The sequence below is a fragment of the Glycine max genome, chromosome 13 (genome assembly GCF_000004515.6).
Source record: "Glycine max cultivar Williams 82 chromosome 13, Glycine_max_v4.0, whole genome shotgun sequence".
NCBI classification, from domain to species: Eukaryota; Viridiplantae; Streptophyta; class Magnoliopsida; order Fabales; family Fabaceae; genus Glycine; species Glycine max.
Window position 1 is genome coordinate 23,269,668 of NC_038249.2, and position 54,670 is coordinate 23,324,337.

Consider the following 54,670-nt stretch of genomic DNA (forward strand, 5'->3'; position numbering starts at 1 on the left):
ATTTTTATTTATATATATATATATATATATATATATATATATATATATATATATATATATATATATATATATATATATATATATATAATATGTTAAAGGTCTCGCTTAAAGTCTAAATATTCCAATTTGTAATTTAAGAAGACGTTCCACGTGGTCTCATGTGTTTCTTCGGGTCCCCATTTTGGTGGTTATATATTTATCTCATATAAATATATACATGGTCAAACTGGTTTCATATGATGTAATTAATGATGATTCATATAAGCATCTAATCCTTCAATCATGTCCTTCGTTTGCTTTTGCCAAACGGCTGGTCATGTTCTAAACATATTTTATTCCCTTCTTCCTAGTTGGTTGAATTGTGTAAAATTAAATTATACAAAAAGATATTGTTTTTTTTTTTCTTCCTGGCTAGGTAGTTGTTTAGGAACTTTGCCGTTATGATAGTTATTTTGTTAGTTAGGAGTGCTATATATTTTAGCATATTAAATTGACTCCACAGGTTATTCCCTTTAATGCAGTTAATATAGTAGCAGCAGCAAATAAAATAATGGTATATATGGGCAGCTTCTAAGTTCTAATTGTTAACTATGAACTTGGTCAAATTATATAACATATTCAAATAGTTATATTTTCTTATTTAGTGGGTGTATCTTTGTTGCTATCAAAGATTCGACTTTGTCGTGGATGAGTTATGTCGTGTCCAATGCAAGTAAATACTTACTTGTAACATTGAATGGTTTAATTAGAAAATTATAAATGTTGTGATAGAACTAGCATGATAATCACTAATATTTGACGTCCGTTGGACTATAATACCGATCATTATTAGTGAACAAACTAAGATTCGAGCTTATCTCTCAAGGCACCAATGATGGAATTCGAGGATATTTTTAGTTGGAATGAAATTAGCTTCACCAAAAAAGATCATATAATTGTAAGGGGTTTTGATTCCTCTAAAGTGATTAAAGGTAAAAAGTTGATAAGAAAACTAATACCTAATATTCTTTCTCATTATAGGTCACAAGTATTTTTTACAAGAGAGAATTTAGCTCGAATTGATTAGAATTAATATAGGCGACATAATTTTTTCTCCAAATGTTTGACATAGTTTTATAATACAAAAACTTGAACTTGAAAGCTCCTGGTGCAGTTGAGATCCATTATTCTATCTTATTCAAGATTTGTTATATATACGAATTCTAACCTGATTGTTAATTTTTTTCATCAATAATCAAAATTAGTTAATTTACCGTCTAACATGAGTTGTAAAGAGGATCTCTTCATATTCTAATTTATTGGTTTAAACATAATTCTTTTAGTTTATTTCTTTCTGCTTATTTTTCTCATTTATTATATGTTGAAATTCAAATAGGGATGTTCATGAATTAGTTCAGATTTGGTTTGACCTATGATTTAATCTAATCAAAATTATATGAATTGGATCAATCCGAACATTAAAATTTATTTTAAATAATTTTTCTAAAATTAAAGTTGAAATAAGGACAAAAAAGTAGATCATGAAAATTAATTTGAAGCTAAATTACTTTGACCCTGATGTGATATTGTCATTATTTATAAAAGCACTTTTTAATGAAATTTATTCGGCTTCTTAAAAAAAATAATTTATAAAATCACGGTGGAAAACCAAAATGAATAACTAGAAATTTAGGATACTGAGATAAATTGAATTCCATATCTTAAGTATATACTAATAAATATAGTTTGAAACTTGGTTAATTGGTGCATCATCCAAGCATTCTAGTTAATTATTATTTAACAAGTACATAATTTCAATAAAGCAAAAGTAATTATCAATCCAAAAGCTTATCTTATATTTCAGGTAATAATCACAATTTGTTGAAACTAGAAAATGCAATTAAGGATAGAAAAAGTAACTAAAGAACGAGTTGGCACACTGCATCCACCATACTTAAATACAAATAAATACAATATTTTCAAATGTGTTATCGCTAATATTTTTTTTAATCAAGTTTGTGAATCACATGTATGTGAACACTCTTAGTTCAACGATTTTTTTTTTTTTTTTTGTTTAACGTTTGTGTTGTACTTAAATGTGAAACACACCTATAAGGACGAAGAGACTAGTAAATATAGGAACAATCTAGAGGTATGAACTTGACTTTGGGAGCATTAATGGTTGAGTTTTGAAGCATTTTAAGATGGAATAGTTCACATGTCTTAAGGCACACAAATCTAAATTAAGAGAAAATATTGATTGCACGTTAATTTTTCATTTCTTGGCAGTGCCGTGACTGAACCTCAGGCTCAGATGGTGCGTCCCATGTGCTCGCAAAAAATAGCGGTCACGTTAACTAAATTAAATTAAGTGCTTTCTAGTCGAGATTTTTATGAAAGAATTTAATTGAAATGAATCGTTGATGTATCATCGATAATAAATTATCAAGTAAGATAAATTTGTTAATTTTTATAATAATTATTTTAAAAATTATATTAAAAATAATTTTTAATTAATTGACATTATATTATTGTAATAATGGTCCAACATGATAATACTATTATTACAAATGATAAAACTCTTCTTTTACATATTTATCACAGTTGAATACTTTAAATTTGAACTGAAATGTAAACATCTCTTTTTCTCACTTACTTTTTGACATTATATATATGTGTGTGTGTTAGCCACTGAATAATTGAGACCAGATCTTGGCTGCTAATATATATTTATTACATAATCAATATTTAGATACTGTTAAAAAATGCAAAAAAGTTGCTAGAATTTTGTTTTAATATAAATTAGTAGCTATTTCCATCGAATTTTTAGTCATAAAATAATTTTAATTTTTTTAATGTTTATTACATAATCAATGTTTAATTTTTAGTCAGTCACTAATTTGTCCCTTAATTAAAGACATCAAAAGTATTAACAATGAGACACTCATGGTTTTGTGACAAAATATATCCGTTGCTAAATGCGACTAAGTTTTTATTCCACTACTAAAAGAGTTAGAGACTAAATACATTGTAACTATCCTTTTTTGGTCATCAGTTTGATGACCAGTTTATTGACCAACCAGTTTATTGATTAAAATTTATCGTTTAGAGATCACATTGTAGTCGCTAAATACTCTTCTTTTTTCCAAGGAAAACTTGATAATAGAAGCATAAGCTGTTGAGTTTTATTTCAAGAAATTAATGTAAGATTTGAAATTCTCATTCCATTTTAATTTGTAATTATCCATTATCATATTTATGTGTATCAAATTTTTTAATATGTAGTTAAGGTAACATAATTAAATACGTCTAATTTTACATACTTTAAAAATACATATAACTTTTATCTTAACTTATATTAATGGTTTACATTGATATACATTATAAAAGAACATCCATTAAAAAGTGTTATATATATATATATATATATATATATATATATATATATAAGAATATTTTTAAATCCATTTTTCAGTGACAGAGTAGTCCTTTTCATTTGAAAATATATCATTACAGAATAAATCCAACAAAATATAATAATACATATAGAGATGGGAATGTGGCGCGCTTGTTCTTAATGATCAATTTAGAGTATTGCATGAAAATTGAAAAGTGATACGTGCATGAATCTCTTGCACTTAAAACGCCCACGTAAACCTTTTGCATTTCGAAAACTTGGCCAACAAAGCCTGGGGATTCTACAGCACACAAAGCCACAAACACCTCATCTCTGTCTCGGTTTTCACACTTGAAAATATCTTGGAATAAACAGTATAAAATTCTTACAACGTAGCCAAGGAAAGTAGTAGTGTATGAACCAGTGAAAATGAGGCCTTGATTAAACAAGTTAATACCTAGTGCAGGTAATTTCTATATATATATAGAGAGAGAGAGAGAAATGCACATGTTCAGAATAGACTTCATTTGTATCAAGAAGATGTCACTCTATTTCATTTCAGATAACCACGTCTAACAATAAATTTAAACTATATATATTAAACTTAATGGATATCACTGCTCCCAATATATGGAAAACTTAATTAATACTACTATATATATGGTTTAAACTTGCTCATGCAACTATCCAACACTTCAGCTAAATACTCTTTATTTGTTCAATTTATTTAAAAATTTAAAAACAATACTTTATTTTTATTTTCTAAACAATAATTAATTAATTTTTCTTTAGAAAAATAAATTACATTGTCCAATATATATGTTATAAGAAGAATATATAGTTTATTATATATATATATATATATATATATAAATATATATATAAACTATAGATCACATGTGTTATGTGTATATGGTGAAGGATAAAATATATCTTTCTTCTGAAGTTATAATGCGATATTTATTAAAAAATGACTATTTAAAAAAAATAAATGATTTTTTCGTAATTAATTTTATATTACTATTTTTTGTGCCTGGATATTTTGAACTTAAATTAAACTATGGATATAATACACATTATTTGGTCACAAACTCTAATCCCATGCATATATATATATATATATATATATATATATATATATATATATATATATGTGTGTGTGTGTGTGTTTTTTGGGGATTAGACTTGTATCTTATGTGAAGCTATCACGTTTTATAGATAAATATGAAATTAGTTACTTTGAGGATCACTAGATACACCATGTTCAACTCAAAGTAATCTAAATTTTATAATGAAACCTCATCTTAAATCTATGCGAAGAACGTGGTGATGGTTTTGCATTGCCATAGCTAGAGGATCTCTGAGTCGGGGCATGCAGGATGAAGGGAAGAGGAGAAAATTATTCGTTTAAAAAAAATTAATTCTTGTCTATTTTACGAGAGGAATTTCGCTTGCATAAAATAAGGGCATGGCCTGCCACATGCAAAGCCATGGTTGTGCTAGGTGCAATGCCCCTAGCATGCAAAGTCATGGTTTTACCCATCTATCATCAATCTAACATTACTGTTGGGATTTGTGTTCATTCAATTTAAATTTTTTATCGCTTCAAAGGTAAGAATGAAACCACCATGTTGCCTGATCCATATATATATATATATATATATATATAAAAGCGTATGCTTAGTGTAATTTTGGTGTTTAATGAAATTATATAGTTTGTCAATCCATATTTTTTTATCACACCAAATAAAATTACTAGTAGAGGTTTTCTTTTCTTACCGAATATAATATTAATACTAAGTTACTCAGATTAATTTAAAATAATGAGTAATATAGGTAATGTGAGTATTCTTTTTTTAACACTGATCTATTTCACACTCAATGATCAATTAGGATTTGAGTCTTATACCATTTAATTAAAGAACATAAGTTACAATCATCACATCACATGTACAACTGTTAATTTGTTAGTAAATCACGAGTAGGGATTGGATTTAAGTATATAATAATTAGTTTACCACATCTATAACAAAAAATCTATTTTGTCCGAAGCTATATTTTATAATAAACTGTTAATCAATTCCCCTAATTAAAACAATCATGAAATTCCACTTAGTATTTTTTTAAAACATTAATGTTATTAGATATATTATTTAGAATAAATAAACAAATGCAAACTATATTAATCCGTGAGGCAGAGTATCGTGAAAAAAATTAAAATAATTTTCTTTTAAAAATCCTTTTATATATAAGTAATTTAATAATTATGCATTATTATTAGTATATATATTTTTTACATTACTAACTAATTATAAATTATCGGTTATATAACTTTTAAAATAATTATTATAAAATTTAATAAATTTACTGTACATAACAATTTGTGATTAAATATAATAATATAAAATTAGACTATCAGTATATAAATTATTTTCTCTTTATATATTATCAACACAATATTTTTTTTATCAGCTATCTGCACAGTATGAAGCATCGTACAATTATCAGGTTAATAATCGGCAATGTTGTGTAAGAAGTATTTTTAAAAAGGAATGCCGTTTATGAATTAAAGAAAATGAGATGATAAGCGATAACTCTATTTTTTTAGAAAATGGAAAAAATATATCCATAATATAAAAGGAAAAAAAATCAAATTAAAATAATAAAGAGTAGAATCTGTATGTTTGTCGTGACATAATGGCTAAGCAATACTACACTAATTTTGACTAAGATGATTCCGTCTCATAATGCTTGGCAAGACAAAAATCTAACCCAAGAATTTATCACCTATACTTTAATACAAATCATATTTACTAAGATTATGTTCTCTTATATACCGGAGAAAATCCAAACACATGCCAGAAAATATTCCAAAGCTAGAAAAAGTCGGTGTAGTTTTGTCTCCGCAGCTAGCTAGCATCATATTGTTTCAAAACTAAAAAATAATAACCTCCGTAGATTATCAACCATTTATTATTAGACATCGTTCCTTTGAAAGTAATCGAATTCACTAGCATATTTTTTTTGAATTTTTTTAGTAATAATATTTCTATACTAAATATGCATGATTTTTAAAAGCACTGGTCAACTGTCAACATGATGGTAAGAGTCACTAGTTCTTTTAAAAAAAAACATTATGTGATTTTAAGTGCAACAAATCTCGTGTTGCTTTGGCCTATTCAAATTCAAATAAGTATATCATACATTGCTTTTGTAATTTGATACTATTGACCAATTCACTTTTTGATGTAGGATAACGGGTAGAGCTTAGTTTGAGGGAAATTATATGGAACTAAATTAATGAAAACTATATAAGCTTGGTTTTTCTTAATTGTAAGTGTCAACTCGATCATATTCTAGTTAATATGTAAAGGAAATCAAAATTATATTTTAGACTAAAACTAAAAAATGATTTTAATTTTTAAAAACTTTAAAAGTAAAATTAACCACCAACAACATTATCTTGGTCTTGATCTAAACGGGAAATGGATTAAACTCTCTCAAGAAAGATTTCAATTTTAAATTTTATGGAAAGAAGAAAAGTGGTAAGAAGGGAAAATTCACTTGAAATTAAAGGTAGTTAATTATATTTTCCAATGAATATTAGTAATTGATAAAACTGATCCATATTTCACACTAAGAAAATAGTTTTTTAAAAAAAGCTTAAAATGTCAAATTGGAAGCAAAGGATTACAACTTAACTGTTTTGGCATTTTTCATTGGAATGTATATTTTTTTGGTTCAACGTGGGCTAAATAATTTTCCAAATACAGCCTACGATGTATATTAATGCATGGATTGGTAATTCAAGTGATGATAAGAAGAGAAAAGCATTCGACGTGTGAATGTTGTTTTAATGATTGGGTGTAGCTGAGTGCAATTTTATATATACACCCTAAATAATCATGAATGGGGGTATAAAAACATTTGATGTGTGGGTGTCATCGGTACGCGTCAATTGATTATACTATGCAATGCATGTAGAAGTTGGAGATAGAGATCGAGAGCTCCTTAGTTTCATAAAATGTTCTCGCAATCTGTTGGGACCCTTTGTTAATCATGAGCTGAACCTAACACTAAATTTTTTAACATATTCTGCGAACTCTTTATAGTTAAAGTATTATTATTATATATTAATTTCCTAATATACCAAAACAAATACCTAAAAAAGGAGATTTATATTCCTTAGTTGACCAAGAAGAAACTTGTGGCCTTAGATGACCCTACCTACGAATATGTGATGAAAGCAATTAGGGGAGCAACAAAGTAAAAGACAGACACTGAATTGAAACAGATTCGAATGATATCAATGTATCTAACTAAGGTTTGGGTTTTTAGTTTCTACATGTTTGATTCGATGATGTCAATTTCAGCTGGTTTTGAAGTCTCTTTCAAAAATTTACCACATTTTTAATAAAGGGTAAATTGTCTTTTCAGTTCACAAATATTTCTGAATTATTATTTTCATAATTTTAAAATTAATAGATATTGTCTTTGTATTTTTTATAATTAGATTTGCAATTGCTAGTGTATATTCATTATTTTTCTTAGTTTAAACACATTTAGCAAGTTGTAATAAGAGATTATGATAGAATATCATGACAACATAAGTTATTAACGTACTCTAATTAAAAAAATAAGTTCATGCATATTAGAAAATTATTTTAAAAATTTCTAAATTTAAAATTTTGAAATTAATATTTTCCTTTACATAAGAATCAAAATTCGAGTATTTCAAGAAATATAAGAACTAAAATTAATATTTTAAAAATTCAGAATAAAAACGAAAATATGAAGAAAAAAAATAGGGACTAAAAATTTCATTAATTCATAAATTTAATATAAATAACCTAGACAAATCAATATAAAAAAACAGTTCAAAAATAGACTAACTATGATATGTAGAAGTTTTTTCTAAGTCATATTAAAGAAGTGTCATTAGTTAAATTTAGGGGTCATCAAATCCAAATCCATCCAAAATAAAAATAAAAAATCAATAAAAAAAACTAGAAGTCAAATCAAATTAATTATTTTTTATTTGTTTGGATGATCTTTTTCTCAAACTGGACTAGTTTGGTTTTGTTTGCGGTTTGTGTTATTGAAATCAAATCAAACCAAATTAAATCAAACCGCAACACTTATATTATTTTAGTGTTATGCATTTTATGAGTATAACAATTGAATTTCACAGTACTTTATAGTATTATGTATACATAATTTACACAATGTATAACACTTTTTTTTCAAATGATTTTTTTAAGATATGTTTGGTTTAAAATAGATGAAATTTTGACAAATTTTTATTTAGAAGGTTTAGCATATTAATAAGTTTCACATATTGTTATCAACAATTTTTTAATGTAATTTTATTTAAAAAAGAAAAGAAAATATATAAATTTTAATTAAATAATATTTTAGTAAAAACCACAAAAATCGAACCAAACTAAACTGCAAACTACTAGTTTGATTTGGTTCAGATTTTGTTTTAAATCAAAATCAAACCAAATCATAAATGTTTTTAAGTTTGATTTGAGTGAGTTTTTGATTAAAAAAAAACAAATCAATTTGAAACGCAAACACCTCTAATTAAATCATGAAGTACTTGAAACACACTAGAAGAGGGGTTGAAAAACGTGATGGATGAAAACCTAGTCTTTCAAAAACTTTTGAAAGCTTTTCTCAAATAGATATCAATGAACAATGGGTTTCATCCAAGGGGTTCGAAATCACCTTGTGCTTAAAAAACCAGTTCATAAAACTTGGATATGGTATTGTAAAAGTAACTTATAGAAAAGAACTAGTTATATAAAAACAATAAAGAAAATACAAAGTTTTATACTGGTCCATCCCAACTCTTGCTACGTCCAGTTCTTCTTCAAACCTTAAAGGGTTCCACTAATCAATTCTTTGATTACAATCAAGTATTCTCTATATTATTTCTAGCTACAATGAGTACTCTCTGGGGCATTCCTGACACTACTCTTAATCTCCTCCTGAGGTTAATACCCAAATATTCTTTGTCATTAAGTCACCACTGGTTTTCACAAAAAATATATGTTTGATAGAAAAAGTATTATAATCTCTCAAAGAGTGTTTACACAATAAGCTTGAATACAATGAAACTTGTTAACTTACCAAAGCTAAGATTCACTTAATTCGCTTAAGTTTCCTTCGTCCAGTAAACTGACAGTGTTACAACACTTTGTTCGTTTTGTTTCATATTATTCTCTTGTGATTTGACAACATTAGTACGAACATCTTCAAGCTTTGTATAGACTTTAGAGCTTCTATCTGTTGAGAGATCTCAACTAGCCGTTGTTTAATAGTTTTGACGTTTTACACGAGGATGCTACTGTGCAAAGAGAGTAGGGACAACAAACACTTTTTGTAGCATATCTTCATAGAAATATAATTTGTCAATGTCACATAATGCTCAAAGTTGACTTTCAGCGTACAAATCGAAAGAAACATTAACATTATAGAACAAAAAGAATTGAAAATTTCAAGACAAGATAATTTAAATCTTCTCTTTTGTGTGCTAAGGCACAAGATGTTTACTAAACCTATGGACGCTACTCTTTAATGATTGTTTTTAGTACTTGAGGATCGAGTAATTATTCCATTGCTTTTGTGTTGCAAGTCAAGTGCTAAAACATTTGTCTTTTTAGGATTTGACGTTGAGGCAATATCGTCCGATGACTGATATTGTGGTTATTGTCTGGAGCCTCTTTTGTTCATGCTTTTTTACTGGTATCTCGTGGAAATAGATGAATCTGTAGTTTAAGCATAAAAGATTAATACATAAAATTTATATTTTATTAGCATCAAAACCTTAAAAATTTTATTGTTTGATATAGTTCATTATGATTTAGATGCAGAAAGGCTTAACAAATCACTTCCTTGCATCATCTTTTTTTTCCTATGTAAAGGGAAGATTCTCTCTCTTTAGAGTTTTCAAGTTAGAGGCGTATATTACTTTGAATTGTTTTATGCATTGAATCCATTAGGGGTAGACGCTCTAAGACAAGTTTATCTATTTTTGTTTTTGTTTTTCTTTATATTTCATTCGCATTCTAATGTTTTGTAGTTACTATTTTTATTATTCTAAAAATATAAAAAAAAGAGGTTATTATGACACCTTATTAGTCCTATATTTGTATTTGAGATATATGGATTGTGACAACTTAATGATCTTTAATAATAGTATAGTGTAAATTATACCAATTATTCTTGAATTTTAAAGAATTTACAGTTAATATACTTCGTTATTTAACTCTAAAAAACTTTTTTTATTTTTCACATATAACAGCATCTATTCTCCCCTCTAACGTCTTTGACACTATATATTAACAAAAAAAAAAGGAGGATACGAAAAAGAAAAGAAAAAAAAATGATCTCCCAATTTTTTTGTATTTTTTTATTTTGTTAGTTCCTTTCTCACTTTGATTTTCTTGCCCCTAACTTTTTTTTAAGCCACATTACGCTATACTCACAAGTACTTTCTTTCATTCTTTTTCTCTCTTTCTTTCTCACTTTTTAATTTTTACCGGATGTAAAAGACACACCCCACTTGTGGAAATGGATTCTCCATCGAAAATTAACATGAGAGAATAAAGTGCTTCCATCTCATCCATTTATAATTTTTAAACACAAGTTTATAATATTTTTATTAAATAAATTAAATAATTTTAATGGTTGAGATCTCAATGTCACTGTAGAGGACCCCACTTGCTACTTTATTAGGCTGCATCTTAATACTTTCTTTTATTTTTTTAACTTAGTTATCATAATTTAATAAAATATTGTAATATATTCTTATTTAAAGCTAATTTTAATTCTAAAATTTTCTTAATTAATTTTAAAAGTTTATTATAATATGAATGTGTTTTTTAAAATGAAATATGGATTTTTTTAATCTCTATGTGTGTCTGTGAATGTTTATAATTCTGTACATGTCAATTTCATGAAATAAACTAATCTCATTCTCTATAAATCATGTTTTATTAAAAATAGAGTATTAAGAAAAATGTGTTAGTAACACACGCCTTATATATAATTAATAGTAGTATTATATTTTGTAAAGAAGCTAATATAAGGGTCATGATTTAATGTTTTAGATGAATATTTTAATAATTAGATATATTTGTATGTATTAAACTCATTAGGTTTTTAAATTTATTTGCAAAATTTGTCTTTTTGACAAAATTCTTACCTCTCGTACCTTTTCAATTAGATGGCAGATACAACAAGCACATAGTTATATATTCCAATTTATTCCAAACTAGCTAGCTACTGATCCTATCTTTGCTTCAGGAAAAAAAAAACTACTGTTCTTATCTTAATCAAACTAATCCAAACTATAACATTATGACGCGCATTCAATCAAAACGAAAGATCTTTGTTATATTAAAGGTAAATGATCAACTCCATTCCTATATTTTATACTCACTGCTAATTTAGTCTTTCTATTATAAAAATGATTGATTTATTTCACAAATATATAAAAAAGTATCGATGATTTAGTTTGACGGTCAAGTGATTTTTATTTCCATTAATATTTTAATGACATAACACGTGAAAGACAAGGTGACAAATTTAAAGTGACAAAAGTGATTTTCACATGTTGTGCAAATAATACCATATGTCTTTCATACTAAATTCCTTTCTCAATTCCCTCTACAGCAACAACATCCTTTACATTATAAGCTCAATGGGAATTTATGAAATGATGATATCAAGGACTCATTTCATCAAGGCATTTCATAATTTTTATTATCCATTTTTTGCAAATAATGTTGCTGCTTATGCCTACAATCATGTCGTATATAAGCTCCATGGGGAGCATGTGTGTTTGAATTTCCCCAATCTCAAGGATCCATAGAGCTACATTTTGGGAGCAACGGGGTGGTGGTTTGTGATGGTTGGAGAAGGAGAAGGAAGGGTAAACCAAGAAATATGTTTGATTCTCCATGTTGACGTTTATCGTTGCGGTGTTAAAGATGATGTGGGTGGCGGTGATTCACAACAAGATAATAATATATCGGAGCATCGCTTGAAGTTTTGCTCATAACCTCTTATGGTGGAGAGAAGAAACAAATGGGAGAGAGAAGAATTTTTTCCAAAACATTATGTGTTGATGTAGAACCTACCTACACACGTGAATTTGACACCTTAGCAGGAAACGGACATTATTGGTGGTAAAACTAAATTGTTGATACATTTACATAATTGTGAATTAAATTTATTATTTTTATGATATAAGAACTAAATTGATCATTTATCCTTATATAAATGTCCAGTTTAATTTGTTTTTGGAAAGATATTCTGTAATAATTAAGATTAAACTTATCCTATCTGCATTTCGTAAGCGACAAAAGTAGATAATTAATTAACTCAAATTTTTTGGCTTCACGCTTAATTGGTTCTTAGTTCTTTCGTCTCTCTCGATCTTCCAATCGATCTACCAACTTAGAAATGTCTCTGCAGCCAAACAACAAATAGAGTATAGGAAAATTGGAGTGGAGGCTAATAAATTATAAACTTAAATCGTAGTGGCACGGCCATAATCTGATAATCACATATTCCATAGCAAATGTGTTATATGTTAAGGTGAAGTTGAGTGCAGACACTTAAGCTTCAAAGAAGCTAGCTATTCGTGATTACGTCTTTCTCGAACTTTTCTTTAGTTGTGCGTGACTGAAACTCAATATAGTACAACGTTAAATTAAATGCAACTATATATTATATAGTTTAATATTCCATATTGGCTTTGCCATGTTATTATATTATAGTTATAGTACTGAATAAAGTCTACTATCTTCTATTATCTATCTATTACACTGGAAATTATCTCCTTTATTCACTGATTTAAGATGGTAGAAACTTGCTAATTACACCTTTTTTTTATAAGTACACCCAAATCTTTCCTTTTAAATCTTAAATATCCATTATATCTTTTATTTAATCTCTCTCACACTTTCTCTCTTTAACGCATAGGCAACGGTATTATCCATGTATACGCACAAGTATCATACTAGTTAATATGTAATGAGAGGAGTTATTGCCTCTAAAAACTATAGTTCTTATAGTGTTATGCTTGATTTTTTTTTTAAAAAAAAAGGAAAGGAAGATTCCAGATTAATCAAAGCATTTTAAGTATGTTGACACCCTAAAAGAAACCCATCATTAACCCGATGACCTTAAATTTATTAATGATAAACAGAGAATCAAAAAGGACATAAGGGCACCAAATCAAAACTCATGTTAAAAAGAAGTAAACTTATACTAATTATGAGATGTTTAAAATCAAGTAATTAAGATCTCAAGTTTTTTTTTTTTTTGAGAGGAAGATCTCAAGCTAAAATGAGCTTTCTAAGGACATTGTATTTAATTATTTATGATATAAACTTTCATATGATTTGTGAAATATGGGTTGAGATATTTTCCAGCAACATATTCCTCTTCAACCTCTTTATCTTTTTCTCTCACTCTCACTCTCTCTCTTCAACCTCTCCATTTGTCAGCGTGGAAATAACGTAATCATCCTTTATGAGGCAGCGTCTTGGAGGAGAAAGAGAGAGAGAATGTGTGTTTTTAACCTTATAACCTTGTTGGCTTGTTCGGAAAAAAGCTTGACCTCCTATATTAAGGGCATGCGAGTATTTTTCTATGTTTACTATTTTATTTTTACGTACTTAATTTATTTCTTAATTTTTTCTCTTCAACTAAATAATCTAACATTCAATATTGTTTTATTATATTTTTCCTTTTTCAAATTATATTTCTTCTATTTCAATCTATTCCATTTCTCTTCTCTCTACTAAACAAAACATATATTTTGTTGCAAGAGAGGTAAAAGGACAGGATTAGATCCAAATTCTCTAAAATATTCGTCATGTACTATGTTATGCTCTGTGTAATATTTTTTGGTAGAAAATACAAGTATATAAAATAATATTTTTTTAAAAAGCAAAACAAATATATTAGATAACGAGTATAAGAGTTATCCCAACCCACATACACACACTATATAAAAAGAAAATTGTTAAGTTTTTTTATACTTGTAATGATGAAACAATTTATATCTCCCATTGATATAAATATGATATTACCGTAGGATCCTATTGTATTCTGGTACAACTAGTACCCTTTTATGTGCTAATATATATTTACATTTTGTCTATTGAAATAAAATGATAAAAAAATTTATATGTAATTTTTAAAAATTTGTCGCTGAAATTTTAGTGACACTAATATTAGTCACAAAAATTGTTATTAGTAATTACAAAGGTTTTGCCACTAATTCTTTGGTCAAGTAGAATTACTATATTAACAATAAATTTTGTTTTCTTTTGAGTATTTAAAATAATTAATTTTAGTTTTTTATTGTGTATCAGTTAATTCTTTTTTAAGTACAATAACAAGAAAGAAGTTTTAACATAAAATTTTATATAGACTACTCAAACTCATTATTAGGTCCACTTTACTGGATTATCTATCATCTATCAGTCAATCCTAACGCACATATATATGCTCCAAAAACGTGTTTGTTCAGTTGATGATGATATAGTTGTTTGTTAAAAATATCAAGCAAATCATCATCGCCGACATTAATAAATTGCTGTACACATGAGGAAAAAGTAGTATTTGAATTCTCATCCTAAAAGCAGAAAAGGTCCTAAGTGAAATATTGGGGTGATTCCCAACCTGGCTGTGGAGCAGCGCAAGGCTGGTGGGGGAAGCTTAAAAAGATAAGAAATCAATCACATATATCCTATCATATCAAGAATATGGGACATGACTAGCTAAAAGGAACATATATCTAAGTGTATTCCTCTCTCATATATCTTTGGTGTGTGGGCATTTGGAGGATTGTTTTTTGGAGCATTTGAAATGATATAGTACTACTAGGAGTAAGATTGGAATGGTAGTGGCTAGCTATGCAATACTATCATTCATCCATTCCAAATCAAATTTAATAATATACACACACAACCTTTAGAGAAACGCCAAGCTCGTAGATTACAATATTTTCATGAAAAGGAGAGACTCCTATGAAGTTCGAGGCCTCATGCACATGCTTCCCTCCTTCCATGAAATTTTAACCACTTCTAAAGTGGGGTACGTACACCGTGAATTTTCAAACCAAAGAATTCATATGTAGAGTCACAAAGTAGTAGTTGTAGTGCATATGTATATATATTTGTGTGGTCGACTTGGGAGTTAAATAACACCTAGAAAAAGTCATTGTCAACTAATCAAATAAGACTATTAAGACGTACCTAATTAATTTGGCATCCTTTATCATTATCATATGCACGTTAAAGTACATAATTAGGATTATGTGTACTACTCACCGAAAGTGATGTGCTTCAATAATTTCTTAGCCCTCCACGTACCAATGAAGTAAACCAAATCACACTAACTTTGTAGATTCACATGCCCTTCCAATCAAAGTACAAGAAGGTGAAACCATCATGCTACTTTGCTATAAGATAATTTGATCATGTTTTGATGATAATTTGATCATATTGAAGCAATATCTAATTTTATTGCAATGTCGATTTAACAAGGCTCTTACTAACACTCAACACTAATTGGTGGTAATAAAGAATTATAAGATTTTGTATCATATATTTGTATATTGTGGATTATTTAGGTAAAGGTTTCTAAAAGTGGGTTGGTTAGGGAGAGTTTTGTTTTTGTATTTGGTTGGAAGGTAGAAAGCAAGTATAGAAGTTAATGAACAAATATAGTTGGCCAACGTGGGACTGACACATGGCACCCCGCGTGGTGTGAAAATTGGGTTGGCGGAATGGGCTTTGTGGGCCGAAACAACCCTACAACTCGCGTATCCAATTATTTTGGGGGCTACCACACTTGCGTCACATGAGCCTCTTAGAGCAAGTTGATTCTTTGGTAGATTTATTATTGAGTAATAAAATGTGATTATTTGGAAAAATGTATATTTTATTATTATAATCAATCATGGGTAATTATGTTAAGGAAAAAAGTCATAGTTTTAAGCAAATATAATTAGTGGGTTTTATGATCAATCCTTGTTAATCTTATTTGATAAGAAATGAGGTTTTCTAACATGGCCATGTTCCTATTTCCATAAACTTTTTAATAAGTAATTATAGGAGAAAAATAAAAAAATTAAAATGAATTAAGTTATTTTCATAAATTAAAATTAACTCACGTACAAGTTAATTTATAGAATATCTCTCAATTAGCTTTTCTAAGAGCTGATTTTAACATAAACATAAGCTAATTCTTATGAGAAACTTAATTAATTTCATCTTTACATTTTCTTTTTCTGTAAGTGTTTACTGAAAATGTTTATCCAAATAAAGCCTACATTACATCACGTAACAAGAAGAGGGAATCAAAATTTCTCTTCTCTATTTCAGTTAACTTTCAATTATCCACATCAACTTAATTTCTCCCTGCCAACTAATCAACAAATTGTATATGATTTTTTTTCATGTTTTAAATTGATTTTACTTTACAAATATTATGTTAGCTTAAGTGAAATTGGACTCAAATATTTTGAGTAATGTTTTATGTTTGAGTCTAGTGAGTAAAAAAAAAAGTGATTGTAAGAGACAGTTCCATTAATTAAGGTGATCAACTAGAATTTTTTTAGTAAAAATTATTCATCAAAAAACTAAAAAATAATACTTCACATTTATAATATGATAAATAAAACTTATTTCACTTTTTTGTTAATCTCATACGACTAGATATTAATGATCATTATTGTTATTCCCTCTTCATTATTTATATGTTAGATCGACTAGGACGCTTCTTAATTGGGTCTTTTAAATTTTGTTGCATTGATGATATTTATCTTTATCTTTTGCGATTCATGTAATTATCAAGATAATAATTTTTAAATAATTTTCTATTAAGTTTATGTCATTTCAGAAATATGTTTTAGAATTTATTATTTAGCTTTGTTCAGTTTTATATGCACTCCTTATCAAAAGAATCTCGTAATAAATCTTACCTAAAGGGTAATGATAAGAATTTTGGAAAAACCTCGTTACTAAAGTTAGCCAATATAATTAGAGAATTCAAACCTTTATAAAACACACACCTGAATTCCTTATTTTCAATGTGGAAGTAGTAAACACTGCTTGAGAGACATGATAAAAAGAATTGGCATCTATTATTAAGAACTTTTAGAAAATAACATCACACAAAAAGGTATTCATTGTAGTTAAATAGTTAAAAGCCTTATAAATTTCACACCGATATTCCATACCTTCAATATGAAACTTAAGTTGCATACCTTATAATTGAATCCTAATACATAAGATTACAATTTGGAGGTTGTTATCCTTATCCTTGCAAATTGACCCTTCTGTTTTTTGTGCTTTAAACAACGACCCCTGTCCACTCCAGTTCTCCGTAAGAAGATATCGTTATTGACTATTACCGGTATGTAACAGATGTCATGCTGGCACATTGGGTGAATGAAAATCCCATGCCTCGGCTAAATGTGTCGCACTTATCACCTAACTAATCATCTTGTATATTGCAAAAATTTATATTTTTATGATATGCAAAATAATTAGTCAGATGATAATTGCGACACAGTTAATTAGAGACATGCCTTGTGATGATTGATGAAAGAAAACTTACTAAAAGGAAAAAATAAATCCTCACCAAATTATATGCTAATCTTAGCATACTTTTTTATGCATAATCAAGTATGATCTAATATAATAAAAAAATATTAATCAATGAGTGTCTTTCAAATATTGATTAAGAAATTAAAAAATATGTAAAATCATATTATTTATAAATTTTTTTAGGCTCTTAATTTTTATAATTAACATTTTTTCTTTTTAGGTTCTGAATCGGTATTCCACGGAAGATCCATGCAATAATGTCACTTCATGAAATATTCACTAAAAAAAAACAAATGACATGATAACAAGAGAAAAAAAGGGCATTAACTCTCCACTTCAATCACTCGTTTCCAAATCTTCTATTTAAGCCCCTCCAACCCCCTCTCTCCTTTCAATCCAAACTCAAACCTAAAAAAAACCAACTCTTACTTTTTTTTCTCTCTCTGAACTTCCAAAACTGCTTCTTTCAAACAATCTCTCTCAGCAAACCCCAAAGGCCAATTAAAACTCAGAAAACCAACACAAGAGAGAGTGAAAAATGGAGAACTTGTTTCGCCTAGTTGACTACGAGGACATGTTCTCAAAACGTTGCATTTGGGTCAACGGACCCGTGATAGTAGGAGCTGGTCCTTCAGGGCTAGCCACAGCAGCATGCCTCAAACAACAAGGGGTACCCTTCATGGTTCTCGAAAGAGCAGAATGCATAGCTTCCCTGTGGCAAAAACGCACCTACGACAGATTAAAGCTCCACCTTCCAAAACAGTTCTGCCAGCTCCCTAACCTTCCATTCCCCAAAGACTTCCCCGAATACCCCACCAAGAAACACTTCATAGACTACCTCGAATCCTATGCTCAGAAATTCGAGATCAACCCACGGTTCAACGAGTGTGTCCAGTGTGCTAGGTACGATGAAACCAGCGGGCTGTGGCGGGTGAAGACCGTTGCCACGTGTGGCTCCGCCAAGAGCGAGTTCGAGTACATTTGCCGGTGGCTCGTGGTGGCCACCGGCGAGAATGCGGAGTGTGTGATCCCTGATATTGAAGGGCTTGGTGAATTCAAAGGTGATGTTATTCATGCCTGCGAGTACAAGTCTGGAGAAAGCTTCAAAGGGAAGAAAGTGGTTGTTGTTGGTTGTGGCAACTCTGGCATGGAGCTCTCACTTGACTTGTGTAACCACAATGCTTCTCCTTCCATGGTTGTTCGTAGCTCGGTAAGTTTCTTCTCTTTTCTTGTAAGGATCTGACTCCTCTAGAGTGAGCAAATCGATACATAAGAAAGCAATCATCAGCGACGACTGAGACTACTTACTTTACACCAGCTTACTCCAGAGGAGTAGACTTTTGGACAAAACTTAGATACAGTACTTTTTTTAAGTGTTTCTGAGGATGTTGTCCAATTAGAATTGGAGTTTTACCTTGTTATGCGTATCGTCTAGGTGAAACTTCAATTATAATAAGAAAGCATAGCCAGAAACACTTAACTGCTTATAAGTTTTTTTTCCTACATTTTTTTTTAATGTTTTCAATATAAAGAGAGAGGGGAATTTTGAGGGTGGTGATTAAATGGGGTTGTTCTGTTTTTGATTTGGCAGGTTCATGTGTTGCCTAGGGAGGTGTTTGGGAAGTCAACGTTCGAATTGGCGGTTTTGATGCTGCAATGGTTGCCACTTTGGTTGGTTGACAAGATTCTATTGGTGTTGACATGGTTGGTGCTGGGTAACATGGAGAGATTCGGGCTCAAAAGGCCTTCAGAGGGTCCATTGTTGCTGAAGAACACAAAGGGGAAGACCCCTGTGTTGGACATTGGTACCTTGGAGAAAATTAGATCCGGTGACATTAAAGTTGTGCCAGAGATTAAGAGGTTCAGCAATGGCTACGTTGAGTTTGTTAATGGTGAAAAGCAAGGAGTTGATGCAGTTGTGCTTGCAACCGGGTACCGCAGCAACGTCCCTTCTTGGCTTCAGGTGAGAAATTGTTACTTTCTATTCTTACAAGAAAGAAAAGTGTCCAATGTCTATTGTCTAGTCACTAGTGTCAATAGAAAAGAGATTTTTTTTGTTTTGTTTTGTGATCATTATTATTATATATTTATATTCATGGCTATAGAAGATTGTCAGTCATGAAAACTTTTTTGGGGTAGATTTTTTTTGTCCTTTTTTCCAACCCCAATATATTTTTTTAGAAGCTTCTTTGTTTTGGACCCTTTTTGAATAGTAACTAGTATTTTATTTTATTGATTTTTTTGTTTAATGGGGCAGCAAAATAATGTGATTGTGGTTATGTTATGTGCAGGAAGGTGAATTTTTCTCCAAGAATGGTTTCCCAAAATCTCCATTTCCTAATGGTTGGAAGGGAAATGCTGGACTTTATGCAGTTGGGTTCACAAGGAGAGGGCTCTCAGGTGCCTCATCTGATGCTATGAATATTGCTCAAGATATTGACCAAGTTTGGAAACAAGAGACTAGGCAAAAGAAACAACGCACCACTGCTTGTCATAGACGTTGCATTTCCCAGTTCTGAATCACTCTAACTCAAAATCAAATACAACTACATACAAGCAGTGATGTTTCTTTTGTCATAGGAATTTGTTGGTGTATAAACAAAATAACAATATCTTTTGTAAGAATACAGAAAAGAAAAAGAAATATACACGAATAACAAAGAGCAGAGCAACATAGGCCATAGCCCTCTCCCATGGCCCAAGTTTTTGACTTTTTTTGGGCCTTATTTCTTTAGGAAACCAAGGATGATGAGGCTTTTCAGTTTTTACGATTTGTTTTCCTATATTCGTACGGCTTATACATGTAACCATATTTCATTGATCAAGTTAAATAACAATTTGAATTTCATTTCCATCTCTTCCCTGTATTTAATATATTTTCTTAAGATTTATAAGCAATTTTTGTCTGTTTTCTCCTTTCTTTTAGCAAAGAAACTTATGTTGGTGATTAGAAGTGATTTTTTTTTTCTCTCACTCAAACTTTGTCAACAAGGACGAATCTTAGGGTTGTTGAGCCAAAATTTGGTTGCAGCCAACATTTATTGGTCAAATATGGAAACCCCAAAATCTTGATGAAAAGAAAAGGAGAAAAAGGTTACCAAAAAAAGTTTCCATTTTTAGGCTTCATCTTAGATTTTTGAGTCCTTGCCTCTTTGCTTCCATCGATTAGACTTTCTCCGATAAGATTGGGACTAGGACTAATCTAACTGAAGAATTTTCATGATAGACTTTCTCAACTTGTTGGGGGTAGATTTAAAGCAGCTAGCCAACAAACTGGATGCAAATTTCCTTATCCCGGGTTGAGTATCTTGTGATGGATCTTCATGTGATGTAAAAGTTCATTATCATGTTGATATAAACACATTGGAGAATAAGATGTTCTAACTTACCTTGTCTTTTCTCTAAATAGTAGAGAGATTATATATCCTATAATTAGTGGTCCACAGCGTCAATGGTTTGATGTTTGTGACAACTTGTAGGGCCAACTCCATCGCCCCCATCACATCTCTCTCTCTCTCTTCCTTAGAAATTAAAGCCAAATTTAAGATGGCTACATAACAATATTCCTGTTATAAAACATATACATTGATATATTGGGTTTGACCCACATATAGAACTGTGAGGTTATTCAAACAATTGTTGCACTGCACATGGTCAAAGCTTAATTAGAAGAATCAAACCCTTAATATAAATTGCACCCAAATCATTTCTGTAAACCATAATTCCTGAATACCCTGAATATAATCCAGTTCACATAACTTAGGACCTAATTATTAAGTCATGTTTAGAGAGCGAGTTGTTTAATTTTTAATAAAATAAATATAATTAATCTTAAGGCTCATTGTCGAATTTAAAATTCAAGGGTGCAACTTTCAATTGGAGCAACTTGATGAGATTTCTGGAAACACTTGGGTTCAGATGTAAAAACACGTGATAAAAAATTAAAATTAAAACCATATAGATCAATTTTGGAAATTAAAATCAAGTGAAAAACTGGGTCTTGATTTTCTAAGGTCTAAGACTCTGACCAATGGCACTAGCTAGGTCATGAAGAACGCGTCTTTGCAGTAAACTAACTGCATTTTACCAGCTCTTCATAAAATGAATGTCTATCAAAGACTAAAGAAAAGTTTGACATGAACAGTAAACATTTCAAAGAGGGAAGGATATAAAAATGTACCAAATACACTGCATGGTTGATTACTCCCCTAAATAATTTATAGAAGACCTAAAAATTATAGGGTGTATGACTAAGATTCAAAGAGTTAGCAAGTTAAGATTATGTATATAATCTGTAAAAGCTTCAAATTTGAAAATACTTTGCTTTTACCTAACCAATTAGAGTCATATACCTACCCCTTAGAAATTCTTATTTGAATAGGATTTAATTTAAATATATTAACATTGTAAAATCTAATAATTTTTTTTATAAGCCAATGAAATTTTATTGAAGAAGACCAAACTTGGCACAAGATGTGTCAAAGTTTAGTGAAAAATTACGTACAACAGCGCATTCGGTATTTCAATACCCATTAATCTGACAACCTAGCCAAGAGAAACATATGCATAAAGACACTGTAAACCCATTACATGACTATGCAGAGCAACTTTTACTTCCCTGCATTGGTACAACTTTTGCTCCCAAAAAACATATAAACTAACTAAAAATAGAACCGGTGCATGTTTTTATCATTTCCATGCTGTCCCATTGAATTTGCTTCCAACTCCTCTCAAGAGACTGCAATCTGTGAAAAACTTACACCATTCTGCAGAAGCTCAAACCAATCTGATGTTACCAGTTACCAATCATTAATTGTCAAATATAATAAAATTATTGGATTTATTAATAATTATTTCAAAAGCTATAATAAATAAGTTGACGATATTGACAAGATTTAATACAATTAATAGATAACTGGGTTCTTTAAACATGCATGTTGTCAGGATTCAATTTTGAAACATAAGTTTTCCAACCAGTAACCAAGAATGGTAAAATTAAAGATTGAAAGTAGAACTAAATTATGTGAATTAAAAGATACAAGGAAAAAGAAGTGCAAACTACAATTGATAGTTGGTAGATTACTCCTTTGTCCTTATGACCTAAGTCCACTTCCCAAACATTGTATGATATTTTTCAATTAAAACTCAGCTTCAGTTAATGCTTGAAACCTCTACACAAGCCCTCTTACTTATTGCCACTCTTGGAGCTTGAATCTCTTTTATAAAGGATATAATAAAGAAAATAAAGTGTTTAATCTTTCACGATAACATATCACACAACTTGAAGCAGGAACATGATCCGGGATATGTCTCAACAAGGCCTGATAAGATTGATTGACAAGATTAATTAATGCCCGGATCAATAATTGCCAAGAAGTTGCTGAGTGCATTAAGTGTCCTAAGTCACATTTATAGTCCAGTGAAATTATAATGTCGGGAATAGTTAGTGGCACATTTAATACTGCAAAACCAAGTTATGATACACTTCTAGTTAGTGGCACAATTACACTGACCTGATACTCAATTAATAGTCTTAAGAACACTTTTTAGGTGTTGTATGAATTTTTTTTACCTTTTCATCTTATATAATTCATCTTTAAAGGTAATGTATAATTCTAAAAGAATTATTAAATACACAAATTATTATGATATAGTTTTTTTTTACCAAAATAACCCTGTATTAAAAGAGATAGTATGTGACAAGTTGATTACAACATTGAAAACAAATTTTTGAAGAGTCAGTCAAGCATTATTGCTAAAATATTACCAAATGTCCTAGTATATTACCAGCGATCAAAACTTGGGTTTTTTCACCAATCAAACAAGTTTTTCACATTCCAGGTTCTAGAGCAAAATTTTGTAAAATCAAAGTAGATCTTTTTTCCAATATCAAAACCCATCAACTTGAAGGATTTTGAAGTGAACTTAAAAACAAGCTAAATTTGAGCTTAATGAGATATCAAGGATTGCTTTAATTTGTCCAAGACCCTGTGTCCTATAAATTTATTAATTGTCTTTGAAGTTCCTTGAACTTGGTCATAGTCATTGCTATATTTTCATCAAAACCTTCCACAATCATGCATTTCACAAAAGGGTCTAATAATCTCCCAAGCTTTTGATGGCACAACTAAAACAAAATCCCTTACCTTCATGGCGTCATTGAAGGATCCTATCTTATTAGAGCAACTTTATAAGCACTTTATCCTTAAAGCATTGATTTTTTCTCTCTTACTAGCCACCTAGACCACAAATAAAAAGTAGATTAAGACCCTGGTCTCTCTCGAACAACTGCACCTGTAGCAAGGAAAGAAAGACACATGATTGAGACTCATCTGATAATGTCTTTTCCTATCTTTGCTGCATGGCCTTGTACTAAATTAAGCAACATTACTTCTATAAACGATTGTACTTGTACCTAGCATTACTTTTTGAAAAAGTTAATCATACATCCCAATTTTGGAGTGTATAGATAAAGGGGAGAGAGAGATTGAGAAAAAAATTAAAAGAGAAAGAAATTAAAGATGTGACAAATGATATAATAGAAAATAAAGAAAGAGATAAAAGAAAAATGAGATTGAAATGAAATGGAGAAGTTGAGCATACAAATTTAAAAACCTTACTTTCTATAAAACCAAAACTTAGCAACTATTGAGGAAGGAGCGTTAGAATTATTCTCAAGATTCTACTGGACCTAAGCCTTTAGAAACTTCTTTACTTTTGGAAAAAATGAGCCTTTAGAAACTAAGCTGGTGTTGCACCAATCAATCAAAGAAAAGGAATTTATATCCGCTTTTTAAGATCTTAAAACACCAAAAGTGGAACAGGTAAGAACCACTATACTAATCAAATTAATCATTATGCTTTTAAGTGATTAACACTCACATATCCGCCTAGTAAACAAGGACAGAGTTACACAATTTTGTCTAGAGGCCAAAGAGAAATAATACCATTAATTGGGAGCCAAGGGTCCCTCAAGCACAAGGACTCCCTGCGCTGCCCATGCTTGTTAAGAATTCACTTGACACCTCTATTACAAGAAGTGACAAAACACTCCAAGGATTTATTTCTTATTCTTCAAGCATCAAATAAAACCCTCTCTCTCACTTGGTTCAGAATCATCTAGAAAATGTTGACAACCTACCTAAAGAATCCAACTAAGAAATTGCGATTTTGTCAAATATTAAAATGTTGATAAATTAATTGAAACTTGAGTAAGTTTCCTTGGGCAATTTGGTCATGAATTCATTAGAGAATGAGTTAGTGACCAACATTGACACCACAACATAACAAATTACTAACATTGGCATGGATTATGGTCAAATACATAATGTGTAAGATTAGCCTCGACTAACTGTTACTGTGTTTACACACAAAATACTACAAATATTTGTCCCTTCAAATAGAATCTTCACTCTTGAGTGTAGAAGTTGGCAGTGCTGATATATGACCTAGTTCACCTTCTCAAACAGGACTCAACAAGTAGAAACAACCAATATGAGTGCCCATGCTAACTTATTCAAAAATAATTTATGTAAGATTTTGAACTGAATGGCCCATCTAAATTCTTCACCTCACCAACCCCAAATCAGTTAGACTTTCAGTTTTCTCCAAACCCGGCTGCATTTCACAGCTCCAATTTGTTTTGTTTCTATTGGCTTTATTACATGTCTCTGACTTCTTCTTATTGGAGACATTCACTGATAATAGCATTAAAAATACACACATGGGATGATTACTATTCTTCTTCACCACAAGGGCCCATCATTCACCTGCTTACTCAGATTATACAAGCTGCTAATGTGTGAAACAGAACTTGTTCTCTTCACATGCTAATGTCCACAATGGATTTGAGCAGGTGGACCTATGAAAATCCACAAAAAAACATATAGGTAGTAGAAAAATCAATTTCTTATACAAATTTGATGATCTATGTAGTATACTTCATGAAAGAACATTGCAGCACAATATCATCTACAATTTTTAAGTAATTGTACGTCTACATTCATGTCATGTACTCTTTAGTACTGTTGAATTACTACTTATACTTATTTGGTTTTGCTGGAAGATGGAATTAGAAGCACACTTTCAATTACTAATATAAAGAAACTATTTGATTCATTCTTCTCATGATTATTACTCTAATAGTATATTGAAGTGTTTTTCTCTGAAGTTGTTGGCAAAAACTTGAATGATAATGCTCACCTACCTATTGCGCCATTACACTAGTATATATGCCCTTGTTATCGGTTGTATCGTGCATTGCAACCTTTTCTACAACTAAATGGCAACAACCTTGCAACATCCGCATACCAAAATATGCATATTGTTAATTAGAAAGGTTTTCGAATGTATGATATATTGAGAATATGTACACTGAGAATGCTCTTTTTTTTGTACCAAATCAAGAATGTTTCCATGAGTTGATTTTCACCTCTCAAGCCATACTTTTGATTGCCTTTCTATGTCTTCGCCAATTACAACCGAAAGATAAATTGAGACGGCGACATGTTTTTGTCAGATGGGAGTGGTCAGTAGCTAGAGTATGAGTATGACTTGTTCTACTTACCTCATGTGGCAGATCAAACCAAACATCCTTAAATATCAGAGACAGTGTAAGCAACAAAAACATGGTCTCATGGCATGTTGGGTAGACAATAGCAGTACTCCTCATCCCAAGGCTGCCACCTCCAATCAAGCAGGCCTAGTTGTCAGTCCACCCTCATGTTCACTAGATGACAGTGATACCACATTGCCATCACTATGAAGTGTTATCTCCAATGAAGTTGTGCAAGAGTGGACCATACACAAGCTGAGAGTTCATGATTGAATGCAAAATTGAAATCTGATTCCAAAACCATCCAGCTATGAGATGTGCCTTGGTTGACAAGGACACAAGACTGACATTTAAACCCATTTCAAATTGTTGAAAATTGAAATAGTCAAGCCGTTGTAGAGAAAAGCTACAATGTAACAACTTTGAATGTGACTATGGATGTTAGTTAGGGAAAATATACAAGAGGGAGAAGAATGATGATTAATTCAACGGATGTAGCCATGGCAAACCAAGATTCGAATTCCTGCTAGGACAGGTGCTTACATTTAGTGTTCGATTATACCTCGAACATAATTGCCTTTACCGGAGGACATAAAAAAAATATAAAAATCTAACTGATGTATCAATGACTTGGTGAGCTAGCTACTTGCATTTTTGGTTGCCAAAAATAATCTCAGTTTGTTGTCCATTATGAAGACCAGCACCTTGATCACTTTTAATTTGTTCTGTGGACAATCAACCTCATCACTTAACCTTTTTCTCGGGCCAGCATTAACGCCATCACAAGGAAATTCCCAATAGAACAAACAAAGAATTAATAGCACCAAAACAGTGGCATGTGATTGTGAAATACCAGCTCGTTTGAAATGACTATACAGGTCTAGACCATAGTAGTGGCCCATTAGGATTCTTCATATTTGAGTGGGTGAATGCATGACAATTTGGACCGAAGAAGTCCAGATTGGACATAAAAAAATAATAGGATACGTTACTTGTGATGTATATATAAGAATGACTTCTTATCCACAAGTTTAATCTTTTGGGGTGGGTCATGTAGGTTCATTTGGACAACGTACCTCAAAAGTTCATTTGAACTTTACACTTTTCTTTTCTTTTCTTTTTTTGCGTACTGGACAAAAGCTAGTGTCAAGAGTGGATCTCATAAGAGCGATCCTTGGATGGTAACAAAGAGGAGAGAGAATTGGCGTCTCTTTGATGGATCAAAATAGCTTGTTGAATATGCAAGCTACTTACTATGCACCTCTCAGATTTAGCATGTGTGGACTTTTATGCTACATGCATGATATTATGGATGAAGAAGTCCAAAACGGTTTGCTATTGCCACCTCCAATTGTTAATTTTTTTATTAGCAAATGTTAATGGTTAATTTGTTAGTTCTTATTAGCTAGAAGATTCAAGTCTACCATCTATTCCTCCCTCCCTTCTCCCTTCACCCCCAATTGCTAATGACAACCCTTAGATGTGTAATTTATTATAAGATTGAAATGTCCATTGCAATGGTGAGAAGAGGGAGTTTGAACGGATGGAAAGAGCGAAGGGAAGGGGTGGGGGTGGAAAAAACTGCCTTAGGGATAATTTGGTCTTTTCCTACTAGTTTTCAAAAAGTGGCAGTAAGAATGGCAATTGTGGTACTGGGAATAATAGTCTCCAAGTTTGATGCTATACCACACAAGGCCTCCCACTGACTACCAAAGCCTTTTTTCCCCTTCAAAAATTACACTGAATTTCGATTAATTTGAGTCCATTTGAATACATATACTAAGGTAGTTTTGTTTTTACTTTTTTCATTCACTTACTTGGTGTCAAGTTTCCTCTTTTATCTGTAAAAAAAAAAGAATTTCCTCTTTTAAGACCTATTACAAACTTTTGCAATACTATTAAGTTAGTAAGTATTACACATCTTGTACAATTTTTTTTTAGAGGTGAAATACAAAAATATAAAAATATACTTATTGATTTTTTTTTATTGATGTCATTGTTGACTTTAAGGTTTCAACAAAATAGGTGATATTATAGTATAAATTTTCACTTTTAAAATTTAAACAGTTTTACAAAAATTCATTTCATTTGTCAAATGGGCACTTTTATAAACTTAATTGATTAATCTAAAGTTTATCTGAATAGTAAGTAAAGTCTCTGACAAAAAATTATTTTTGTCGAGAAACGAACTCGAGTATTATTTGAATAATTTAATCTTAATTCTATGTGTCACTTGGTTAACATGAAGGTATTAAAAGCAAATTAATTACATTATTAATTAATAAATAATTAGTATAGTTGACTATTAAATCTACTTATCCTATAAAAAGAAATTAAGCATGGTTCATTGTCTTATTTTTTTATAAGAAGTCTTGAATGTAATTCCGATTAGGATACTTTATTTTTCACACGAAGGACTAAAATTATTTATTTTAAAAAATATAAAAAATATCTTGATTTTAAAATTAAAAGACTAAAATTAAGAATTTAATATTATAATGAGAAAAAAAATATAGTTTAGCTTTGGTGAATTGTAGTCACTTAAAATAGTACAAAACAAAAGTTTCTCTCCATTTATTTAATTGGAACGAAAGTAAAAAAAATTAAAAAAAAAATACAATTTTTTTCTTAAAAAAACATGCCTCTAAAATTACGAGTTATATAAAGTGGTAGACATCAAATGAACTAGTACTGAATTTGATGGATAGCATATGTCACTAACACTACTGGTTGAGAAAGTCAATGGAATATAGAATTATAGATACTTTGTTTGCAGGATAAAAGATAAAGGTGAGAAAATGAGCAAGAATATGAATAGAAAAAAAATAAAAATAGCATGTTTTTGTATTATTTGATAGACTTAAAAACTTTTTGTAGACGTATGTAAATCATACCAAATTATTTGTTTCCATTTATTTAATTGAAAAGAAAGTAAAATAATAATAATAATTTTCTTATCATCGTCTAGGCCTTCCACCCCCAACGCCCATCTCTGGTTTATTATTATTGGTGTGTTGCGGAGCTTCTTCTACAACCACCGCATTCTACCCGCTAAGCCCAAACCTAATTAAATTCCAAAGCAATAAGATCGGTTATGGATTGTATTTTTCGTCATTTGTATGATTCATGCCTTTGTTTATGCAAATGTTTCACATAGACACACTGCATCCAATGCAATTCCTACTTCCAACTAGCTAAAGAAATGTTTCTCCCATAATAGAAAAAATTACAACATATTTTAACATGTATATTATATAGAAATAGAATAAATGTTTACTTTATATAATTATAATTTATAATATAAGATTATTTTTAATTGAAATAGACAAACTATTCCTGTCTAACGTTGATTCTCCCGTGTGTTAAGTATATTTATAAATACTAAATGCAGGAAAAAAAGAATGGAAGAAGTAATAGTATGGCATTGGCATTGGGTAACGCTATTCCTCTCTCAAACTTGAAACCTTGTCCAAAGTTATCTTGTTGTTGTATGAAGAAACTCTTTTTCACTCACTCAGTCCCCATTTCTCGCATCCCAACAACGCCAAAGCGTACTCCCACCACCGTAGTTCGAGCCACTTCCTCTTTCGGGTCTCGCCTCGAAGACACCATCAAGAAGACTGTAGCCGAGAACCCAGTGGTGCTTTATTCCAAAACATGGTGCTCCTATTCTTCTGAGGTCAAAATCTTGTTCAAAAAGCTCGGCGTCGACCCATTGGTCTTCGAATTAGACGAAATGGGTGGGTATTCCAATTCAACTCTCTTTCTCTCAACCCTAACTATTCATTAAGGGGCAAATCATTCTACACTTATCATTTCGTTTGTATCTTAAATAAATGTTAGGTCCTCAAGGCCCACAGTTGCACAAGGTATTGGAAAGGATCACAGGGCAACACACTGTGCCAAATGTATTTATTGGTAACTAGTATTATTCTTCTTACTTAATCATACTCTCAGTCACTCATTGTCAGATAATTTATTGCTCACCCCTCACACACATGTCTATACACAAGACAAGAGAGAGAGGTCTTGGTAAAAAATTTCTCAATTTGATTCAACACACCTAGAAGCTTTCCTTTATAGGCTGATTACATGATGTAATATCTTTATCAGAAAACTCTAATTGTAGTGAAGTAGGGCATTAAATGCTTGGCTGATGATAGCATGCAGTTCAATTGTAGGTTTTGGTGCCAAGACTTCTTGCCGTTTTCTTCAGCTTTCTACTTAGGCAGTTAGGCACCTTCATTACTGCACTATGGTACAATTTAAATTGCAATTAAAAAATGGTGCTATCTTGGGGAAGCTATTAGGTTCATGTATTATTGACTGCTGGATAGCTGCTTGTCTTGAGGTTGTAAATCCATCTTGAGTGTGGTGTTATGCTCATTCTCAGTTTTCAAATTTCTTGCCAATGATTCAGATCATTTTTATAAAATGAAAAGTGTGAAAACTTTAATTTAGGACGTGATAATATTTTGTTCCTTTCATTAAATATCAACTATAATTTTAACCCAACGGAAGATACTAGAGATATTAGAATATGAGCTTATCTGCTTATATATTTCACTCATGCCCCTTAAGTTATGAAATGACAAAATCTTGTACAGAGTATAGACATCTGTGTATGTTCAACTTGAGCTGCTATATAGTCTAAATTATAACTTGAAAATTATATGACATATAGGACATATAAGAAGCACTTATAGGTTGAGGACATGCTGAATATGCTTAAAATCTAATGATTTACGAAACTAAGTCTATGTACCTCAAGAGAGAGAGAATTTCAAGTTCGGCTGTGAAAGTTTTACTGTTTTTTCTAATAAAAAAATCATTTGAGTGAAAAGAAATCATTACAACTGGGCTAGGATAAGGTATCATCTAAAAAGCACACAGATGACAGAATAACAAAACAGGATTTCTCAGTTTTTGTGGGAAGTGGGAACTATGAGGAAAAACCTCTAAGGAGACATTTCCAACCCAATTATCCTCCCAAATTTGAAATTAGTGTTGTCACACAAGCTAATAGAAATAAAAAAAAAATCTGACTTAGAAAGATAAACTCCCACTGTCCCACAAATTAACATTAGTTACCTAAAGTTGAATCATTAGGTTGGGGTAGCATCCATTTTCATCTCAACCATACCTATTTAAAGTCTAAACAACTTGGTGCCATAAAGGAGTAGTCTATTCAGACACCAAATTTCCTTAGCCCAACCTCCCTTTGCAACAAATCTGCTACTACACAAAGTTATTATTTGCACACAATTTGAGAGACAGTCAGATATCCAGTTTTCCCATCTAAGTCCACAGCCCTTTCTTTGAAGAATGTTACATTTGAAACTCCAACACATTCAACCATAAGCTTAATCGAAACCCAACTTGAAAACTAGGCCACATTGACCGCTCAAAATCCCTGAAAGTTCTTACGTTCAATTCAGGTCTCTATAATATTTCATACTTGAACAATGTATTGCATCCTCATATTATCTACAATAAAACCTTGCTTTTGAGTTCATCTTTTGAATGCAACAGTTTATAACCAATCCTAAAGTTGTTCTTCTTTATTGCAGGCGGCAAGCACATTGGCGGCTGTACAGGTATATTTTCCCTGTTTTTTTGTTTTTTATGTTATTGATTGTCTGGGTAAGGATGTCTTAACAGTTCATAACATCATTTTTCCCTCGGTGATTGAAGTGGTACTATTTTTTTTTTGGGTAATCTTATTTATTAATTTCAAAATATCTATAACTGCAAATTCAAACTGTCTGCATATACGACCTTGGTATTCTAAAAGTTTTAGAAGTTTAAGGCTATAAAGTTTAATAAAAACCTAAAAGTGTGATTTCTTTGTTTTTCTCCTTTTGACCAACATTGTTTTCTACTCATGCAGATACACTGAAGCTGTATCGGAAAGGAGAACTTGAACCTTTGCTATCAAAAGCTAATGCTAAAAAAACAGGGAGCTAAGCTGTTGACTGGCATCCTAAAGGGAACCTGATCCCGTTACCAAGTTGTTACTTTTAAGGTCAATGCAGTTTTCTCAATGTTATTGTTTGTCACAAATGATGGTTGAAAGAAATCAGACCGCACTGATAACTTGAAAATTGACGTTTAGTTAGGAATTTATAGTTACAAATATGCAGTTGAAAAGTTGCAACTTGGGATTGTACCTGGAATATGGATATATTTATATTTTACTTCTTAGTTAGTTAATGATTCTACTCGACCATTTTGTTTTAGATGGCACGATTGTCATGCTCAATCCAAAATACAATAAATAAGGCACAATCTAAATCATTCTTCATAGGACATATATTGAGTTTCCAATCAATCAAGAAGGCACATATGTACGTAATTGCTAACTTGAGACTGAGCCCGCAAAAATTTATTGGGTGGAATCAGAATTTTCCAATTTTATCAGAATTGTGAACCATATATATCTCTTAATTTTCTTGGAAGAGGCAAGGAAAGCCACTATTGGCTTATTGACTCCGCCATCTATCTCTAGCTTGTAAATTTAAATTGAAAGTTAAGGTGATATTAATTCAACTGTCCAAAGAACTGAACACAATTAAAACGCAAATTATTGTGAACACATTCTGCAGATTGAATGATGGTTGACATGTGAAGTAGCATCATTGAAACAAGAACATTATCCAATCCAATTATCCTAGCACAAGGAATTTTACTAAATGTAAAGGAGTATATCGTACAGATAACATATCAGTTCTAGCCAGCATTCATGCTATCTGGGATGGAACCATGGTCTCCCTCTTCTGCTTGTAATAATCAAACAACTCTTGGTGACTTGGGAAGTTTGTCTTGATAGCGGGGTGCTCCCTGAAGTTCTGAATCCAAGTAAACAAGCGAGGGAAATCATCCACAACTAAAACTTTAATACCAACAACATCTTCAATGACTCCAAAAAACAAGGCTATCCATCCCAAGTTTATGTCTAACAGTCCAATTTCTTCACCACCAAAATACTTCTTGTCCCCAATGGTTTCTTCTAATACTTTGAGCACTTCTCTGACTTCCTTTCTTGCCTTCTGAAACTCTTCTCCAACACTCACAAAGAATGACATAAAAGAAACGCTCTGCAATTGGGATTACAAATACAGATGAGAGAACAAGAATAGAGAGAATTGAAAATTTTAACTGTTTAACCAACAACCTTGTTACCTTTTCCTCTGCAAAACTAACCCAGAACCTTGCCACGGCCCTCTCATACGGGTCCTGTGGAAGCAAGTGTGGCTGTGGCCATGTTTCCTCTATGTATTCAAGAATAACCATGGATTCAGCGATTGGCTTTCCTTCAAGAACAAGAACTGGAACCTTTTTGTAAACTGGGTTATACTTCAACAGCAAATCAGAGAAATCAGGCTTGTTGAATTCTCCTTGTATATACTCATATTTTACGCCCTTCAGCTCTAAAGCCCATATGATCCTGTAAACGAATCCACTAGGCCAAACTCCCAGTAGCTTCACTTCTCCCATTGTATGGTGCAGGTGCGGTTCTTCAACTGCACGTTGTTTAAGTGATTGTTAGAGAACTTAGTATTTCCAAGTTTCACAAAATGGTACTCTACTACTTGTAAAATGTAAATCTTATTAGGAATGGATCATCTCATTAAATTTGATGTAAATGACTTGAGTTTACAAATATTGACAGTGTAAAGTATTTTGACATTGACTTCCAATATGATCTAACCACTTTACCAATATAAATAAGCCTCATTTAACATCTACGAGAAAAGAGACATACACAAATTTTGAATGACTTGTGTACACGAGAGTACCAATTTCCAAATGTTAATATACAGCAAAATTTGTCAAGGTTTAGGTTGACAAAATGAGAACGACCAAAAACAATGAGAGTAACATTTCCATTGTCTATCCCACTTCTTCTGTCTTTAGCTTATTCTGACCTTGTAGTGCCAGCAGAGAAGCAACCACACGATGTTAAAACATTAAATACACTTTATGAAATGATTTAAATTACTTCAAAAGAAAAAAGCATTGCATGAGTTTTGTGTTTTTTTATTTAAATTTTTTTTGCTGTTTGTGAGGGGTTATTTTCTGTTCCTTTTTTTCTTTTCTCAAGAAGATCCGAAGAAAAATGGAGCTGAAGCAAATAAAAATAGAATGACACAGGTTTTGAGTTTTGACATGTAATTTTGTTCTCAGAAAAGAACTGAACTTGAACAAAATTGTATTGATTTCAAAATTTGTTAGAGGAACTTCATACTGTTAATTCTATGACATAATTTGATAGAAGACTCAACACAAATGCATAAAATGGTACCTTATGACCAAGTCAAAGATCTTTTCCCGACATAGCAAGAGAAGCTGTCAAACTTGATATCATCTTATAATATGGCATCGAATTTCAATATTGGATATTTTGTTTAGCAGGCTAATCAAGTCCAAACTTCAAAATATCATCGATAAAATCTTTTACAAAAATATTGACTTACAGTTTAATCGTTAATGCAGAGTATCAACCGAGTGAGGGTAGTCCGATCCAATTCTGATCTCAAAGTGGATGAATTGGTTGTGAGAAAGAGGAAGCCATGATTTGGTCGTGTGTAAGGCTGCCAAGATTGACCATTCATACATGGTCTTTAGTTTTATTTTTTATACTATCGCATCAGTGTGTTAAAAAGTAGATTACTCCTTAAAATTATTAGATTAAGAGAAAATAAAAGATGAAAAGAATTTTTTTTAAATTACTCTAAAAACTAATTTGATTTACTCTTTATATATATTAGGTTAAAATACACTTTTAGTCGTTTATGTTTTCAACTAGTTTAATTTTAAAGAAACTCAATTTAATCTTTTATATTTTTAAAGTGAGTTAAAATAATTATTTCAAAATAATAATAATTTTTTTAGTTTGGAACATGAACTTATTTTTTGACTAATTCAAGATGTGAAACTTATCTTATTAGATTCATTTACATGAAAATTATGAAATCTAACTAAGGTTTGAATCAAACAAGAGTATGATGAAAATTGTGTGAAAAATAAGTCTCATGAGCAAAAAAAAATCTAATATTAGATTTTTTCAATTATTTAATTAGTCATTATCTAATTTAATGAATTATTGTCTTGATATGTGAAGTTTCAAAGTTGCATCATTGATACAAGAACATTATCTAATCAAATTATCCTTGCACAAGGAAGTTTACTAAAAGTCTAAAAGAATATATCGTAAAGATACATATCAGTTCTAGCCATCATTCATGCTATTTAGGAGGATGGAATAATAGTCTCCCTCTTTTGCTTGTAATAAACAAACAAATCTTGGTGATTTGGAAGGTTTGTTTTGATGGCCTGGTGCTCCCTGAAGTTCTGAATCCAAGTAAACAAGCAAGGGAAATCATCCACAACCAACACTTTAACACCAACAATATCTTCAATGACTCCAAATGACAAGGCTATCCACCCCAGATTTATGTCTAACAGTCCAATTTCTTCACCACCAAAATACTTTTTATCTCCAATGGTTTCTTCCAACACTTTGAGCACTTCTCTAACTTCCTTTGTTGCCTTCTGAAATACTCTGCAATTGGGATTACAAATATAGATATATAGATGAGATAACAACATTAGTGAGAATTAAAATTTCAACTGTTTAACCAACAACCTTGTTACCTTTTCCTCAGCAAAACTAACCCAAAACCGTGCCATGGCCCTTTTATATGGGTCCTTAGGAAGCAAGGGTGGCTGTGGCCATATTTCCTCTATGTATTCAAGAATAACCATGGATTCGGCAATTGGTTTTCCATCAAGAACAAGGACTGGAACCTTTTTGTAAACTGGGTTATACTTCAATAGCAAATCAGTGAAATCAGACTTGTGGAATTCTCCTTGTATATATTCATACTTTACACCCTTGAGCCCTAAAGCCCATATGATCCTGTAAACGTATGGACTAGGCCAAACGCCCAGTAGCTTCACTTATCCCATGGTGCAGCTCTGCAACTGCACGTTGTTATAGTGATTCTTAAAGAAGTTAGAAAAAAAGAATGGTTGCAATATTTTCCAAGTTTCACCAAAATGGTACTATACTACTTTTAAACCTTATTAGAAATGGATCATCTCATTATGAAATGAGTTTAATTTCTATACTTTGTCAACCAATCCAAAATCACAATTAGTATCACGTGCAAGATTATCATAAAAATCAACAAACTAAACATATATATCAATTTGAAATTGAATGAAAGTATAAAAATCCTTTACATACACTATTTACTCTAAAGTTATATTCAAATTATGTATTTGTCTCTCTCTCGATAGATATTAAATAGGCCTCATTTGACGTCTGAGTAGAGCGATATACACACACAAAAAAAAAAACAGCAGAAATCGTCAAGGTCTAGGTTAGCATGATGAGAATGACCAAAAACACTAAGAGCGACATTTCCATTGTGTCACACTTCTTCTGCCTTCAGCTTATGCTCACCTTGTGGTGCCAGAAGAGTAGCAACCTCTCAATGTTAAAACATTGTATACACCTTATAAAAATGTTTTAAATAACTTTAATACAAAGCAATGCATGAGTTTTGTATTTTCTTTTAACATTTTTATTTTTTTGCTGTTTGTGAAGAGCTATTTTTCTTTTCTCAAGAAGATCCGAAGGAAAATGAAGCTCAAGCAAAGAAAATTGAATGGCAAAGGTTTTGACATGTGATTTTTAGTTCTCAGAAAAGAACTGAATCGCTTCTTCTTGAACTGAATAGTATTAATTTAAAAAATTGTTAGAGCAACTTCATACATATCATTAATTCAATAACATCATTGCCACTTCCAAAACCTTTTCTCAGAAAAGAACTGAATCGCTTCTTCTTGAACTGAATAGTATTAATTTAAAAAATTGTTAGAGCAACTTCATACATATCATTAATTCAATAACATCATTGCCACTTCCAAAACCTTGTCAGCCACACCACTATACCTCTGGATTATATATAGATCACTGTGCAATAAATAAGAAACAAATAAAGTGAATATAGCTGATTGCACATATGGAGGTTTTGATAGAAGACTCAAGACAAATGCATAAAATGGTAACTCGTGGCCAAGTTAAAGATCTTTTGTTTAGCAAGAGAAACTGAAAGACATGATATCATCAATCATATGGCATCAAAACTTAATATTGAATATTTTGTTTAGCTGGTTAATCAAGTTCAAACTGCAAAAAAAAAAAAAAAAACAAGACTTACAATTATTGGGTATTGATCTTTAATGCAGAGTGTCAAAACTGAAGGTGAGGGCTGTTTGATCCAATTCTGGGGTGGAATGGTCTCGCTACTAATATTTTGACCATTCAAACGTGGCTTCTACTTTATGCAGACTTCTCTCTTTGTCATTTTTTTAAAACTATCATAGTATACGTTTTCATGCTAATAATATATATATATAGTTAAAATGTATTGAAATCTATAAAATCAGAAAAGAGTTATTAAATATTAGGTAAGACTCATTCAATTTTATAATTCTTAATAAATTTTAACCAATGAAAAAAGATATATTCAAAAGAGTCACTTTAGCATTTATAATTTATATATTACTGGTAATTTCAACTAAAGAATTAAAATGGTTAAATGAGGATAAAAGTTTAATTGTGTAAGAAATTAGGACTTGAATAAATTACAAATTTCGGCGGACAAAAATAAGAGACTAAATTGAATTAAAACTCGTATAAATTTTAAAGTGAAACAAAATAAAACTCAATCCCAACACTTTGTAATTTGATTTTGATTCATCTAAATTTTCATTGCATTCTTGATTTTGTCTTTGCTTGTTTTCTAAAAAAGAGAATGTAGTAAAAAAAATATTACTACTTGTCAATATTAATCATTCTTTTTTTTCAATCAAATCAAACCTAATCCATCTTTTGTGGCTCATATTAGAATCGTTGTTGTGAAGTGCAAATTGATATTCGATACCTAAGAATGATACTCCATTTTAACCACTTTGGAAATTATTGTTTGAAACGATCTGTTACATTCCATCATCCCAAATTAAAACAAATAATTAAAACAAAAAACAAACTAAAACCTAAATTAAACTTACAACAGAAAAATATTAAACATTGCATTTCTAAATTATAAAAAGCTGTCATACTTTTTTCTAAAAGTATGATTTATTGAAAAACTGAAAAAAAAAATAGAGAAAGAAACGTATCTTGTGATCTTCATTCTTCACTCTCCAGCATCCCAGTAATAATACAAATCATCAACGTTTTGATGAATATTTGTTAGGTAAATCCCGTCATCCCTAGCACTCCAAATGCACTTCTTCCAATCACACTTTTGAAAAAGACGTTCATCGTACCAAAAAACATCAAATGTAGCACTTTCACAAGCATTGTTGTTGTCCTTCTTCACATGGCACCAAAATAGTGTTGAGTGGGCGAAATCTGTCCTAAAACTCCAAGTGAAATTGGACCCTTGAGATAGGTTGCGGACACCCAAATCATCATCTGCGGATTTGCAATGGGCTAATAGGTTTTGGTTGTTCCTTAGCCCATTGACAATGTACACATGCCACTTTACGAATTCAGGGTAAACATCTGAAGCAATTGGAGAGGCAAAGGCCAAAATAAATATTGCCAAAATAGCTGAAATTCTATTCTTCTTTTCCATTTTCACTTCTTTTGCTTTGGAGAGCTCAATGGAGTAGTTTAATATATAAATTGTAGTTGTTCCACTTTCCATCATGGGTAAAAAGATTGAATCGTTTGTGGGAATTTTTGGCATTTATGAAGTAGCATGCTGCTTGAGAAAAAAAGGAAGATATAGCATGCTGCCGTTTAAATAGACAGGGGAAGGTTTTATTTTCGGGCCATGGTATGCTTTATTGCATGGATGTACAATTAAAATTAGTAATTGGCTTAAATGGACATAGGACTGTTACAGTGGAAAAATAAAATGTAATAATAACATCCATTAATTAGAAAACCAATCATTGATATTATAATTAATTTTAAATTTTGATATATATGTGTATATATATATATATATATATATATATATATATATATATATATATATATTTGATTTTATCACAATTTTTAATTGTTGGCTTTTTTTAATTAACGATTGTGAATGTATTTTATTTTTTAAAGTATATTTTTTAACTATGAAGAGTCAAATCTTAGAAACAGAAGGTCAACAGAAGTTTGGTCAAGTGAAAATGAGTTAATCCTGTACAATGTGGTAAAGGTTAGAATCCTTGCTATAAAAAAAAACAAAGTACCTCAAGTTAAATTCAATTTTAAAAAAAAAATCATTTTCTTTTGTACGGTTCATTTTTTGCTTAAATAAATTATTTTCTCATTTACATTTAGGTTACTTTATTTTTTATCCCCTGCATTTGAATGTCTTTTTTAGTCTCTCAATCTCAAGAAAAATGTTTCTTTTTTGTTTTTTTCTGAATTGTGATTGATTTTTGGCTGTTTGAGTGCATACATAATACATTGTGACTATTTCTAATCGCATGGATTGAAAAGAGTGTATTTCAAAATTGATATAGAAAAAAAAATTAACTCCAAAGGAGAAAAAAAAAGTGAGAGACAAAAATATATTTAACATTTTTCGAAAATAATAATAATAAATTAATAATGGGTTGCGGGTAGGGGTAAGCGTGGCAATACGAGAATCATCCAAATAAGGAGATGAATGGCCTCAGAATTTAGTTGAGTTCAGTTGCAGACCTTCACATGGCAAAATCATTCTTCACTTAGTTAGGAACCGAACCATGGCTATAACGTTCGGTTTAGTGACTCCTAACTCCAACACTTTGTGTCTCACTCTCACCACACCACCCCTCATCGCCAATCATCGTACTACTAATGTTGTGTTCTCTGGTCAAAGTGTCTTCAGCTATGGACACACTAATCTTTCTTATTCACACCAAAGGGCTTCTTCCTTTGCCACTATTGTCTGTTCTGCTGCTAATAAACCATCCTCTTCTTCTGAAATTAGGTACCCTCTCTCTCTCTCTCTCTCTCTCTCTCTCTCTCTCTCTCATGGAACAAGCAACCAATTGGGAACAATTTCTTAATTTTTGTAAAAAAAAAAATAGTTTCATTTTTTCAATAGTTAACTGTTCTTTGATTGACACTTTGGAGTGTTTTCCGGAAGATAAATTGTGTTTATATAAGTTTTTTTTTTTTATCAACAAAGAAGATAGGAAGAAAAAAGAGAGAAGTGTGTGATGAGGTTGTTGGTATGTTAGAAAGAAAGAACAGAAGTAAAATAATGTTGCAGAAAGTATTATAGAAATGTGTTGTAGAAATAATGTAACCCTCTTCCGAATGGTGTTTGTTATATTAAAGTATATTCTATTTCTAATTTAATTGTAATCAGGATGTAGAGTTGAGATGCATGACATGATCATACATACGTACATATGCATAGTACAGGTAGCATTAGCATAAGAGGAAAATGTAGCTATCAATTGATCATTACTCATTAGAATTGATGCCGAGAGTGGCATTGAATGGCCACAAACAAACATGTAATTTTAGTTTTAAGTTCATAATTTCACATGTTGATCATATATTTGGAATTCCTGGTACCCCTTTTCAGTTTTCATGACAGTGTGACACGAAGCCTGAAAAAGAAAAGAATAGGATCAAATGAGTATGGTTTGCATTGGAATTAGGTTTTATATGGAGTGTTTATGAGGAACATTCCACGATGAAAGGTAAAATAATCATTATAATCTGAAGCATCATTTAGAAGATCTTTTTGTCAGCAATGTTGCATGGTTAATTTGTTTGGGCAAACCTCTCAAATGAATGCAGAGTTCACTCAACTTTCTTCTTTTCTTATGGTTTCTCCTCTTTATGCAATGCTTGTTTCATCAGGTTCTATTAGCCAGTGATGCTTCATCAATCATTAATCATATTTGTTCTTCAGCTCTACAGCCAAGATAAGGAGCGAGGTTCTCTCTCCCTTTCGTTCAGTTAGGATGTTCTTTTATATTGCTTTTGTTGCAAGTGGTGCTCTTGGGGGATTCATAGCAACCACACAACTAATTGGTGCACTGGCTAACTCATCAAGAGCATCTGAAGTCCCTGAGATTCTGAAGGGCCTTGGCATCGACCTTGCAGCAGTGTCTTTATTTGCTTTCTTGTATTTCAGAGAGAACAAAGCAAAGAATGCACAAGTGGCTCGCCTATCAAGAGAGGAAAGCTTATCAAATCTTAAGCTCCGTGTGGATGAGAAGAAGATCATTCCTGTGAACTCATTGAGAGGGATTGCTCGACTTGTCATCTGTGCTGGCCCTGCATCCTTTGTAACCGAGTCTTTTAAGCGCAGTGAGCCTTTCACCGATAGTCTTTTGGATAGAGGGGTGCTTGTTGTGCCCTTTGTAACAGATGGAAATTCACCTGCTTTGGAGTTTGAGGAGACTGAGGAACTTGCCACTAGAAGGAAGAGACTCTGGCAACTGGCTCCAGTTTACATCAATGAGTGGTCTGAGTATGTCTATGAGGATTATAAAAAGCTTAACATCTTCATTCATATTAATTTTTCAATATGCAATTGAATTTATTTATTTTTTCTGATTTTTTGAAAAACTGTTCCTGTATTTTCAATAGGTGGTTAGATGAGCAAAAGAAGTTAGCTGGTGTACCTTCTGATTCTCCAGTGTAAGTGCTATCCATGTTGGTGCTGACAAGTATATATGTGGAGATGTCTAACTTTTCAGCTAAAGATCATGCACATCTGTTCCTTTAAATGAAAAGTTTTACAGTCATATGAGGTTATAGTTTTGCAGTGAAATTGTAAGTCATATTATATGGTAAAGGTAGGATAGATACTCTAATGAAAAGCCATTTTTAGTTTGGGATGCATGTGTTACAGTGAACACTGCACAAGAACTTAGACATTTTACTCTCTTTGTACAGGTACCTATCCCTACGCTTGGATGGTCGTGTTCGTGGCAGTGGTGTTGGTTATCCTCCTTGGAATGCTTTGGTTGCACAATTACCACAGGTAAAGGGAATGTGGACTGGCCTACTAGATGGCTTTGATGGTAGAGTTTAGAAGAGCAAGTGTTTTTTTCTACTTCTGAAGGTTGAACTCTCATACTTACCCCCTCCCCCACAAAACAAAAAGTTCTTCAGCCCGTTTTCTTCATATTCTCTTTCTGGTTTTGTTTCTAATAGTGGAGATTCCATTAAACTTTTATGATTTGATTTTAATTGTATTTATTATTTATTATTTATTTTATTTTATTTTTGCTTTGATCTTCTTGCTAACATGTTTAGATATGCTTTAGTGGCTCTAGGTCAAATGAGGACTATTTATATTTTGGGCAAATTACGCTCTCAAGCCTTAAGGTTTAATTAAATTATTACACTTGATATCCTTTTACTTTACTTTGACCTTCCAACTTCCAAGATCTATAAAACTGTAAGAAATCAAGGGAAGTCCGTGTTATTGGAAAGGATTATGTTGTTCTATAAATTAAAGGAAGTTTGTGTAATTGTGTAGGATTAAAAAGGAAAGGAAAGTGAAATTTTGTTAAACTTCAAGGAGGTGCAAGTGTAATTTGTCCTTATATTTTCCATTTTTTAAAGATAACTGATTGTTTTGCATTAGAATCTGTATTGATCCCTTCTTGACGATTGTCATTTAGTAATATTAGCTTTTGTATGATTGTAGTAAGTGACAAGTTGTGTAATGATTGACTGTAATATATACCTAATACACCAAAAGGCATGAATTGTTAAGCATTATGTTAGCACTTAGCTTGATGCGACTTGCAGAACACGGTGAAGTCGTGTTAATTGTACATAAAAAGAATTCGCATAGTTCACGTGATACATCGATATCACCATTTCTTTTCAAGATATCATTTAGCTATTTTAGTTACGAATTGGTGATAGAATGTACCTTGAAACACCATGTGAAATATAAAATATTGTATAATAATGATGAAAACGTAATATTATATAATGATATATGATAAAGATAATTTAAAATTAGGGTTTAAAGAATAATAAAAATTAGATGAAAGTAAGAGTTTAGATAAGATTTAAAGACTAACAAACATGACAATAAGATAAGCATTTATCATCTTTTTTTTTTCATTGCTCGTCAACCATCTTAATTTTTTAGTGATATTTTATTGAAAAATATATACCTATTTTGAAAGTATATTCCTCGAACTATGAATTATAGTTCCAGAGGTAGAGGTACATTTCTAGAATAGGTATATCTAATTCCAGAAATACATTTTTGAAAAGAAAAAAGGGTGCACTTCTTAAAAAAAAAAAAAAGAAGATATAATTGGTAACTGAGGCGGCGTAGAAAGGGGCTATCAGGTGTACTTAGAAAAAAAGGTGTAAATAGAAAGAATCCAAATTAATATTAAGACCCAGCACAATGCCTTCAAAAGACCCCCTCATTCTTATAAATAAAGTAAGAGAATTGTTATTGGCCTCACTCTCATCTATTGGCCCCCCTAAGGGCTAACAACTGTTTTATTTCCAAAATATCTTTCCTACGAAATCATGATTTTATTATATAATAGTGTACAAAATTCATAATGGAAACATATTTTCATTGTAGTGTAGCAGGTGTGAACAAAATTACGGAACGAAAATATATTTTCGTTTCAGATTTTGTATGTATTATCATGTTTCTGTTGTGTAAATTTTTTGTACCCTTTTTATTCAATGAAAATGTGTTTCCGTTAGATGTTTTTTGATGAAAAATTAATGGGTAAAATATGTTTGGGGTCCCTGCAAAATTTGAAAAGTGTTAATTTGGTGCCTATAAAAATAAAATGTATTTTTTTATGATTCTCAATGGTAACTCCGTTAAGTGGTTCTCTTAACCCATTCGAAAAATTACAATTTTGAGAAGGTTTTAGTCGTAAAAAAATGTTTAATTCATTTTGGGAGGTTTTAACCACCACAAACTATTTTATTCGATTGTAATTTCATGGAAGTTTATTGGTCACTTTAGATTACAGTCTAAAGTCTAACAAAGTTACCATTGAGGACAATAAAAAAATGTTTTATTTTTACAGGATCAAACTAATACGAAAAGTTTTATGAAAACCAAATTAATATTTTTCAAATTTTACAGGGGTACGAACATATTTTACCCAAAACTAATTGTAGAAATAAGTTAGCTTTTTTACTTAAATTAATTTTGATACAAATTATATGAATGATGGCACACATTACCTTTTTAAACAATAATCAATCAAATTAATTGTTACATAAATTAATCTTTTTAATTGTAATCAAATTAATATCATCAATTGATTTAATTATTGTTAATAAAGTTAATTCTTATAATAATTAATTTCATTATTTTTATAAATGGTAACTTGTATCCAATTAATTTAATTTTAATTGAAAAATATATTGAATACTATTAAAAATGATAAATTATATCACAATTAATTTGATTACTTTTAAAAAAAAAGTAACTTACATTTATAATTAATAAAAAAAATTATAAAACACAATGAAAATACGATTTTATTGTACTCTTTATCCAGAGGTCAAATGAAATCATATTTTTATTGTGTATCTAACACAATGATAAGAAAAAGGAGATACTAGTAAGAGAATGGGGAAATAAGAAGGAGTTGGGTGTTTGAATAGAGGTAAAATGGTTTTTATAGGGAGTGTAGGAACCAATAGTAATTTTGATAGAATCAACATCATATATATATATATATATGAAACCTAAAAGAATGTCAAGAAAACATTTGTCACACCACACTAAAACAAAGTCAACTTTCACAATCGTATTCGAAGCATATATCATTACCAAATTAGTAATTGGATATGAGTCCCTAGTGGCTGAATTCAGGATCTGAAGGGGAGCAAATTATTTTTAAAAAATTAATAATATTTGTTATTATGAAAATAAAACATAAAATAAGATAAAATATATTTTGTCTCTTTAAAACTTTTAAAGTTCAATATATTTTTATCAGTTTTTCATCTCTCATTCAAAACGTACCACTTTTAGTCCTCAAAGTACTTTATATAAAGTGTTATTTAAACCATTTTAAGAAACAAAAGTGATCTAATTCAAAATTAGAAGATAAAAATGGACAAAAAATTTAGAGAAACTAAAAACAAACTTAAAAAATTTTAGAAAAATAAAAAATATATTTTATCTTCTAAAACAGAATGAAATGTCTAACCAAATAAGTATAAAAAGAAGAAGAAAAATTACTAAAGAAACTAGTCTATAAAAGGTAAAAGTTGATGACAATTAAAAAATTAAAGACAACGGCTAAATAATAAAATTAGAGGGGGGAAATTGACAACACAAAAAATATCATAATGTTTTTCACAAAGTAAGGGGGTGCAGAGTAATTAACATGTAGGTTCACCAGTAGGCCCACCCCTATTTAGCCAAATGTTAGAACTTGCAGTTGTTTCTAAAGGTTTCAGTCTTTTAATCATTGCAGAGACTACACCCCGCTCCTTCTTCCTAAGAATTGTTCTTCAAGTGGATATGGGTCCACCCCTATTTAGCCAATTGTGAGAAATTTCAGTTGTTTTTAACTATTTTAGTCTTCAGATAATTACAGAGACTACACCCATTTCTTCTTCCAAAGAATTATTCTTTCATCCCAAGAGAAACTCTCTTCCTACATACTTTTTATGCCTTGGAATAGTGTTTGCACAAAGACAATTGTACCCTACCCTACACTACATAATAGTAACATTGTATTAAAAGTTTGAATCAATTTTGAAGAAAGTTTGTTCAAGTTCTGTTAAGAAAATAAGTGTCAAAGTAGAAAATTTAATGTGAAAACCAGTATTATGAAGCAGTTTAGGATTGTGACTTCACATGTACTCCTTTTCCCCAATTCTAATTCTAATAAAATTCCTAAAAAATTCAATTGTTAACACCTCTTAAATTTGCAATTAATAATTGATTCAATTAAAAATGATGTTTTCCCTAATTTAATCCGAATTAATTCAAGGCAAATAATAAACTCAGAGAGAGATTGATTAAAATAGATTAATCCACTAGAAATTCATACAATAAATTTGATCATGTAAATTAAATGAATCCAAATTTATTCATACAATAAGTTTAATCATGTAAATTATATTAATTGGTGTTTTCTAGGAAGGTAACACTCACTTGATGGTTGACAGGGACAACAAATCCACAAACCTATTAAAGTGGAACTAACTTTTTTTCCTTTATTATTTAAATATCTAACTTTTAATAAATATTAATTTTTTTAAAACATATATACTATTTTTATACATAAAATTGGAATTAATTTTTAATTTAAATGATAATAACTTTAACCATTATCATAAAAACAACAAATACATAATTAGTTTTACACAATTTTATTTTAGTTATCAACTTAATCATTATAGTAATAATAACAAATATAATTAATTTTACATAATTTTATACTAACTAACTGTAATTATTATAATTATAACATATATAATTAATTTTTCACAATTTTACTTTAATAAACTTAAAAAAAAAAAATTATGTACATGAGAAAAGCATCAAGAAATGGTGAGGCTCAGACCCCTTCATTCGTCCCTAAAATAAGAACCGTCACTTTGGAGGACAGTGCCGGTAGAAGAATCAAGCTAATGCTTTGGTCTCAGTTTTGCCACGTGGAAGCAGTGGCGGAGCCGGAGGGAATGGGGTGGTCTACGGTGGCCATGACCACACCAAGGTTTTTAGAATCTTTATATATTATGTGTATAATATAATTATCTCTTGGCCCCCTCCCTTTGCTATATGAGTTTTCTTTACTCTGTCATTTTTTCATCCTATACATGTTTTACTTTTTAGGTTTCTTTTTGTGGGTTTTTCCATTAAATAGAGTTTTCTCTTTTTTTGCGGGGGAGGGGATTTTCACATGAGAGTTTTCTTTACTTTATTCAAGGCTTTTGCATCCAGTATTTTCTATTTTATTCTATTGTCTAGTTATTAATTCATTAGCATTTGTATCCTGTATGTTTTTATTTCTTCTTCTTCTTTATCTTGTTTTGTAACTTTTGCATCCTGCATTTCTTTATTGGGAGTATTCAATATTTTTTTTGTCAAAATTGTAAATTTGGTCCTTTATTTTGTCTCCAATTTTAGATTTTGTCCCCCAATAAATTAATTTACAAATTTTGTCTATTTATTTATTAAAATCAAATAATATTAGTCTTCAGGTCTTACAATTGGACGTTGACCGTTAATAAGTAATATTGACTAACACATGTGAACGCCTTAAAACCTACTATAGTGAGCTTTTCTTAGGAAGACTCCACTTCAATTTTGATATGCCTCTTTTTATGTATTTTTTTTCTCTAAAACAAATACTATTCATTCTTTCTCAAATATCATCGCTAATTTTAACCGTTTCAAGGGCAAAATGGTTTCCTTCCTCACCACAATTGGACTCCAGCGCCTCCCAATCCCATGTTGCTAATGGTCAACGTTCAATTGTAACTTAGAGAATCAACATTATGTGATTTTAATAAATACGAGGACAAAATTTGTGAATTAATTTATCGGAAGACAAAATCCGAAATTAAAGATAAAATGGGGGGATCAAATTTATAATTTTGTCTATTTTTTTTATCATTTTTACTTATTAACTTATTAGTTATTAACTTTCTTTCGTAAATATTAATTAAAATATTATTGATATCGGTAGGATTAGGTTCCCACTTAAAATCCTACAGGTACTTGCTCTTTTTTGAAATTTTTGGGATAATATGTTTTAATTGTGATAAAATTTTATTTTCACTAAATTTAATTGAAATTTGTTGCATCGTATCAATTTCTATAAATTTTATATTCATATATTTCTTTTAAGTTGAAACGAGCCTAAGAAGGAAACTATTTTCATTTTTTTAAAAGAGGAAAAAAAAAGATAACAAAGAAGAACATGTGTGTATAGTACAATTGAACACAAATTCTGGATCCGTCCCTACATGGAAGGAACAGAAGTGGAAAATCACTTCAACAATGGAAGGTCTCCCCTGATTTTGACTATAAAATATGTTAAAATCAATGTTTATAATTAGGAAAAATCAATAAATATCAATTCATCTTCTAGGCTTAAATCCAGAAATACATGAGACACACGTGGATTCATAAAGGGAAAACAAGCTTATGCTTCAGCTGAAGGGACCTAGTCGACTGAGGACTAGTGTGCACCAAGAATGTTAGATCAAGGATCTGCAGCAGCTCAATGGAGTTGTGGTAAAATTCAAAGCAATATATGATATAAAAAACAAAGGTAACATTCTTCTTAATGTTACAAACTCTAGGGTGAATTTTATGAGGAGAGAAGCAAACAACTCACACTCTAGCTAAAGTATCAATGTTTAATGCTTGTAGTCAATCTTTGATTAGCAATGAATAATTTTAACTGTTGTTTCCTTCAAAAACAAAAAACAAAGGTGATAATATATTTTACCTATGTTGGAAAAGAATTGGATATGCTAAAGATGCACCGAACCAATTAAATGTACAAGAAAAATCGTAGATTAACATTAAGGTGAGCACTTAAAGATTAGATAATTTACAAATTTACGCCGCCATTTTTCATTAATAATTTTGTAGTTGTATTTCTAAATATTTTATGTAACTCATAAAAAGAAACTAACTATGCAAAAGGAGACATGATCATATACAATACTCATTTCATTAGCACCAGAATGTTATACATGACCTCATTGTTATTACAATACTCAATAATTAATTTTAGATATATATTAAAGTAGTTTTTTATTTATTTCATATCACGATTTTAATTTAATGGGTTATTCTATATTTATTGAAGAATTTTAGATACAATTTGCATTTATATTTTATTCAATTCCATGGTTACCAAATAACCAATTTTAAAATTAACGTTAATTTTAATTTAATCAAAAGATATTTGTTTTTATATTTGATTTTATTGAACAATTACATTGTTACCAAATTTCAAATTATATATATAGAGAGAAAGAGAGGAGTGATCAAATTACAACTTAAATAATTATTATATTATATTTATAATTTGATATCTAAAGTGATTTTTTATTGATATAATTTCTTTATAAAGATAAAGTTAATCTTTTTATAGCTTCTTTAAAAGTATTTATTTATTATAAATTTTAGTATTATAAAATAAACTTTGAACCTAACTTTTCTCTCAAGGCAAAATTTTCACTAAATTAATAGGAATAGAATAAGATAATCCAATCCTGTGAGTATACTGAATAACTGATTTTAATAAAATAAGATAATTATTCTATTATATTTTTATTTTATTCTAAATATCTCTTAAAAAAAATTGTAAAACTTATCGGTGACTAAAATAGAAGTGATTTTGAATATCAATGGAAACTCTGTCCATTCAGAAAAAAGAAAAAAAAATCAAAGGAAATTGTTATCCCATAGTTATTTGTGTGATCCCATATATATATATATAGCCTCTTCTGTTCTTACATCAATAGTATTCACAAAAATGTCTTCTTCTTTTCACACAGGAGTTACTCCTGGAAACTCTGTCGTGGGTTCCGGTGAAGACTCGCATGCGATTCAGGTGTGTTTCCAAGTGGTGGTGCTCTCTCGTCTTCAATCCTACATTCGTTAAACTGCATCTTCAAAGGTCCTCGAAAAACACCCACATCCTAGTAACTTTCGAAGACCAAAACATCAGACAAAGACAAAGCATGCTCTATACAAGGACTACTCGAGAACCCATCATCCACTCTTGGTTCTCGCCTATTCAACCACAACAGCTATCTCTTGGATGTTTATAATGGATTGGTTTGCCTTTTAGAAACTTTCAAATTTGAAGAATTCTCGTTCACATTTTGGAACCCTGCCACAAGGTTCATGTCTGATGAAAGATGAAAGTGTCGAAAATATTTTAACTTGCTCGGCTTTTTCCAGTCAGCATGGATACGCTTGAGTCGGGTTTTGAATATCAATGGAAAACTGTTGTTAGTATCAATGATTTGGTAATTTTTTCATACGATTTAAAGAAAGAGAAACACAAGTATTTGTCGACGCCAAACAGTCTCATTGAAGTCCCTTCTGACCAGCCTTCTCTTAAGGTTTTGAAGGGGTGTTGGCGTCTTTTTAACCATCGCAGGAAAACCCATTTTGTTGTTTGGCTAGTGAGGGAGCTTGGAGTTGATAATTCTTGGATTCAATTGTTGAAAGTAAGTCTTGACCATCTTCAAGATCTTGGCTATCCGCGCTTTCCAACCTAACCTATCATGTGATTCTGTGCATGTCTGAAAATGAAGATGTCATGTTTTGGCAAGCTGCACAATCCGCAGAGCTGACAATAAATTTATTATGTACATCAACGGCAAAATTGTCCTTTGGTCGAATGATTATATTCAAAGCTTGGTTGCGCCATATCAAAATTAAGTTATCCTTCATTTGCTTATTTGAATTATTGTTAAATGTAAGCGGTTCCAAAAAGTTTAATTGACCTTGATTTATGTTAATTGGTTATCATATTTCTTTATTATGTCATGACATCATATATGTTTGTGGATTGTGTTTCTCTTGGCCACTATCATTTGGGGTTCCAGTCCTTCCATGCTTCCACAAACGCTTAAATTCAATTTTACATCAAGAGGATACAAAAATAGGTAGAACAACCTAATTAAATCGGTTAAAGTCAGATCAACCTCAGGACCAAACGTATGATTATTTCACTTTTACTTTTAGGACTATTTCAATAGTTGTAATGGCCATATGATGCTCTAACACGCCCAATTACTGATTTCAAAAAAATGAGATGCGGGGTAAAGATAATGAGCAACTGGAGAAAGAATGTAGTTCATAGAGAATAGAAATCAAGGGGATAGATATCAGAGAGAATATGATACAGATTCTTTTTTTTTTTTGTCGCATGAAAAAAACTTAGGCTAGTAACTGCGATAGCATGACCAGAATCAAAATTACAAATAAATTGGACTCATTCCACTTCCACGATCTCATCCAAAGCATAGTTGTTTGTTGATACATTGGCATAGTTGACTTTGTTGAATCGAACCACAACAGGGTAGCGAGTGTTGGGGTCCTGCACAACAAACACAAACCACGATAAAACAGGAATTGACTTTGCATAATGCATGGGATGGTAGAAAATTGAGAGAGTATTATACTATTATTGCCTAAAAGTGAGTTTAGGGGCACTGACCTGATCAACAGCAACCACTGAACCAGTGCCTTTGTACCAGTAGGATTCCTTCCTAAGAATCTTCACCTGTTGATTGCAAAGAAAAATTAGAAACTAACCCTGTTGATAAACAGCTAGCTCAAATGAATGAAACAGACAAGTTTCATCACTGTCCTTTGTTCTTACACATTCTATAGAGAAATGCTAACAACAGACTTTCTAGCATATGATCTTGAATATATTCTTCTTTTATGCTGAAATTCATTAAAAATCATAAAAATTGTACAGGTCTCACTTATTATTCAATAAGTTTGACATAAGATTTTGTAATTTCTATTCATTTTTAACTAACAAGTAATAGAAAGAGTGTTAGAAGAAGTATGTTAGTATAACTCACTCCTCTATTCTGAATTCTCCCTCTTAAGCTTAAATTTGAACCAGAAATCAATAACGCAGCTACTTATACCCAGGACTCAAACTTCAGATCACTAGTCAAGCTAAAACAATTGTTTATAGTTTGAAAAAAAGTTTTAGTGTTTAGTTTGAGAAAATCCAATTTCACTATTTACTATATAAATCTTTGATGACACAAAAGAATAGGAAAATAAGAGGACATGTTTATAACTAGACATTTTCTCATACCAATTCTAATAGGGAGCTAGCCTAGTATATTCACAGACAAGCAACAACTATTAAGGATCATGTTCATGGGATAAAAGTGAATTATTCTGCACAACATGAGCAACAACCACTTCTAAAAAGTTGAGTTTTGAAGTAACTCACCTTAGCACCTCTCTTGGGGCCAATAGGTGGTGGTTTTGGCTTTGCTTCAGCTTCAGCTGGAGGGGTGGTGGTTGCGGGTGCCGCCGCTGCAGGCTCGTCTGAAGCCCTCACAAGAAGCCTAGAAGCGTGGTTCTTTGTGTTGAACAAGACCACCCTTGAGTTTGTGGTGGAAGCTGCAACATTAAGAGACAGCACAAACCCAGATGCTGCTGAAGCCATGATGATTTCTTCCTCAAACTCTCTCTGTGTGTTGTGTTGTGTGTCTTAGGTTCTCTCTTGGGTGATCTTAAGCGTGGCAAAAGGACAAGAGCGTCACAAGCACTCAGAGGCTTTGAATAAAAAATGGGTTTAGTAGTTTGGCGAATTATCTGATCCCCATAAGTGTGCATCAATCGTGTCTACCACTAGGCTGATGCCACTTGTGAACCATATCCCATTCTATGGATAATGTTATTACAACTCATCCTTTCGTAAATCCCCGAGTCAACTCAGTTAGTCACTCGGCTAGGCAACCAAACTTGAAAAATTCGAAATGGGCCATTCAGACAGCAAAATTATATTCGGACACTCTTTAGTAATACAGTTCTTATTAATTATTTTCATTTTTCACACATCTCACCTTTTTTAAGTTGACTTACAAATCCGATTTTGATTCAAACATTTTACGTTAGATTTTTTTAGTGTTAGGATGAAGTCCAATCCAACTCATTCAAATTCATTTATGTACTGATTCTAATTTTTAAATTTGGTTCCATGAACTCGACCCATTTTTTTTATCTAAAAAAAATAAAATAATATATAACATTTGACACATTGGGTACCCAAAACCATTTACAAAAGAGAGAAATGTACATACATAAAAACACTGTCACCAAAGGTATTGGCAGCCTCCCCCCGCCCCCAATCGGATCATATCACCTAATGCACACCAAGATCAAGACTCAAGCATATGAGCCAATGATTTTCATAATGGCACAAACAAAAAAGTATTAAATCATAAGGCATTTATATATGCTACAACATGACTTTTTGCACCAATTGACCCTCTGTATTTTAGCCCAACCAACTCACTAACCGTAAATAAATGCCATGATCCTTGCATGCCCACACCGGTCATCAATTTAGCTTTCTTTCTCCCTAATCTTCTCTGATCACTGTAGCACTTTAAGGTATTGTTGAATGTTGAGTTGTCATTGTGAAAAAGTAAAAAACCTCTGCCTCCATCAGATTCTTCAGCCAGAACCAAACAAAAAATATGATATCTAGGATCAGTTTGCTCCTATGAAATTGTCTTTTCATACATTCCACGCCACCGAAGACCAAATCACCATCCTAACTTATCCACCTCTTTTTTGAAGTCATGGATCCCTAGTGTTGCAAGAAATGTGAGGCTGTTGATCTTGGCTGCACAGCATACTCACCGAGGCATAAATAGCATTCTGACCATATAGATTGCATACAAGGGCAAAGAAAGAAAACATGATCAGCAGAATCGATGTCTACATTGCAGAATATACAATTAGGTTGGTCTACCAAACTATCCTTGTAAGGGAGCCGGTTTAGAACTAAGTGTCATACAAAACACCGCACTTTGGAAGGGACATTCAAACTCCGGATTTTGGAGAAAAGATCTTTTGTTAGACCTTCCTCACTTACATCAAAGAAAGTTCCGTATGTTGATTGGACAGAATAAAGGCCATTCAAATCACCATCCCAAATCCAAGAGTCTTGTCATTGGTCTAGGCTTATATACGGTAGTTTTCCAAACAACTCGGCCACTTTTTCCTCCTCCCATGCAAACAAAGCTCTCCTCCAAATCATGCTCCATCTCCATTGGCCATTTGTCCAAGAGCTCATACTATGTAAATTCGCATTTTGTCGGGATGATAAGTAGTAGAGCCTTGGGAATGTGGTGGCTAAGGGTGAATTTTTCAACCATATATCATGCCAAAACCGCACCTTTTCGCCACTCCCAAACTTCCACTTGCAATCAGACACAAATCAATTAGATGCCTCACTACCTTCACAAATAGAACATAAATCCTGCCACCAAATTGATGAAGTGTTTGATACACTACCATCCACCAAACCCTTTCACCCCCTCATACTTTGATTCTAGAATCTTTACCCATAAGGCATCGT

The 54,670-nt window shown here is 31.1% G+C and overlaps 6 protein-coding genes and 1 long non-coding RNA gene across 9 annotated transcripts; 3 read left to right on the forward strand and 4 right to left on the reverse strand.

The window, feature by feature from the left end:
- The first annotated feature begins 18,408 nt into the window (after nucleotides 1–18,408).
- Nucleotides 18,409–20,864, forward strand: LOC100798190 (probable indole-3-pyruvate monooxygenase YUCCA5). The gene is made up of 3 exons (XM_003542397.5): nucleotides 18,409–19,225; nucleotides 19,607–19,978; nucleotides 20,307–20,864. The coding sequence occupies exons 1-3, from the start codon at nucleotides 18,554–18,556 to the stop codon at nucleotides 20,532–20,534; spliced, it is 1,272 nt and encodes a 423-aa protein (XP_003542445.1). The 5' UTR covers nucleotides 18,409–18,553; the 3' UTR covers nucleotides 20,535–20,864.
- A 6,648-nt stretch (nucleotides 20,865–27,512) lies between these two features.
- Nucleotides 27,513–32,782, forward strand: LOC100798715 (monothiol glutaredoxin-S10). Of its 2 annotated transcripts, XR_005887830.1 has the most exons (6): nucleotides 27,513–27,899; nucleotides 29,961–30,309; nucleotides 30,413–30,487; nucleotides 30,740–30,827; nucleotides 32,140–32,166; nucleotides 32,460–32,504. XR_005887830.1 is itself a non-coding variant. In XM_003542398.5 (5 exons), exons 1-5 carry the CDS (start codon nucleotides 27,825–27,827, stop codon nucleotides 32,534–32,536), a joined length of 603 nt encoding a protein of 200 aa, XP_003542446.3. In that variant the 5' UTR covers nucleotides 27,810–27,824; the 3' UTR covers nucleotides 32,537–32,782. The 2 variants fall into 2 exon arrangements, 1 of the variants encoding a protein (XP_003542446.3); XM_003542398.5 differs by lacking the exon at nucleotides 30,740–30,827 and having other exon boundaries at nucleotides 27,810–27,899; nucleotides 32,460–32,782.
- A 370-nt stretch (nucleotides 32,783–33,152) lies between these two features.
- Nucleotides 33,153–35,184, reverse strand: LOC100500361 (tau class glutathione S-transferase). 2 transcript variants are annotated; one of them, NM_001249948.2, is made up of 3 exons: nucleotides 35,047–35,184; nucleotides 33,752–34,092; nucleotides 33,153–33,666 (listed from the first exon to the last, which is right to left on the reverse strand). In NM_001249948.2, exons 2-3 carry the CDS (start codon nucleotides 34,064–34,066, stop codon nucleotides 33,310–33,312), a joined length of 672 nt encoding a protein of 223 aa, NP_001236877.2. In that variant the 5' UTR covers nucleotides 34,067–34,092; nucleotides 35,047–35,184; the 3' UTR covers nucleotides 33,153–33,309. The 2 variants fall into 2 exon arrangements, with proteins under 2 accessions (NP_001236877.2, XP_040863706.1); XM_041007772.1 differs by lacking the exon at nucleotides 35,047–35,184 and adding an exon at nucleotides 34,875–35,029.
- Nucleotides 35,185–35,631: 447 nt separating this feature from the next.
- On the reverse strand, nucleotides 35,632–37,962 carry LOC100787435 (uncharacterized). Its single transcript, XR_001384104.2, has 3 exons — nucleotides 37,801–37,962; nucleotides 36,227–36,556; nucleotides 35,632–36,134 (listed from the first exon to the last, which is right to left on the reverse strand). It is a non-coding gene; the product is annotated as an uncharacterized lncRNA (long non-coding RNA).
- An 819-nt stretch (nucleotides 37,963–38,781) lies between these two features.
- LOC102661112 (S-protein homolog 1) lies at nucleotides 38,782–39,297 on the reverse strand. The gene has a single exon (XM_006595296.1). It carries the CDS (start codon nucleotides 39,295–39,297, stop codon nucleotides 38,782–38,784), a length of 516 nt encoding a protein of 171 aa, XP_006595359.1.
- Nucleotides 39,298–40,235: 938 nt separating this feature from the next.
- On the forward strand, nucleotides 40,236–42,837 carry LOC100799768 (protein LOW PSII ACCUMULATION 1, chloroplastic). Its single transcript, XM_003542400.5, has 4 exons — nucleotides 40,236–40,566; nucleotides 41,506–42,069; nucleotides 42,189–42,239; nucleotides 42,498–42,837. Exons 1-4 carry the CDS (start codon nucleotides 40,340–40,342, stop codon nucleotides 42,634–42,636), a joined length of 981 nt encoding a protein of 326 aa, XP_003542448.1. The 5' UTR covers nucleotides 40,236–40,339; the 3' UTR covers nucleotides 42,637–42,837.
- Nucleotides 42,838–51,404: 8,567 nt separating this feature from the next.
- LOC100526993 (uncharacterized) lies at nucleotides 51,405–52,841 on the reverse strand. Its single transcript, NM_001250064.1, is given in 3 exon segments — nucleotides 51,405–51,646; nucleotides 51,767–51,832; nucleotides 52,529–52,841. Coding segments are annotated over 3 exon segments (390 nt in total). The 5' UTR covers nucleotides 52,748–52,841; the 3' UTR covers nucleotides 51,405–51,541.
- Nucleotides 52,842–54,670: the final 1,829 nt, after the last annotated feature.

Coding starts and splice junctions, on each gene's coding strand:
- LOC100798190 (XM_003542397.5), top strand. CDS start 18,554: ATGGAGAACTTGTTTCGCCTAGTTGACTACGAGGACATGTTCTCAAAA. Junction 19,226..19,606: donor CCATGGTTGTTCGTAGCTCG/GTAAGTTTCTTC, acceptor TTGATTTGGCAG/GTTCATGTGTTGCCTAGGGA. Junction 19,979..20,306: donor ACGTCCCTTCTTGGCTTCAG/GTGAGAAATTGT, acceptor TGTTATGTGCAG/GAAGGTGAATTTTTCTCCAA.
- LOC102661112 (XM_006595296.1), bottom strand. CDS start 39,297: ATGGAAAGTGGAACAACTACAATTTATATATTAAACTACTCCATTGAG.
- LOC100500361 (NM_001249948.2), bottom strand. CDS start 34,066: ATGGGAGAAGTGAAGCTACTGGGAGTTTGGCCTAGTGGATTCGTTTAC. Junction 33,667..33,751: donor TTAGTTTTGCAGAGGAAAAG/GTAACAAGGTTG, acceptor TCCCAATTGCAG/AGCGTTTCTTTTATGTCATT.
- LOC100798715 (XM_003542398.5), top strand. CDS start 27,825: ATGCACCTCTCAGATTTAGCATGTGTGGACTTTTATGCTACATGCATG. Junction 30,310..30,412: donor CTTCGAATTAGACGAAATGG/GTGGGTATTCCA, acceptor AATAAATGTTAG/GTCCTCAAGGCCCACAGTTG. Junction 30,488..32,139: donor TGTGCCAAATGTATTTATTG/GTAACTAGTATT, acceptor TCTTTATTGCAG/GCGGCAAGCACATTGGCGGC.
- LOC100799768 (XM_003542400.5), top strand. CDS start 40,340: ATGGCTATAACGTTCGGTTTAGTGACTCCTAACTCCAACACTTTGTGT. Junction 40,567..41,505: donor TCCTCTTCTTCTGAAATTAG/GTACCCTCTCTC, acceptor TTTGTTCTTCAG/CTCTACAGCCAAGATAAGGA. Junction 42,070..42,188: donor TACATCAATGAGTGGTCTGA/GTATGTCTATGA, acceptor TATTTTCAATAG/GTGGTTAGATGAGCAAAAGA.